The 72,089-nt window shown below is 34.7% G+C and overlaps 1 protein-coding gene across 1 annotated transcript; it reads left to right on the top strand.

The window, feature by feature from the left end:
• Positions 1-33,641: 33,641 nt before the first annotated feature.
• On the top strand, positions 33,642-54,540 carry LOC149203991 (uncharacterized). The gene is made up of 3 exons (XM_089397000.1): positions 33,642-33,969; positions 34,131-34,365; positions 54,216-54,540. The coding sequence occupies exons 1-3, from the start codon at positions 33,642-33,644 to the stop codon at positions 54,538-54,540; spliced, it is 888 nt and encodes a 295-aa protein (XP_089253126.1).
• The last annotated feature ends 17,549 nt before the right edge of the window (positions 54,541-72,089 follow it).

Below are 72,089 nucleotides of genomic sequence, written 5' to 3'. Positions count from 1 at the left end.
CAAAAAAGCTATGGATTTCTTAGCAAACTCGGGTTGTCTTCACCAGGGAGTGAACATACATAAGCCCCGAATAAGGGAGATAGAGGAAGAAGGAATGGAACAATTGACTTTGATTTTGAACCAAGACTTGGCTCCTAATCAAAACCTCTGATCAAGGTATGAGACAGGTGGAGGCTTGCTTGGACTTGATTGACATGATAAGGCTTTTAATGTTTTGGGATGGTGGGTGGTATCCCCCATGCCCTCACATGTGTATTCACTGTGATAATATGCAGCGTTATAGATCTTGGCAGATCCACAACATTAAAGTTGGTAATCCAAGGCGTCTACAGGTAGTGGGAGTGAAGGTGGAGCTAAAACCACATATCTGGTTTATAAACTTGAGTGCTCAGCTTCTTAGGGATCCTAAGTTTGTTGGTTACACGTTCGCAGCATCGAGAATGCGAAAGAAACACCTAGTTTCTACCTGTCTCTGATCAAGGTTGGCGTATAAAGTTTGGTATTTTATAATGTTATCTTTGTATCCTAGGTGGGGGGTGGTTACTTGGAATAAAATTTGCACCCAGAGGGGAAAGGAAACAATGGCTAAATTAGTAGTTTCTATGACTAGAAATATAGGTCTTCTCGATTATGTGATGTCGATTACTATATTTTTTAGCAATCTTCTTTCTCGCATGGACATGTTACTGGTTTCTGGTTTTTTATCATGATTTTTTCTCTACATATTGATCATTGGGTTTCCTTATTTAAGCTTGAATTGTGGGGGAAAGCCCTGTGGAGAGCAAGGGTTTTAGAAAATGATCAGGGCGAAGTCTCTGAACTCAGGGCTCAGGGGGGTATGGGGGACAAGGTTCTAATTCTCATTATACCTCCCACCTGTGGAGGATTTTTAATTACATCTGCTTATTGGCTCAGGTGGGGGAATTCTGAAGGGACACAACATTGTTTGGCTTTGCATTTATTTTTTCGGACATTCATTAAATTAATGCTTGTTTTTCAGGTGGTTCTTTGTACAAATTATATTCTAGATATTCCTACACTGTCTTTACTTCCGTCCTTTGTATAGTGGGTTGGGTCATGAGCATGGGAAATTGGTAGAAGGGTGAAGAATGGGGTCCCAGCCTTGGCAGACATGGTGAAGTCTCATTCTTGCGGTGGAGCCTCTAGTCGAGGCAAAAGAGGCATAATAAATCATGAAGATAAAGGAAAATAAGTAGATCCATCTTCGGGTTAGACTGAATGGAAGAGGATCACACGGCAGAGGACTAAGCGGTGAGAGATTGCGCCATAGGTGACTGCACAGAAGGGGACTGCATGGCAGGGCATGACACAGAGGGGGACTGCATAGGAAGGGATTGTGTAGAAGAAGACTGTGTGGAAAGGGATTACATGGCAGATGGGCCGAAAAACAAATTTTGAGAATCTTCAGGCCATGGTTAAGGCTTACTGTGAAGGGACCCCAATGTAGGTAAAATAATTGATTGCGAACTAGGAGGCAGAGTCGAAGTCACAAGCTGAGTTTGAACTGCTAGTCGAAGAATGGGGAGAACTCATCATGGACCTTGGGTATACGCGCGACTGTCTCACCTTTTTCAGACAATCCATTCATCTTTACTAGTTAATGAAGTGCATAGTAGCATAACCGCGACCACCATCACAGTGACGCACAGTGAGGCTGAGCCGAGTCTACAAGACATTCCAAACAAGCTCTAGCTTATCCAATGTCAGTTGCTGAATTAGAATGCTCGTTTGGGTTGCATCGAATGGCATATCCCATGCCTATTGTAATCTGAATTACCACGATCAAGTGCTAAAGATCTTGCTCCAGTAGAATCATTAGATGAATAATGGGTTGAAGCTATGACTCTTAATTTTTGCTTATTTTTTATGTTTATGTCGAGTATCATTTATGATTTTAGTTTGATGTTTATTAGTTGGTTTCTAGAATATCAACCTTATAAGGGTTGGCTAAAGAGGCTTAAACTATTTATGTTTTGGATGGCTTATAATGCAATTAGGTGGCCAACGGATGGTTTCCCACTAGGCAAGTTGAGGCCACCGAACATACCATATATTTGTAGCCTACCTATTTATAAATGAATGAATGAAAGATAATGCTAAACTTACCAAAAAAAAATATGCAAGAGGTTTTTTGGGGTTTTCATATGAATTAGGTAATATGATTGTTTAAGAGGTCATGTTATTTGAATTATGTGGTTGCCCAATCCACCGCAATTTTTTCTATGTTGGACGCTTTTGAACCTCCTCCGAGACCTTGTATCATTTACGAAGAAACTATTGATCAATCCTTTTCGTGGTGCTATTTTATATGTTTATGCCAAATACTATTTTAAAATGAAAAGAGGTTTGCGTGCCGAAACCAATAATTTCTCTGAGCTCATGGGTCTTAAGCTACTATTGTCGTTTGTTGCTAGAGAACTGGATATTCATAAAATACAAATTTTAGGTGACTCTAAGATTGTAACAAATCGGTTAACAATAGTGGTAGATGTCATATGTATACACTATACCCTATTATTGAAGAAATATATTTGTTAAAGCAATCTTTTGACTATGTCTCATGCTGCGACATAAATTCTTTCGCTAATGCCCTGTCTAAAGGAGGGGCTGTTGAGGTTATGGTAAAATGACAGATTCTAAATTTGTAGACGATCAGGAGGGAGCTTCATATCATTTGCTCAGTAGGGAGGGAATGTTTCAGGACACCTGAGTTTATATGTCGTCATATTTTTGAGAAGTAAATAGACAGAGATGTCACTCTTTTTTGAACCGTTACATAAATCAGTTTCACTGATTTTTTTGTCTTATAATTTATCTATACTCTGAATATGGGGAAAGTCTATGGGGAAACTCTATATGATGTTTTTTTAGAGGACTGAACCATCTGAGTTTAGCTGAATCACTATCGATTTGGCTGGTGGTGCAGAAATGCACATGCAAAATGTAATTTTCAATTATAATGAAAATTGCAATTTCTTTTTGGTAAAAGAAAAAAAATACATTTTTAATTATAAAAGTAAATTTATTCTAACCAAAAATATTAAAAATTCAGATTAAACCTATTAAACCTATTGAATAATTACATTTTGAAATATAAATATAAATTTAACCTAACCAAAATTATTAACATTCAAATTATGCAAATTAAATAATTTAAAATTACAACCATTAAATTACATTTTTTAACCCAGAACTAAATTCATTGCCTTCAAAATTTCTAAACATTTAAAATATACAAACTAAACAATTTAAAATTACCATTATTATAATTCATAACTTACAATTATTCTAATTCATAACTAACTACTATATTTCTAGCTCCAAAAATCACCTCTTTAGACTCCAGTGTTCTCAATGTACTTAAAGTGTCTTTTCTGTTAGAGGGTTTTACGTAGGCTAAGGCTACCGAAGGTTTTGTTGGGAAATTCTCATGATGGCAATTCAATAGGGTGTAAAATTCCAAATATTACTTGTAATTTGTTCTTTTATTAAATATTTTTTAAACAAATTTGTAAATGTTTTCCGAAATAAGGAATAAACTCAAAATTATTAAAAAATGAAATTAGATTTTATAAAAAAAATTAATAATTTAAGACGATTTGAGTTTTTCTGTTAGTTTTTAGGAATTTAACATAAAAATGATACAGGTATTGCCTAAACAGGTCATGTTTTAGAGCTTTTGTTAAAATCTAAAGCAAGTTATATTTTGAATTTTGTTAAAATCTAATCATTTTTGTTGATTAATATGAGTTTTTAATTACATATATAAATTTAGTATCATAAAAAAATTAGTGAAATACTTAAATTATAGAAAATTTACCATCAAACTTATTATTTGAAAAAACCTTAAAATTCCAAACAAATTAAACCATAATTCCCCAAAGCGAACACAATTTTAATGCGCTCATATGTAAATTGCCCAATTCCCATTTAGCAAAACGAACGCCATTTGAGCACACAACAATCTAAGTTGCTCTCCTCAGTGCACGGCCACGTGGATTGAAGGAAGGGTGGATGGGAAAAGGGATTCACGGATTTGAATATGTATATTCTAATTTCTTTTATATTAAACATTAATCTTTTTAGTTTTAAACATGTAATCTTTAATGAAAAAATCACAATTTTGTAATCATTAAACTCATTAATTCACATAAACTTTAAATACACACCAAAAGCTTTTATACCACCATATGCGCAATGCTCATGGACTAGTACGAACAGACTGACTTTGTCGTTCTATTTCGGTAGAAGAGGATGTCTTAAGCAATGGAGAAAACGACGTAAAGTCTTTAACATTATGTATAAGAATAAACGAAAATAGAACATTGGGTACGATGCACAACAAAATTCATACTTGGAACTTCAACAGCAAATGAAATCAATTGAAGCCTCTCTAAAATGTCCGGCAGAAAGAACAGATCGGAGATGTAGATCATTGATCCTAGTTCCATCATCAACTTTTACATAGTGTCATTGTTCTTTCTGAGTTGTAGTTGTACTTGCGTCCTTAACATATTGTACATAGCGCCCTTAACATATTGTCAGGATTATTGGTTTTCATGTGCAACTAATAATCTGACTCCAAGATGCCTTGTGATTAGATAATTGGGTACCAATTTCAATTTCATCATTATTTCCCTCTGGTTTGACAGTACCGTGATGCAATGACAACTGCCTTCTGTCCAAAATGTCCTCCGGATGTTGGCGGCCCAGGGAAAAGCTTCCATAACCATGAATCGTAAAAGAGAAGACTGAATAAAATCTAAAATCTATCGACAGATGAATGGTGAACCATTATGAGTTACATAATCAGGTAATTTCACCCATGGAGTTTGGAGTTTCACAATATAGCATTAATTTTACTTGAAAAAGTGGTATCCAACCTCTTGTTTTCACTAAGATATGACACTAATTTAAACATGTTTTAACCAAGTTTTTCCCGTTTATTGTATTTTCTAAATTATATTGTTATTATTATAAATACAAATTATTATTATGTATGATATGTATATTGGTAAAATTTAGGGGAAGGATAATAGTTTTTCCACAAATTACTTATGATAAATCTAATTGATAAAGATATATATAGATATATAAATATTTAGCTTAAATATATATTAACTCTGAGGATATCATGGGATGAGAGGGATGAAATTTTTGAAGTAAACATTTTTTAAAATCTGAAAAATTTGAAAAAGTATTTATTCTCTAAGAAATTTGATTCTTCTCAATGTATGTTAGGTTTGAAATTAAATGAATCTCTAATTATATTTATAATAAGATATATTATTTAGAAAATAAAAAATTTAAATAAACTAAATAAAAAATATAACCATAATCTTATGCCCAAAAAAAAATGATGAGAATAAATCTCAACCAATACCATATTAACACTATAAACCAAAATATTTTTCTTTACTTCAAAACATGTATGTTAATTAAAAATTTTCCAAAAAATAATCATTAAAAATGTACATCAACCAAAAATATATATATAAAAAATAAATACATACCAACTTAATAAAAACTTACACTATCTCATTATTACTATGTAAACAGATTATAATATCACAACCCAAAGTAGTAATTTCTGACCCTCTCATTGTATATGTTTAAAAGATATAAATATAAGAAACCGCTTACTAATACATGGAAACGTACCGCTATTTTATATTCATTTCTTAAATCATTTTCTATTTTTATTTTTAGTAAGGGTAGTTTTAAGTATGGATTTATTTAAACTTTTGGTAAATCAAAATGGATGGATCAAATTTATTGAATGGAAATTTATCAATTTCATGTTTAGAATGGAAAAAAATATGCATTTTTTTTTTATTTTGAATGATAATATTATGTTGAGAGAATTATTTTTAGGATTGTAATTTTTATTGCTTAAATTTTATTTTTTATTGTATAAATGAATTGCAAACTTCTTACTTGCAATTACAATGATTGTGATGTAAGAGTATTAAAGCTTGTCAAAATCATTAATTTCTTTAAGAAAAGTTTCAAAATTGGATTCAATATTGTAAAGGCATTCTAATTTTTTAGTTGTAAAGATTCATAGTTTCTTTTAATTATTATAGAATAGTTTTAGAAAAGCTAGGAATATGAGAGATTTTTTAAATAAGACAAAAGAAAAGCTACCTTGAAAAACATGACAACTTTAGGGAATAAATTATGAGATATTTGGGAAATACAACAATGACTCATTTAGGGATCTAGGAAAGGAAAATTTTCTTCTAGATTTATAGTTAGTCATTATAAGCCTAGGGGAAAATCTAATGAGACCAAGAGAGGAAGAGAGTTTCTGAGATTATTTATGTATGTAAAGGTTTTAAAGTAATGGAATATATTTTCATACTTTATGTGTATGAACTATCTACATGCATTATTCCTTGAAGAATTCTTATTTGTGTGTAAAATCTGGAATTAATATGAAATTCAGCCTCTGAATTGGAGCGTTTCTTAAATAGAATTGAGCAGTAGAGCTTGGAATAAAATAGAATTTGGGTAGAACCTATATAGGTTCCAAATTTTGTATAAGTATTTATGAATTACAAGAATCTGGTGATGGATTATGGATTTCATTGTGAATAAATCCAGAGAACAAGTAGTAGACTTGTTGTTTTAAATAATTCTCTCTTTATGGATGGAAGGGTTGCAGGAAAACTAGATTTCTCCTACATCAAATTATTTGGTATATTTTGAAATTTTGTGTGAAAATATTTGCTCTTACTATATTTCTAACAATATTCACTTAAAAGTATACTCGAAAAATTGTCAAAACTCGGAATAGTTAGATCATACTCATTGTTTTAATCACTATAATTTCTTTTCCAATTACTTTAAATAATATATATGATGAGCTCTAGTATTACAATAAGAATGTTGCGACTCCCAAGGATACCAACTTTAAATATCAATCCATAGTTCATACAAACTTAAGAGTTATGTGTTATCTCCACAATGAGCAAGGTTCTACTTAAGATGATCTGAAGCAATGGACTAAATCAGGATGCACAAAGACCAATTTGGAAAATCTAGTAACAATAAAACTACTTATTATCTTTAGAAGAAAAGAGATGACCAAAACATAACTTATCCTATTGTAGAGAGTATGGAAGAAACATTTGTCTATTTGAATGAAATTAAGTGCCAAAAAGTGACTTTGATATATTTTTGTAGGAAATATACCTATTATATTCTTGAAAAAGTAAATTATAGTATACTCGATAAAACACAACCAAATGCTCAACTGTGTTAAAGGTAAATCATTTTCATTCTATCTAACACATAACATAAAAAATATGACTTAGTTGTTGGATTGGAGTTATAACTATGAAAGTAAAGTATCTAGGGAGTATTTGGTAGATGATCTGAATGGAAAATGACATCCACCCATGGTATTGTAAGTGAAATCTACCCATGGTATTCACTCACCCATATTATTTTTCCATGGTATTTTAAGTGGCATCAACCCTTGGTATTCATCCTCCCGTGGTATTTATCCACTCATGGAATTTACCCATGGTATTGTAAGTGACGTTCACCCATGGTACTCATTCACCCATGGTATTTACCCACCCATGGAATTTACCTATGGTATTGTGACCAAAAAAGGCTATAAGTAACAAGTTACATTTTGTAAAAGGATAGATTGTCCAGAAAAAATTAGCCTTTATAGTTGTTATATTTTTTAATAAAAAATGTTTCTTTGTGGTTTTGTTATTGTGTGTTCTCCTCTTTTCTCCTGGAATTTCAAATTTTCAAATCTTGGTGGTGGCCACAGTGGCACTGGGCTCCACGTCAATGATCTGCTTCCCTTTGTCATTCCCCTTATTGGGTTCAAACTCAGAGTCAGAACGTGCGTCAGACTCAGAAGCCTTCATCTCGACCACGAGTGACTGCCTAGCCCAACACTCACATGTGTTCTAAGTGGAGCTCTTATGGAACTCACACCACTTTCCTGTGTCCTTCTTTGTCTTCAGGGTGTTGTTCTTGGCTTGAGGCTTCAACAAGTTGTCTTGGGTCACCCCGCCTTGGCTTTGCTCTTTTCTCTTTGGTTTGGGGGCACTTTTCCCTTGCTTCAAATTGTTATGAAACCAGCTCAAGAAAAGATAGAAAAGAAAGATCAACGCCTTAGAATTCAGCCTCTTCGAGGGGGCAACCTCCTTTACATTACATAAATGAACAATTCTTGGATGATACAAATGACAAAACCTCCTTTCTATATATAGGAGTCTAAGGAGTCACAATATAATCCAGCCGACCTAACAATAATAATATAAAGCCACAAAAATAACAATAGAGGGATTCTATGGGGCACAGAAATAACAATATGGGGGTAATAGGGGCACACCAATATAAATAAGGGGTATAACTACAATAGTAATGGGGTAATCACTAGTATTATAGGGACCCAACATGCCCCTCTCCTTCAAAAAAGTGTTGTCCTCAACGCTTGAGTAGTTCTGGATACTTCTGCATAAAATTCTCATCCTCCCATGTGGAATCTTCAGCGGATAAGTTCTTCCACTTGATAAGATACTCTGAAATTGATCGATTTCGTAGCTGTCGAGTTCTTGTTTCTGTGACTGCTTCCGGTTCCAATATAATTTTTCCTTCCTCGTCAAGTTCTGGCAATATTGTTTGAACTGGGAGCTTGTCGCCTATAACCTTCTTTAAACATGAAACATGGAAAACTGGGTGCAATCGAGAAGCTGCAGGAAGCTCCAATTTGTATGCCATAGTACCAATCTTTTCCAACACCTTGTACGGACCATAATACTTTGGTGATAATTTATTATCCTTCTTAGCTTGCTTTAGGGACATTTGCTTATATGGTTGTAGCCGTAGGAATACCCAATCACCTACATCAAAACTTCTTTCACTGCGATGTTGATCTGCCTGTTGTTTCATTCTATTTTGTGCCAACACGAGGTTATCCTTTAAGAGTTGGAGGACTTGTTGTTGATGTTCGATGTGATGTTCCACTGCCTGAACCTTAGAATTTTCTCTTAAATATGATGTGATTGATGGTGGTTGGTACCCATAAAGTGCCATAAATGGGGTCATTTTTGTTGTTGTATGGAAGGAAGTGTTATACCACCATTCAGCCAGAGGCAACCATTTGACCCATTGTGTCTGTTTATCAGATACAAAGCAACGAAGATATCCTTCCAAACATTTGTTTACTATCTCAGTTTGCCCATCAGATTGAGGATGATAAGATGAGCTATGAGCTAACTGAGTACCAAGACAAGAAAATAATTCTGTCCAAAAATTTCCAGTGAAAATGGGATCTCTGTCACTTACAATAATCTTTGGGTTTCCATGTAGCTTTTGAACTGTTTCCATAAATGCAGTAGAAACTGTACTGGCTTTAAATGGATGTGATAATGCACAAAAGTGTGCATACTTGGTAAGTCTGTCAACTACCACCATGATGACACTCTTTCCCTCAGACTTGGGTAAACCTGTGATAAAATCCATTGAAACCTCCTCCCAACGTTGGCTTGGAATGGATAAAGGTTGTAATAGACCCGGTGTCTTAATTGTTTCAACTTTATTTTGTTGGCAAACCAAACATTCCGCCACAAACTTTTGAATATCTGATTTAAGGCCATCCCAAAAAAATTCCTTCTTAACCCTGTGGTAAGTTTTTAAAAATCCTGAGTGCCCTCCTAAGGGAGAAGTGTGCAATTCCATAAGAATCTTTTGTTTTAGCTGGGAATTCTTACAGAGGTATAAGCGATCTTTGTACCATAACGAATCATTTTTCCAGCTAAATGTATCAGAAGTACTGGAATCTTGTTGTAGCTTTCGAATAAGTGCCCACACTTCTTCGTCATTCTTCCATTCCTCCTTTGCTTCGTTTATCCAATCTGGTTGGATAATAGAAATGGCACACAACAATGCTTCCACATCCTCATCCTTTCTTGAGAGTGCATCTGCCACCACATTTTGCTTCCCTTTTTTGTAGATGATTTCAAAGTCATAACCCAACATCTTTGTGACCCACTTTTGTTGCTCTTCAGAGGATAATCTTTGTTCTAAAAAGTATTTAAGGCTATCATGATCCGTTTTTACCTTGAAGTGTCTTCCCATTAGGTAGGGTCGCCATTTCTTAAGTGCATGGAGTATTGCCAACATTTCCTTCTCATAAATAGCTTTGCTTAAAAACTTTCCCTTGATTGGACGACTTTCAAAAGCAATGGGTCTTTCATCTTGCATTAGAACAGCACCAATTCCATTTCCTGAAGCATCACATTCCACAATAAAGGTTTTTGTGAAGTCCGGTGTAGCTAAGACCGGTGCTTGGCACATTGCCTCTTTAAGATGTTTAAAGGCCTTTGTTGCTTCCGAAGTCCATGAAAATGAATCTTTCTTCAATAATGTTGTTAGAGGTGCTGCTATTCTCCCATAATTCTTAACAAACTTGCGATAATACCCTGTCAACCCAAGAAATCCTCGCAGATGCTTTATGGATGTGGGGATTTTCCATTCCTTAATGGCTTTAATTTTGCTAGGGTCTACCTTAACTCCTTCATGAGATACAATATGACCCAAATATTCCACCTCCTGGACTCCAAAGAAACATTTGGATCTTTTTGCATATAATTGTTTCTCCTCCAATAGTTGTAGCACCTTGTCAACATGTTCAACATGATCCTTCCAAGACTTGCTGTAGATTAGTATATCATCAAAAAATACTAACACAAATTTTCTAAGGAATGGTTTGAAAATTGAATTCATCAAACCTTGAAATGTTGAAGGTGCATTGGTAAGGCCAAAAGGCATGACCAAAAATTCATAATGACCCTCATGAGTTCTAAATGCCGTTTTCGAATGTCTTCAATCTTCATTCTGATTTGATGATATCCCGAACGAAGATCCAACTTGGTGAAGTAAATTGATCCATGCAATTCATCCAGTAATTCATCAATGACAGGAATGGGGAACTTATCTTTAATAGTGAGCTTGTTGAGCTCCCTATAATCTGGACACATGCGCCATGATCCATCCTTCTTGTGCACCAATACTACTGGAGCTGAGAAAGAACTTTGACTCGGTTGAATTATACCAGCCTCTAGCATTTCTGCAACCATACGTTCAATTTCACTTTTTTGGACATATGGATATCTGTACGGCCTGATGTTTGGAGGAACACTTCCTGGAATCAGATGAATAGCATGATCATGATCACGCATAGGTGGGAGACCTTTGGGAGTCTCAAATACCTTGGAATGATTGTCCAGGACTTTTTGGAGATCTGGAGAAATAGATGATTCCAATGTGGAAACATCTAGCGAACATAATTGTGCAATTACACCTCTTTGCTCCTTTTTTAGAAGCTTTGTCATGCCATTAGAGCTGATTATCTTTCCTGGTTTCCCTGCAATACCCCTTAATTCAACTTCCTTTCCTTCCACAGAAAATTTCATGAAAAGTTCTTGAAAATTAAAAGCTATTGTACCCAAGGATTGTAGCCATTGGACTCCTAGTACAACATCAGCACCTCCCATTGGAATGGAAAGCATTGGGCTAGTCAATACATATTCTCCCATGGATAGCTTGATATTATGGCACTTTCCAGAACAATTTATTGTTCCTCCATTTGCAATCATCACTTGACACTCTGGTGCTGGATATAGGAAGCAATTCAATTCTTTTGCTACCCTACAATGAATAAAATTGTGGGTGCTTCCTGAATCAATCAACACTATTACCTTTTTCTTCTTGATTTGTCCTTCTATCTTGATGGTTTGAGGAGTGGTAATTCCCGCCAATGCATTACAAGATATGGTCGGATTTATTTGTTCTTCATCTAGGCTTTGTTCCTGGAATATATCCTCTTCTTTTGACCTTTCTTGCTCCTTTTCTTCTTCCTCTTCACAATCTATGTAGAATAATTTCTTCTCAGCACACTTATGACCTTTTGTGTATTTGCTATCACAATTGTAACAAAGCCCTTTTGCTCTTTTTTCTTCCAATTGTTGTGGTGTCAACCTTGTAGGTTGTGGAAGACTATGGGCAACAACACTTCCGTCTTTATAGTTGTGAATGGTATGCTTCCTAGTTGCCATAATTTTGCTTTCCATTTTTCTTGCTAACCTGAATGCCTTCTCTAATGAATCAGGTTCCCAAAGGCGCACATCATGTTGGATATTATCCTTTAAAGACCCTATGAACACATCAATCCTATGCTCCTCTGGAATATCTTTTACCCTTATGTTCAATTTTTGGAACTCCTCAATGTGCTCCATTATTGAACCCTTTTGTTTGAGACTTATCAATTGGCTAAAAAAAAGTGTTGCTTTTTGTATCCTCATAATGTGCTATCAATTCTTCCGTAAAAATTGCCCAAGTGATAAATTGTTTACGAGAACAAAGCCATTGATACCATACAAACTGATTTGGTTCCAAATATAAAGTTGCCATACGTACCTTTTGTGTGTTTTGCACATTATTGAGATCGAAGAATTGCTCCATCTGTAATATCCATGTGGCGGGATCCTTGCCATCAAACTTCCTCATATCGATTTTTGGAATATGGTGGGTCTTCGATCCAACATTAGAGTCTATGGAATCATGATTAACATTTCTTTTGTTCACATCATGAGTTTCCTTTACAACCTTTTCACCATTAGTAAGTATTTCTTGTAGAAAATTTGTTAAATCTGTCTTCAAATCTGCCATGTCTGTCTTCAAATTTGTCCTCAAATCTGTCTTCAGATCATCCATCTTAGCTTCCATGCCCTTTATCTTAGATTCCACGCCATTTATCTTAGCATCTGTTAGCTTTTGTGAGTGTGACATTTGTTGCACTTGTTCTTGTAATTTTGATATATCATGTAGCATTTCTTCCTCTTCTTCATGAGTCATGCTAGAGCTTTCAGGTTCCTTACTAGGTGTTTGCATTTTCTTTCCTCGGGGCATCAGTTACCGATAATAATGCTTTACTATGCCCTTTGAATTCCTTCAAACCAAGCTTATGCAAAAATTAAAAAAAAAACTACACACCTTTTTTTTCTTTGTAGAAGCCTAATATTGAATCTGATGTATCTCTGTAATTTCGAATCATCCAGTTCTGAAATTGTGACCTGTAGTATCCTTTTATGTCCTCTTTCCAATGCCACTAGTCTGATCCAAATTGGATTCTCCAAGAAAGAGTTATGCACAATCTCCCGCAGTGACCTGATTATAGACTATTTCAGTAGAGCGAACTTGTATGAAGTGCCGCGTGTCACTGATTCAACCTTTGACTCTAAAAAATATATAAAAGAAAACTAAAGTCCGTCTTCTTTGTGTACCTTCTTACAAAATTTCAATCTGATGCTCAGAAAGAAAGTTATGACGATTTTCCCCAGGTCACCTGTTTTGAGTGTAATTCAGGAGTCTGCAAAAAGACCAACTTCCTCAGATCATATCTTCGAAAATGTCGTGCGAAAAGCTCTGAAATTGGGACCCAAGGTTCAGCGCGATTTCTTCTCAAATGGGTTTTTTTTAGGACTTCTGAAACGTCACAGAAAAAAAGTTATAGCGAAAATTCCACGATGACCTGTTTGGAGCAGCGAAACCCTAGAATCCAAAGCTCTGATACCAAATGTTATGAAACCAGCTCAAGAAAAGATAGAAAAGAAAGATCAACGCCTTAGAATTCAGCCTCTTCGAGGGGGAAACCTCCTTTACATTACATAAATGAAAAATTCTTGGATGATACAAATGACAAAACCTCCTTTCTATATATAGGAGTCTAAGGAGTCACAATATAATCCAGCCGACCTAACAATAATAATATAAAGCCACAAAAATAACAATAGAGGGATTCTATGGGGCACAGAAATAACAATATGGGGGTAATAGGGGCACAACAATATAAATAAGGGGTATAACTACAATAGTAATGGGGTAATCACTAGTATTATAGGGACCCAACACAAATTCACAGATCCAAATTCTCGCTCTTTCTGTTTAAGCTTCTGCTCAATATTGATAGCATATTGGTATGCCATGTTGAGCGAGTAGGTTTCCAAGAACTCCATCTCATCCTGGATGTACATATGTAGGCATCCGTGGTACTTGAGTACCAAATGTTTCTGACAATCCTTGATACCCAACTTCCTGCAAAGGGTATGAAAAAGTTGGTAAAATCTAGCATGTCTTGGTTCTGTCCCAGTCATAGTGTGGTCCACTTTATGTATTTAGAATCTTAGCTCCCGACAGGGTAGTGTTACTCGTTGATGGCGTCCCGGAATGAATCCCAAGTGGGTGCGGCCGAAAATAGTGAGGACATACTCTCATCCTTCCGCTAACAATAGGTTTCCCACCAGTTCTTGACATGGGGGGTGAATTTGAGAAGAGAAAAAGTAATATTTTCCCGGTTGGAAAAATATTTAACAGAAAAATATCCTTCTAGTATATTTAACAATTTATCTATGGCGTTTGCATCTATATGACCCTAAAATATGGGAATGTCAAAGTTAACTTGTACCTTAAAGGGTGTGGCACTTCCAGAGTAGATGTTGGAAATAGATGTGTCACCATTAGGTAGCCGGTGAAGGATCTAGACAAAGTTTTCCATCATTTCATTCCTCTGTCACTCGAGGGCTTCTTCGAGCAATATTTTGAAAGGATCTCTTACACCCTCGTCTTTCTTTTCTTCTACCATGGGAGACCATCGGGATTTGCGAGGATTCTCTTGCAAAGGTTCAACCAGTTTATGCCCTAAGTCCTTATATCCCGCCCTTGTTGGGGACATGCAAATAAAAACAGAGGAAGAGAAGACCTCTCTGATACCACTGATCCGGATCTTGGGAGGAGGCCCCCGAAATCTGAAAATTTAAAAAGCCAAGAGAAAAGAGGAGAACACATAATATCAAAACCACAAAGAAATCTTTTCTATTAAAATAGATAATAACTATAAATGCTACATTGTGGTGGACAATCTGTCATTTTACAAAATGTGACTTGTTACATATACCCTTTTTTGGTCACAATACCATAGGAAAATCAATGGGTGAGTAAATACCATGGGTGAATGAATACCATGGGTAGAGGTCACTTACAATACCATGGGTAAATTCCATGAGTGGATAAATACCATGGGAGGATGAATACCAAGGGTGAGTGCCACTTACAATACCATGGGAAATACCATGGGTGAATGAATACCATGGGTGGATGCCACTTACAATGCCATGGGTAAATTCCATGGGTGAATTAATACTATGGGTTGATGAATACAATTGGTGGATTCCATTTTCGATACGGATCATATAGAGTTCATATTCAAGGATTAAATGATGTTGTGGAGTGGTGATAAATGAGAGGAAATCTTTGGAGGAAATTTTGGATGCGATTTGAAGGAACCTATGCACTACAGACTATTATAGAATGCCCTATTTTTCTACAGGAAAGTATTTGAGAGAAATATTATGGGGTCTAAGAATGGTTTGAAGATGGAAGAAGGTGGTAGGAGGTTATGGATAGGTGCAAGAGACCTTACTAAGAAAATTTCTACTTAGTAATTTAATTTGTGCAAGGAAGGAGAAAGACTAGAAGTGTCTTGTAGCATAGTGAGTTGATTTCCAGTGCGCCAGAAATTTGTAGAAATGAGAGGTAATGGAAAGAAATGTGTTGAAGGAAATGATGTTCGTTCACGAAAAATGATGTCAATCTACCATATGAATTAATATGTTTCATCTGCACACAAAGCATGTGATTAGCTAGTAGAAACAAGATGTTCAAATGACTATCAAACCAGTAATCGAAAAGAACAAAATGATAGTGAAAGGATGAGTTGTATTTGGAATAGAATCTACTCATTACATAAAAGAAAACTATTTTCGGTTCTTGTAAACATATGGTATGCAACCAATATTCCATAGAAATCTCACTTATCAGCCTGTAGAGACAATACCTTTCTCATCATCTAGATTTGCATAAAATCATAGCTAAATGAAGTGCATGCAAAATAAATAAATAAATAAATATACAAAAGAAGGGTTTTGAGCACTTGGGTTAGACCCTAACATAAGGAGACTTAGTTATCAGGCTGAGAGAAAATTGATGCTTTCATTAACATCAAAATTCTTTAAACATGTAACATAACGATGGAAATAATACGAAGAATTCTCCTTCTTTGATAGTGACTATCTTCTCTTTAGAATTTGAATATTTATTGAGCTGCTAAGATCTCTTATTTATACAAATGGCCAGAGAGGGGTAGTCTCCTTGAAGGGAGGGAAACTTCCCTACAAAACTCCTAAAAAGGTGGATTTGGTCTCTTGGTGTACTAAGAACCATTTAGGGGTGGTAGTTGTTCATGAGGCAAACGAGTTGTTGATGGGCTTGAAGCAAGGAGCAAGTCTCGTTAATATGTTATTGCTCATCTTCAACATGTTATGCACCATAAATCCTCGATGGCTCGCACAATTAATGGATTAGGCCACATGATATAGAAAATATCTCATAGCATTCCTAAGAACATTGTATAGCTTGGAAAAGATAATATCAGATGCAAAAGAAGAGGTTAAAATATGATAAATCATGGTCAAATGGGTCTCGAATTGTACATATTTGGGAGGCCCATCAATATGCATAATTACATTGAAATATTTTATTCAACATGAAAATTGAAATGTTTTAATGTTCCACATTGTCCACATTATTTCTTTTGTTATTAATATATTTTAAAATGCAAAGCAATATTGCTTAATTCTACATATTAAAATATTTTATTTATGATACATATTGTCCATATTAAAAAGAAGAGACTTATTATTAATATATTTTAAAATACAAGTCAATATTACTCAACTTTACATATTGAAACATTTGATTTATTATCTATATTAATTTTTTTTATTACTAATATTTTAAAATTTGTATTGAAATATTTTTTATAATAAGTATTTTCTTGATATTTGTAAAAACATAAAAAAAAATTAACTTCTAATTATTTTATATTTTTCTACAAAATTGATATAAAATTATGTTATTTAATAATAACATTTAAATTTCTTATTTATAATTATGAGTGAACTATTTCAAATTTATTTTTATAAATATTACATCTCAACTATAATAATTATAAAAAAATTAACATATTCTTTATATTAACGTGAAATATTAACTAATTGAATAAAATGTTTTAATTTTTTTTAATATTTTGCTTTAAATAATCAAACAAAAAATATATATTTATTATATATATATATTAAATATATGAACCCCACATTAAACACAAAAATCAATTTTTAAAATACACCTCAATACAATTAACAATTACTTTAACCTCTAAATATTTGCGACTCGGTACATTTTTTTCTTCTAACACTTTGACACAACGACCACACTAACCATCAAAACAAAATTCAACTTAAAATTTTAAATATTTTTTTAATTTCTTAATTAAAAAATAAGTTGTATGTGATTTCCACATCCTATGTGAGACCTATTCTATGTCTTCATCACATCTTAACTATTTCATTTAACATGGTTTTTTATTTATTTTTATACGAAAGAAATGTTTATGTTTATAGAAACAAACCAATTAAAATAAAAACAAAAAACAAAAGGTATCCCCGCTTGCGTATGTTATTCTCGTTAAAAGCTTAAGAAACCGGTCCGTTAACAACAAAAGAAAAATGGTCCGTCGTCCGAAACAATCATGAACCAGGATGGTGAGTCGTGACATGACATTGTAAAAATGTCCATTCATAACATAAACGCATAATCTAATTTGGTTATATTTTTATTTATCCATATGACTTAAAATTTTATAGGAATTTATTATGTCATTGCTTCCTCGTTAATATATATGATCGCTTGTAACCCACTAATCTACTTTGTACCGCCGAATTTTTTAGTCTCTACAGTGGATTTTTTTCAAATTTCCTAAGTTAACTATTGCTTTCGATCTTTTTGTAAGTGGTAATCTCAGCGCACTGCCACATCAGTGCTTGTAACCCACTAATCTAGTCTGTACTGCTGAATTTTTAGTCTCTACAGTGAAATTTTTTCAAATTTCCTAGGTTAACTATTGCTTTTGATCTTTTCGTAAGTGGTGACATCAACGCGTTGCCACATTAGCGTGCTACTGATTTTGTAGATGAACGTTATCCTATATGGCATGCCATTAATATTCTTTGTTCCTCTGAAAATTTTCTGTTTCAAAAATTTATTATCATGTTACACCATTATCTTCCATCTTCTTTTTCATTTAATAATTACGTGATTTCTAAATTGCCTTCTGTACCACCTACAGTTAACATATCTATGTGCGAGAGACTTTATAATTCCATCTACTTTGATTTCACATTACAACCTAGTGTTGGAGAATACAAAGAAGTTGGCTAATAGTTCGGGACGCATTCAAGCAGGCGATATGATTTTGACTGACTTTGTTTTGAAACCAATGAGACCACCTTGGTAAAATGAGTGCCCACACCTAGCTTTTTCACGACTTTCTTGTTGGATAAATACCTAATCTTCAAACTTGCCTTGTCGAGTCTCTATGCCAAATGGATATGACAAGTATATAAGATCAAAGTGCGCAGACCCTTAAAAAGCATGACACATAACTATAAGGGATCGTTCCCCCATATAACACGCTCTGCTAAGGTAAAGATGCAAAAATGCAAATTTTCAATTTATTGGCAATAAGGCATTTTTTCCTTCTCAATATCTCTCAGCGAACCGCCACATAATTACATATATAAAGAATAAAATGATATGCTCGTATAACAAGAACATGGCTCCAATGCCTTCTACTAGTAACGTCAGCGAACATAGTTAATATCATTCAGTGGATTTTATGGGCTTGAATCACTGATTCTAAAGAGAGCGCTCGACCGTAGGGATAGACTTCGTTAAGAAAGGAGCCTTGTAAGTACTTTTCTAGATGGCCCCTTTAAAGTTTTCCTAGTAGCAAATGAAACTTCTAGTAGTGATTTGTTGGAATGTGTCAAATCCGAAGTGGAGTAGTCGAGAGGTTGGGCCCGAATTGAGGTCGAAGTCGGGGCTTGGTCTTCCTTCATTTCTTATATAGTCACTATTGGCAAAATATTTGTAAAGGGACAAGTTAACGATAAACCCTAATTGACCTGGAGCTGATCCCTATCTCCAAACCCTCAAAAGAATGAACAACTCATAGAGTCGACCCCCAAGGTAGTTCCACCTAGAAACTAAATCAGTGAATTCAAATTGTGGGATCTAGCTGAGCATAGGTGTAAGGTCAAGATCCATTCTTACGTAGGGGATAATTAAATTATCTCGCCCAAATTGTCTCGAATCTAGCGATAATGAGAGAGGTGGGAGCCCAGAGAATTTGAACCAACAATATATTTAAATAATTGCGTTGTGTTATCAAATATAGAATATATACAGTAAGATAACTACAATTAAAACTTAATCTCATGCGCGTCAAACAAAAAAATCACGACACATAACTAGAAGGGATGTTTCCCCCATATAACACAATCTGCTAAGGTAAAGATGCAGAAATTTGAATTTTCATATTTATTGGCGATAAGGCACTTTTTCCCTCTCAAGATCTCTCAATGAATCACCACAAAATTACATATATAAAGAATGATATGATATGCTCGTATAACAATAACATGGCTCCAATGCCTTCTGGTGGTAACGATGGGGAACATAATTAATATCATTTGGTGGATTTTATGGGCTTGACTCACTGATTCTAAAGAGAGTGCTCAACCACAAGGATATACTTTGTTATGTAAGGAGCCTTGTAAGTAATTTTCTGGCTTGCCCCTTCAATGTTCGCCTCGTAACAAATGAAAATTTTAGTAGTGATTTGTGTTGGAATGTGTCAAATCGATAATGGAGAAGTTGGGAAGTCGGGCCCGACTTGAGGTCGGAGTTGGGCTTTCATCCTCATTCATTTCTTAATGAAATCCCATCTCTAACACTTCTGAATGCCTAATATTCAAACCTACCTTTCCTAGTCACTATTCGAATAAATATCTATAAAAAGGACAACTTAACGATAAACCTTAATGGAGTCAGAGTTGATCCTTGTCTCCAAACCCTCAGAAGAATAATGAACAACTCACATAGCTAACCCCCAAGGTAGTTACACCTAGAAACTAAATCGACAAATTCTAACTATGGGATCTAGCTGAGCATAGGTGTAAGGTCAGGACCCCTTCTTCTATAGGGGAGATATAAATTATCCAACCCAAATATTCTTGAATCTAGTGATAATGAGGAAGGTGGGGGTCCAAAGAATTTGAACCAATAATATACTTAAATATATACATTTTGTTATCAAATATAAAAGATATACAATAACATAAATGGAATTAAAACTTAATCCAATATGCACCAAACAAAAAAAATCATGATACATAACCGGAAGGGATATTTTCCCCATATAACACGCTCTGCTAAGGTAAAGATGCATAAATCCGATTTTTTAGATTTATTGGTGATAAGGCCTTTTTACTCTCTCAAGCTCACTCGACGAATCACCGCATAATTACATATAAAAATAATGAAATGATATTCTCATATAACAACAACATGACCTTAATTAATATCATTAATATCATTTGGTGGATTTTATGGCCTTGCCTCACAGATTCTAAAGAGAGTGCTTGGCCACAAGGATATACTTCATTAAGAAAGGAGCATTGTAAGTACTTTTCTAGCTAGCCCCTTCAATGTTCGCCTAGTAACAAATGAAAATTTTTAGTAGTAATGTGCTGGAATGTGTCAAATCCGAAATGGAACAGTTTGGACGTCAGACCCGACTTGAGGTCAGGGTCGGGCCTTGGCATTCCTTCATTTCTTAAAGAAATCCTGACTCCAACTCTTATGATTACCCGAATCCACCCGGAGTTTCCATTGCATATCCTCTTTTTATGGACATTTTCATGGTTACTCAAATTGTAGGATGAAATATAAGTTTATAATGTTAAAAAAGGCATTCTCTTATTTTTTTTTATAACCACGTCCACTGCAGCTAATAAAATAAATGTTTTGTTGTTTTGTTTTTAATAAATTTTGTTGCATCTTGTGTGTAAACTTTGACTATTTCAAACACCTTCTCCTTAAGGATTATATTGGTGAAATTGAAGCGCACGAGAATCGAAGTAGTTAACTATCGAGCCGTATAAACTTCGGATTGGCAAACAACAAAATTGTGCTTACAACAAAAATTTTATGCATAAGCAAAACTAGAAAATAATCCGTTGGACTATACAAAAATTGAAATACATATTATAAAGAGAAAAGTTGATTCATTCTCATTTACGTAAACATGAATGCACAACTAAATTTACATCCATGTTGCTTAGGTATTTATTTTATAATTAACATTCATTTACATAAACATGAATATACAACTAAATTTACATCCATCTTGCTTAGGGGTTTGTTTTATAATAATTGTAGGTAACAATTTGTCTTTTACTGAACACACAGTTAATAAATAATGTTTTTCCATTCTAAATCAGAACCAAGTTTAGCGTAGCAAAGATGACAGAGTGAAAGCACACTTTCTCTTGGCGAAGAATAATAACGAATCCATTTAAAATTATAAAGTTGATGTATATTGAAATCGTATGCATCAATACATTAATTTCTGGGAAGGGGAAATTTTAGGGGATAATATTGGCAGTTGGGCTAATTTTCTATTCTTTATCCAAAATAAAGTTTCTCGAATTTCCATTTTTTCCTAAAAATGATTCACCAAAATTTTACAATACAAAATTATTTTACCTTAGAAATTGCCAAAAATTTATATTGACTAATAGTGAATCATTGGAAATATAAATATTTCTACAAAAATATCACCAAAAATTTATATAGACTAATGAAAAATCATTGGAAATATAAATATTTCTACAAAAATATTACCAAACATTTTACAGTTTACTTATTAAGGACCGGTAAGGTTCACCAAAGTTTTGTAACTTTAAGATAAACTTCCATCTTTAAAATTTTCCTAGAACAAGAGTGCAAGATACTTTAAAATGAACCTTATTTTTTATTGAAATAAAATTGATAACATCATTTTAATAAAAACACTTCTCAAATTTCTCTAATTTATATCGAGTCGAATATTTTCCTTTTTGGAAAGTTATTATGGGATACTAGAGCATACGTTTCACTTATAAAACCTTTGATAAATCTAAAATTACCCTTATTAAACTTGTGAGCATTGATATGTGATGTTGATAAGTTCAGTGTTCTAGCTAAAATGCTTTTTTAATCTTAAAAAGAAATTACAATATAGTTAGCCAATGTTAATATAAGGTTAAATATATGTTTAAACATTGTGTAAGTGGAGCTTCTTCCATTCGCACCACAGAAAATAATCATTTACTTCTAACAAAAAATTACATAAGAAATAATGAAAAAAATAAACGCAATGAAAATTAAGAATTTTGATAATTTTCATTAAATTTTATTCTATACACTTTATTTGGTATAAAATAATTGATAAATAAGTGTATCACTATTAAGATATATTTTTATATAATTTTCAAACATTCAAAACTTTTAAATAATATTTGATCGTAATATTTGATCGAAGGTCGTTAACATGGTGTTGGGTAAGGAAATGTATTCTGTAATTATTTGTGATCACACTTCTGGAAGTGAAATGTGCAAGTCCGGAGTTGGGCCTTCGCACCAAATGCTGGCCTGTAGGACTAGTCGAGTTCAAGGAAGTCAGCCTCATTGTTTGAGTGAGGACATGGGACCCTTACCATGATTAGTCAGAAGTCGAGTATCTGATCTTTGTTGATTGTGTTTGTGTGATGAGGAAAGACCCCTCTGATCTCTGTTGATCGTGTTTGTGTGAGGAGGGAAGACTCTGATTTTAATTAGTCTTTGATAACGATGCTTTTTTAATTTCTTCACTTATTATTTTATTAAGATGAAGACTAGATTATCATGTATATAATTTTTATTATTTTATTTTTATTAATCTATTTCAATAATTTAAAATTATTAAAAAAAATAAATCTAAATTTTATTTAAGTTAATATAAAATTTAATAAAATCAATATGTTAATGTGATCGTTTAAAATATTATTTAGACGGAAATATTTTTGCATTGAGAAACACATTCTACAACCCAATATAAGAGAGATGCATAGTTCTTTCCATTATACTTGTCTGTTTATATATATATATATATATATATATATATATATATATACACATACATTTCCTAAATGAAATTAATGTTTCCTATACGAAATAGTTTTATTAAAACCACTATAAAATATCTATATTCTAGTTTGGTTTTCTCTATTGGTTGTTGTTATTACCAACTTAGATCCATCAAAACTCTGGAAACTTTGGATCTATCAGGCACCAAGATCACGCACCGAGAGCGATTAAATCTCTCTAGATGCAAACCTTTTTTTAGTGAAAAAATTAAAAAAGATCTTGGTAGATTTGGAGTTAATATGGATCTTCTAATATCTCTCCTATCCAACATTACTATTTAGTCATTGTTACAAAAAAAATTGCATGAGTAAGTTAAAGTAAATATGTTTTCACTATTCAACTTCATATTGGTGTAAAACATTATATTAACCTATGAATATGATGGCATTTATTTATGCATACAATAAATCTGATGTTAATATTATAACTTGCAAATTACGACATGAATTTGGCATGACATGGTCTCCACCAGTTAACTTCCCTTATCCACCAAGAACCCTCAAACTCTCCAGAATCCTTAGGCGGCAACCTCCCCTTGAGATCTGTGCTACATCGAAAGTGTGTGCCTGCTTCGGTATCCTCCCCCGATCGATGGTGGATGGCTCTGCTTGCATGATCAACGGTCGATTTGGGGTTAGGGGTCAATGAGGGAAATCATTCTCCCTTCACTTTCTCCTGACAGTTTCATTGTGCTATTTACCAGGTTTTGTTTGCTGCTTTACAACCTCTATGGTGTCTAACCTCTCTGTGATGCTTCAATGACGTATTCCCTGGTCGGAACTTGTCACGAAGTGATCCAGCTCAGGTAAAATTTTCATACTTATAGGTTTTAAGTCAACTACACTACTGTTAATGCTCGGTATAGGGCTCACTGGTTTGATTTTGGACAGGGAAAATTATCAATAGACTTTTTTACTCCATAGGTGGCTTGCTTCAATAGATCAATCCTCCTTTCCACCACCGAGCTCAGGAAATTGTGTCCTCTTCCATTTCTTTATTGAATTTACAGTTCCAAGATATGGGTATTGTTTATTTCGACGGTAGTAATCAATTTCTCCATTCTAAGATAAAATGTGAACAGAATTGAAAAGAAAGAGATGTAGCTCACAGGTGTGGCCTGCACCTGAGGTCTACACTCACAAAACTTGAGAGATCACTCTCGTCCACTCTATTCTCTAATCAATCAAAGATTACATCATTAAATACAATACTAGGAAATAGGAAGTTGCACCCAAACCCCATAACTATAGGAACTAATCCTAAACTAGGGAGAAAGTTACAACAACGTAACTATTTTCTCCATTAATATCAAAATAATATTAATTATTCTCAACCCCCCCCCCCCCCCCCCCCCCCTTAGTGGAGAAAGGGTTCTCCTGGACTCCTAGCATCTTTCTAAAAAATTCAAATTTCACTCGTGCAAGAGGCTTTGTAAAAATATCGGCCACATTGTCACAACTTTTACAATATTCAACAGCAATTTCTTTTGACTGTATTTTCTCTCTAACAAAATGGAACTGAGTGTCTATATGTTTGTTGTTTTTGTGAAACACTGGATTGTATGCTAATTTGATGGTGCTCTGGTTGTCGATTTTGATAGAAGTGGGTTGCTTTTGTTCTTTTCCTGCGTCTTTGAGAAGTCTCCTCAACCAGATCACTTCACATGTTGCTGCACACAATGCTTGATACTCAGCTTCACATGACGACAAAGCTACAGTACTCTGTTTCTTGCTGCTCCATGCTATGACCCCGGAACCTATGTTGAATGCATAACCTATGATGGACCTCCGATCATCCAGGTTACCTGCCCAGTCTGAGTCTGAAAAACCTGCTAGAGTAACATCGGATACATCAGTGTATAAAATACCAAAATGAACAGTACCACAAAGATACCTCAACACGCTTTTTGCTGTTGTCCAGTGACTTTCACGCGGTTTCGACATGAATTGGCTCAACACACTAACTGAGTATGCCAAGTCAGGTCTGGTTGTTGTAAGATATATCCGGCTGCCAACCAGTTGTCTGTACATTGTGGCATCTACCTCCTTAGTGCCATCGTCACTGCTTAGTTTCAGATTTTGCTGCAAAGGTGTCGCTGCTGATCTACACCGATCCATCCCAAACTTTTCCAACAGATTTCTAGCATACTTCCCTTGGGTAAGAAAAGTTTGCCCAGTATCTCTGAATACTTCTAATCCCAGACAATAGTTAAGGCTTCCGAGATTTTTCATCTCAAAGAATTGTGCCATGAGCCTTTTGATTCCTCTGATTAAGTCATCTGCATTTCCTGTTAGAATCATATCATCCACATATAGAGAAATCAAAATAATCTGCCCCTGATTATTGTACTTGGTATACAAATTTGAGTCATTTAAGCTTCTATGGAAACCATGCTCTATAAAGAAAGAATCAACCTTTTCATACCAAGACCTGGGAGCTTGCTTTAAACCACATAAAGCCTTTTTCAACCTACAAACAAGCTGTTCCTGCCCTTGCTTTACAAATCCTTCTAGCTGTACTAACTAAATTTCTTCTCTTAAATCGCCATTTAAAAATGCATATTTAACATCTAGTTGGTGTAATTCCCAATTACATTTAGTAGCTAAAGCAATAAGTAATCTGATTGTATTTAGCTTTGCTACAGGTGCAAAAGTATCATCAAAATCAATACCTTCCTACTGTGAGTATCCTTTTGCAACCAACCTAGCTTTTAACTTATCTATACTTCCATCTGCATTAATTTTGGGTTTAAACAGCCATTTACTTCCTATAAGTGTTTTGTTTTTAGGCAGCTCTACTAATTCCCAAGTATTATTTCTAAGAATTGATTCCATCTCCTCATTCATTGCAACTCTCCATTCCTCAAATTGACTAGCTTCTTTATAATTAGAGGGCTCTATAATGTTCAAAAACTTTGACATCAATGCATAGTTTCTCAACTTCAATGGTAATTGAGTCTTCCTACCTGACCTCCTTGGTAGGGGACTTACCTCAAATATGTTTTCTTCTGCCATAACTGGGCCTGCTTTTTCACCTTCTTGTTGTTCTTCTTCATTCTCTTCTTTCTACTCATGTTCCTGCTCCCTTTCATCCTTGCTGCTTTCCTCCAACAGCAATGGAATGTGCCAATCATTTCCAACATCAGCTTTCCTTTCTTGTACCTGTTCATGAAAGACTACATCTCTACTTGCAAATGTGTTACGAGACTCAGGATTGAACAGTTTGTATGCTTTAAACTCTGTACCATAACCAACAAGGATACATTTTACTGCCTTAGGGTCTAGTTTCTTTCTATCAGCTTTGTGTACATGTGCAAATGCCTTTGAACCAAAGACTCTTAAATGGTTTACTGCTGGTTTAAATCCATATAAGGCTTCAAAAGGGGTTTTGAAGCCAAGAAACCTAGTAGGACTTCTAGTTTTCAAATATACAACAGTATTTATCGCTTCTGCCCAAAAAATATTAGATAGACCTTTACCTTGCAGCATGCTCCTTGCGCATTCCACCAAGGTTCTGTTTTTACGCTCTGCAACTCCGTTTTGATGTGGTGTGTGCGGTACTGTATACTGCTGAACAATCCCTTGAGATTTGCAGTATTTCATGAATTCCTTTGATTTGTATTCTCCTCCTTGATCAGATCGGAGAATTTTAATACTTTTTCCAAACTGTTTTTCCACCAGAGTTTTGAAATCTATAAAACATTGGAAAGTCTGACTTTTCTTGTTTAAAAAATAAACCCATGAATACCTAGTGCAGTCATCAGTAAACAACAAAAAATAGTATGCTCCCCCTAGCGACCTTGTCTGCATGGGACCACATACATCAGTGTGCACTAGCTCTAAGATTCCTGTTTGCCTCCTCCTATCATGCACATGGAACTGTTCTCTGTGCATCTTTCCTAAGGCACAACCATCACAGTTTAACTGAATGTTACGAAAGATGGGGAGACCTTCGACCATACCTTTCTTTTGTAACAACATGAGATCCTACAGATTTAGATGACCAAACCTCTGATGCCAGGGTTGTTCAGCTGTCGAATCTCCTGCAACCATGGCTTGCTTTGATATACTTTTTGCATCCAGTCTGTATAGGCTTCCAACTCGCATGCCTGTTGCAACAATTTCATTCCTGCAATCCTTTATCACACAGTGAGTCTTGAAGAATTCGACATGCATATCTTGATCAGCCATCATGGATACAGATATCAGGTTTTTCTTTATTCCAGGTACATATAAAACATTTGAAAGGTGACTAATCTTTCCATTTGGTAACTTAACTGAAATCACCCCATGACCTTTAATCTGATATCCATTATCATCCCCTAGATATATTTTTGATCCATTTATAATTTCTTCAAGACTATCAAAAAATTCCTTATTACCTGTCATGTGAGAGGATGCTCCAGAATCGACATACCAGATGTCATCTTAATTTGATGCTGAAAGGGCACAGTCGACTGTGAACAGTCGAAATTCATGACTAAAGTCTTCTTCTTCAACAAAATATCCTCTGTGTTTTGGATTTACCTGTCTCCTCCTTGCCTCATCAGCCTGCTTCTTATAATAACAATCTCTCTGTATATGACCCTTCTTTCCACAATAAAAGCATTTCTTTTCAGAATGATTTGCAAGCATACCTTTATGACAATGATTTTTATGTGTTGTTCCTCCTTTCTGGACTAATTGCTGTTGTGACTTCTTCCCTTTAGATAGTCGTCGTTTTGCCACTAGTGCAAGATCGTCACTTTGGGGGTTCAGATTCAGATTCTATCGTCGCTCTTCCTATTGCTGCAAGATCGCAGTGAGATCATCAAACGTGGGTGTTTTCTCCCTTGCCGAAACTCCAGTGATGAAGGTTTGGAAATCATCACGCATCCCATTCATTGTTATTGCAACAAGATCTTTATCAGCCACCGCCACTCCAATGGCCCCCAATCCGTCTTTAACATCCTTAATTCGCGCGACAAATGCAGTAGTAGACTCCCTTTCGTCCATCCTCATTGAAAATAGCTTGCTTTTTAGAGCCAAAACTCTGTTTGCATTCTGGGTCTCATACAGACTTTTGATTTTCGTCCAAATCTCTACGGACATTTTACAGTCTCTGATGTGTGCAATGACATTGTCTTTCACAGACATCTTCAACAGGACTTTGGCCTTGTTTTCTCGCTTTTCCCCGTCTTCCTTCTGTGTGGTTGCAGTCGGCTTCTGCTCATTGCTTGTCACTATAGTCCAGGCATTCGCACCTTCGAGCAAGGTCTGGATCTTAAACTTCCAATTCGTGAAGTTAGACCCGTTGAGTTTACCATATTCGTTAAGATAAGATTCCATCGTATTACTCATTGTGAATCTACTTAACAATAACAAAATACAATACCTGACAGATGGATCTGTCACCTCTGCCACCGATCTACAGTGTCTGGCACTCCCGCTCCAATGAGCAAATTCGGCGTTTTCAACACAGCCGAAACAATGATCTGATCACAATTGATCCGATCCACCTCTCCCGGATTGATCTGCCACTTCACCGATCCTGCTCTCCCTGCAGATCGCCAAACGAAGTCGAGGTTTCCTGCAGATCTCCTCTGGCGCTTTCCCGATCTGTCTCTCCTGGACGGATCTGCAACTCCTCCGATCTGCACCATTTGCAAACCGCCAAACGAAGTTCACACTGTTCTCAGATCCCCTTGGCGCTACCCCGAGCGAAAAATCCGCGCTAATGAAAAATCAGTGTAAGTGTTTTAATTGGCGCGATTTTCCCGGTAAAATCCCATGCTAATCGGGCTTTCTGGCGCTTTGGCACGATTTATCCCTTAAAATCCGTGCTAATCAGGCTTCTGGCGCGACTGTCAGCGCAAAATCCGCGCTAATCCGCCTTTCCACTCAGGAAAAAAAAATTAAATAAACAAAAAAATAAAAAATAAAAATAAAAATAAAAATAAAAAATTTCCGAGTCCGAGCCAGGTGTTCTACAGTCCACCTGCTCAATTGAGCACACAGCTCTCGTGTACACACAGCCACAAAGGCACTTCAAGCCACACAGGCTATTCCAGCCACACAGGCAATTCCACCACACAGGTGACAAAAGATCAGGCTCACTCAAGCTAAGCTCTGATACCAAGATAAAATGTGAACAGAATTGAAAAGAAAGAGATGTAGCTCACAGGTGTGGCCTGCACCTGAAGTCTACACTCACAAAACTTGAGAGATCGCTCTCGTCCACTCTATTCTCTAATCAATCAAAGATTACATCATTAAATACAATACTAGGAAATAGGAAGTTGCACCCAAACCCCATAACTATAAGAACTAATCCTAAACTAGAGAGAAAGTTACAACAACGTAACTATTTTCTTCATTAATATCAAAATAATATTAATTATTCTCAACTTTCTACTCCTCGTGGACATCGAAAATCTCCCCTACGCTATTCTTTGATGCCTCAGGAATTCTGACTTTTTCAAAATGAGGTCCATTAGTTCCAAGTGTCAAAGTTTAACAATTAGATTACAAGCACTAGCCTTCTCGGTCCTTGTTTTACTTTATGGTTCTTCCTTGTGACCATAGTTGATTTAGTAAGAGCTTTTCTCTTAAATGGTGCGGGGTTTTTAACCTGCGTGGCTTTGTACAGAGTTTTGGCATGCTTACAGCATTACGGAGATTTTTATGTAGTCTTGACTATTAGCTAATCGTTGATAGATGGGGTTTCTATGTTTAGCTCTCTTTTACATGTTATAGAGACAATTTTTGGTTTAATTTTTTATTATAGTTTCTCTTACCGTCCCTGAGGGTTTTTATGAAGCTTGCGTACTATGACTAATACTATATTTGTGAATAATTTATCTGTAATGTTGAATCACTCGAACTAATGCTCTGTAAATATCATTGTTTCACGATTTATCATTACCTTATTTGCTTCTCCACGACTGTTCTTTGAAGTAATTAACTTTTGACCCTATGTTTTACTTCTCCTCAGAAATAATAATTTGTTGTTGCATCACGCAGTCCACAAGCACTAGTTCTTATAATGTAATTTTGGTTCACATAATTATGCATATAATCAGTTTCTTCAATTATGAGTTAATTACCCTAATAAGGGGTTTCTATTTATGCTCCAATAAGTGTTTTCATTCGAGTGTTTTACTTGGTTTCTTGTTAGCTAGTGTAGCCACCCAGTTACTAATGGCTTACTGTTAAGTTAGCTTGATGGAGCATATACTCGCCATTTTTTAAACTCGCAGAAATTTCATTGGTTATTAAATTATAAAATAAACTCATATGCAGTTATTGTATTTCTCAGTGAATATATGAGCTTTACCATCTTAATTTGGTACGATTACATTAATTTGTCTATCTTTATATGAGATAACTATTACTCGTTAAAACTCATTTCCGATTATTGTCTTAGCAATGAGTTTTCCAAGATGTGGGATTGTTCACCTTGTCTCTGCTTCTATAGCATTCATGAGGTACTAGCCCATCATCTATGTTTTCTTTTCCAAAAAAGGGTTATTCAGCATTAAGTTTTCGAGCTTGTTGGGGTCTTCACTTGTTGTGGTCTTCTAAACTAGTCATTCAACCCCCTTAGCCTATCCCAAAATAGTTAAGATAAAAATATACTTAATAACTAGTAGTTCATAATGCTTCCTTTCTGTCTACAAAAAAATGAAACCAATTATACAGTATGAAGTTTAACATATTAGAATTTAAATATATTTTAGTACTTATCTCTTGTCCTGGTAAACCATGAACCACTAAACCAAGCAATGCTCCTCCCAACCTTGAGACCAATCTATTTCACTACAAATCCTCCCGAGCCTACTTCACTTCCAAGGTAGTTTATTACAGCACAGTTTTGTAGTGTTAAGTTTTCCAGGCTATTGCCAGACTTAGCCATGACCATAAGCCTGAGATCTCAAGCTCTACACCCAAAACCCTCACTGACTTTTCGAGCTGTAACATTATTTTCTCTTTTTGGTATTTTCTCTCCTCTTGCCTCAAGTTCACAATACCCTCTTCGCTTTTGCTTGGAAGGTTTTCTTTCCTCCCATGGATTAGTTTGGGTAAGTAACTACCTCACCCTAGCTGTCCAACTACACCTCGGTGAGCTTACTCTTGCATTTCTTCTTAATCATGGTTCAAAAAATAAAACATTATATAATGAAAAACAAGTGCAACATTAATTCACATATGTCAACTACAACTGGGTGAGCTTACTCTTGCATTTCTTCTTAATCATGGTTCAAAAAATAAAACATTATATTATGAAAAACAAGTTCAACATAAATTCACATATGTCTATTCTTGTCATAGCCAAATTGGCCCAAAATTTAAAAATAACATTTTCCTTTTCTTTTTTATCTGGAGTTTGGTAAATTAGTTTCTAAAGTTTACGAGGCAGTCATTACAAAACTAGACTAGTTTAATTAATAATTTTATTTTTCAGTTTAATTTTTATTTTTATATAATTTCACTGAGTCAAAAACATATATATATATATATATATATATATATATATATATATATATATATATATATATATATATATATATATATATATATATATAATTTGACCGAGTCAAAATGTTTAAATAACATAATCATACATTACAATATCTCTTCCATATTGAGATTGTAACATATATGTATTCAAATAAAAAAATAATAATTTATTTACTACCATTTATGACTTGCAATCCATACATAAATATCTGAGATATGATGAATAAATTCATATCCCTACCACATACATATTCTGATTGATTAAGGTTAATGTTATTAAATATTTTATCACCCCCGGGTCATTTAATACATTAAATCCCCAATTAGAAGAAGCAAGTGCTATTTCATGGACTATAGCATCATTAATGTTATAGTCCACGTAACCGGGAGAGCCCATCTCATCCATGGATGCATGGATGCCATACATCGATTCATGAACTATCCGGGAATGTCCGTTCCTGCCCGCCTCTGTCCGTTCCTGCCCTGCCTCCGGCGCCGGCCCGCCTCCGGTTTGAGACATAATGGCCAGTGCACCAACCGTCCATTAATGCACTTAAACTCTCCGCCGTCTCCGCCGTTTACGTTTACCCACGCATCAACATGCCCGGATCCATAAACTCCATTCGCGCTTCAGATTTCAGTCCCTGCAACCCCCTGCCCCTGCAACCCCCTGCAACCAGCGAAGAGCGAAGAAGAACGTGTTACAGGTATTCTGCTTTGCACATGAAATGCATGACAACAGCGATTTTTTTCCATTACTGTTTCCATTATATAAATAACAGATGATCAGATTGCCAACGCTGGAGCGTTTCAGTTATTCCATAGTGTACTCTCTGTTCCTGCTGATGTTCAGTAACTTCTCCATTTTAGTATCAAAATTGTTTCCTTTGTAAATTCGTGTGAAGAGTTTCTAGAGATTTCTTCGTTACAATATTTTGCCCTAGCATGGTCTATAGTCTACAGGCTTGTAATATTGGGATGCGCTCGTCAACTGACCTCAAACATTTTCGAAATTAAACGTTATTCAAACTCGTTGAATTCAGACTTATATTTTAAAAAATTAATGTTAATTAATAATAAAACGCAGAAAGTTCCTCCATGGAAGTAGTTAATTGCAATCTTTATCAGCCTGTTTTAATATTTTTTATTTGGACCATAGTTGTTTTCACGACGCCTTAAAAACCAGTTTTAATATTTTTTATTTGGACCATAGTGGTCATATGTTTCGATGCTTTTCTGAAATTAAAGGTTATTCAAACTCGTTGAATTCAGACTACTATATTTTAATCATTTAATTTTAATTAATAAAAACCAGAAAGTTCCTCTATGGAAGTAGTTAATTCCAATCTTTATCGACCCAAAAATTGTTTTCGCAACACTCCATAAACCTGTTTTAATATTTTTTATTTGGATCATAGTTGTATTCACAACCCTTTAAAAACCTGTTTAATATTTTTTTATTTGGGCCATAGTTGTCATACGCGTTAATGGTTAGTTGATACTCACTCACTCGAAGTTTTTAATCACTCACTCGAAGTTTTTAACTCAAAACAGTATCACAGCGGTTCTAACTGGAGCAGGTCATTGCTGCCATTATTAATTAACAATAGGCATTCGCCAAAGCTGAAAATGATTTGTTTTATACTTTCCATGCTTCTGTTGGATATGATGTTCTAATTATGTTTCAAAAAAATTCTTAAACAAATGACAGTATAAAACCATGTTGACATGTTGGGCCACTCACAAAAGGCAGCGACTTCTTCCTAAACAGTTTACTATGCTCTGAGCCTAATTCTGTTTCAGACGTGTTCTTAAATAATAATAGAAAAACATGTTTGTTGTACCAGTTGCTCAGTCCACTAAAATTTCGTAATAACCAGGACCAGGACCAGCGGCCATATACGAATGGAGGACAATAGACATGAATGGGAGGTAACTATCAAAGGCACCAAGCAATTGTTCATTTGTCATGTTGGTGATTGTGCGGGGAACTTGAGTCGATCTAAGCTATCTAGCCTTAATCATCATCGGGCTACCAACCACAATCTCCCACCAATTCCTCCACGTCAAAGAGGTCGAGTAAGAGATGCAAATGCTACATGGGCGGTTAAATCTACAAGTGTAGTAAAAAGGCAAAATGCCAAAATACAATATGATTTAGATGCAAGGCTATGTCGTGCACGACAACAAGCATATAAAAGATTTGTTAATGAAGAAATTCTTTCAGCTGTAAGTATTTATTAGTATTTATTTGTATATGCTTTTTTATTAATATTGTCAATGATGAAATTCTTTCAGCTGTAAGTATTTATTAGTATTTATCTGTATATGTTTTTTATTAGTATTAATTTATTGTTGTGGACTAAATTCATTGAAACTTGTTTTCACAATCAGTTGTTACATTTGATCAGCTTAATGATACTTCAAAGCAAAGGATTTGTGAAAAAATTCAACGTTGGGATCAAAGTCTACCTCGTAGACGTATGGAAACAATGAAGCGCATAGACATTGCTTTAAAAGAGAAAGCAAGGACTGGGGTTCCCGATGATGTGGGGGAAGAAAGATTAGATGGGCACAACTATATATTAAACTTTGATGAAACTAATCAAGACAATGAGAACACAGTTGAGTCCATTTTTTTGCGTATATTAATTTTTTAGACATTTTAACATTAAATAATATTTATATTGATTATACTCATTGTTATTGATATCCGTAGCCGAATCAACAAAATTCCCCAAGTTCAACCCACCAACTATTACGCCGCTCACCTAGATTTCAAGGTTTTCAAGGGGTTATTGGGCCAGTAAGTTTTTAATCCATATAACCTATTCCACTAAAAACATTAATATATAAATTGTTATGTTTTACCATAATGATGGGATGAGAAATGGATGTTTTGTATTATATATCGTTATCCTTGATTTGTTTTGATTATGTGTGTGTGTGTTATTTCTTATTTATGGTGCAGGTGTTCCCTTTGGAACCATCACAATCTATGAAAACCCCTTGTCGAAGTCTTAAGAAGAATGGAAATGAAATGGTTCAAATGCTAGAACCATCTTCACCTAGACTTCAAGATAAATTAAGAGAGGTAAGTTATATACTACATATCTTAGCTCATAATAACATTGACATAATTTTTTTATGACTAGTTAATGCATTTTCTTTTCATATTCGTTACATTTTCCCCATATTCTCATTATATCTATATAGATTTTGATATTTGTTGATAGCTAGTCAATGCATTGTCTTTTCATATTCGTTACATGGTCCGCATATTTTCATTATATCTATGTGGATTTTGATATTTATTGATAATGTTTTAATTTCCACAGAAAACAAAAAAGATAAATGTTGATGCTATGGTTAAAAGGACCAAAATCACGCCAAAGGACTTGAAAGCACGTGGGTTCAAGTCACGCAAACAATACATAGAGCATATATGCTCAACTAGCATTGCTCTCACTAAACCCACTAGGCTTGCTACTTTGAAGGCTAAACATTCCAACAAGTTGTGATTGGAGAAAGTTACAAGCTTGAATCTTAGAAATAAATGTTAAATTTACCTTGTTATTGAATTTACATAATATATGTATTTACTTGATATAGCAATTGCAATTTGCGAAAGAAATATCCTCGCTGTCAAATCTTTGAAATCAACGTTGAATATTTGCAAATATACTCTCGCGAACAAGCTTGTCTTGAATGGTATATTAGCTAGTTTACATTGAGTATAGCATGAAATATTTTTTTTTTATATAAAAAAATGTAATGCATTATAATAAATAAGATACATATGGAAATTTGGTATCCCTAAGTTAGTTAAGTGGTTAGTGAATTACTTTAAATGGTTAACTGTTTTGAATTTTATATGGCCACTATTGTGAAATGTATTATGTGTTAACTGTATGTATTATTATTATGAGAAATGCAATGAGGACCATCAAAATTTTAAGACATGTCAAGTTTCACACTAGAAAAAACTAAGCACCATACAAAGATGTTAGGATGGTTGCGTACAGATTGTTTGGCTTTATAAGAAATGGGATGAGAAACATAAATAAATTTAACACATTTCAGAGTTCATACTGTAAAGAAAAAACTGAGCACCATATAAAGATGTTCACAGTGATTTTGTATAGATGGTTTGGATTTATGAGAAATGGAATGAGAACCATCACACTTTTAAGACATGTCAGAGTTTCACACCGAAAAAACTAAGCACCATATAAATATGTTATAATGATTGTGTACAGATTTTTTTGGATTTATGAGAAATGGAATGAGACACATCAAAATTTTATAAATCAACATTATTGTTATCATTATAAACTTCTATGGGCATGGTCTGCTTTTCATAATTCTTAACAATATCTACAAAGTAATTATGACATTAAAAAACCTTTGCATAGAGATCAAGACACTGACATCATCATTAATTCTTTATCAACTTTTCAAATAAAGTGAAACACTAATAAATCTATTCAGCTCGATTACTTTAAAGGGCAAAAATTATAAGTCATACGAAGTTTTCAATGTGTTCAAAACATTTTAAATTATATAGGTAGCTGAGATACTGCAATCTTATCAAAATATTTTAAATAATTGTAAATTTTATTCTATATGGCCACTATTGTGAAATGTATTATGTATATATACAAACAATTTTAATAGTTGAAAGGGTAATGATATTTTTTATTCATATTTATATAGGTATTATTTTATTTTTATTTTGAATTGTAAAATAAATTCTATAAGTAAATGGGTTATATACAAACAATTTTAATAGTTGAAAGGGTAATGATATTTTTTATTTATATTTATATAGGTATTATTTTATTTTTATTTTGAATTGTAAAATAAATTCTATAAGTAAATGGGTTATTTTGGAAATATTTTAAGAAAATGTATTTAAAAATAAATTTCTATTTGAAAAAAATTACATTATCTATATAAAAATATTTATCATATAAATCGATTATTATCAAAATATTTATGATTCAAGCAATGTTCTTAAATGGTATATTAGCTAGTTTACATTGAGTATAGCATGAAACATTTCTTTTTTTTTATTAAAAAATGTAATGCATTATAATAAATAAGATACATATGGAAATTTGGTATCCCTAAGTTAGTTAAGTGGTTAGTGAATTACTTTAAATGGTTAACTGTTTTGAATTTTATATGGCCACTATTGTGAAATGTATTATGTATATATACAAACAATTTTAATAGTTGAAAGGGTAATGATATTTTTTATTCATATTTATATAGGTATTATTTTATTTTTATTTTGAATTGTAAAATAAATTCTATAAGTAAATGGGTTATTTTGGAAATATTTTAAGAAAATGTATTTAAAAATAAATTTCTATTTGAAAAAAATTACATTATTTATATAAAAATATTTATCATATAAATCGATTATTATCAAAATATTTATGATTCAAGCAATGTTCTTAAATGGTATATTAGCTAGTTTACATTGAGTATAGCATGAAACATTTTTTTTTTTTATAAAAAAATGTAATGCATTATAATAAATAAGATACATATGGAAATTTGGTATCCCTAAGTTAGTTAAGTGGTTAGTGAATTACTTTAAATGGTTAACTGTTTTGAATTTTATATGGCCACTATTGTGAAATGTATTATGTATATATACAAACAATTTTAATAGTTGAAAGGGTAATGATATTTTTTATTCATATTTATATAGGTATTATTTTATTTTTATTTTGAATTGTAAAATAAATTCTACAAGTAAATGGGTTATTTTGGAAATATTTTAAGAAAATGTATTTAAAAATAAATTTCTATTTGAAAAAAATTACATTATCTATATAAAAATATTTATCATATAAATCGATTATTATCAAAATATTTATGATTCAATCAATGTTCTTAAATGGTATATTAGCTAGTTTACATTGAGTATAGCATGAAACATTTCTTTTTTTTTATAAAAAAATGTAATGCATTATAATAAATAAGATACATATGGAAATTTGGTATCCCTAAGTTAGTTAAGTGGTTAGTGAATTACTTTAAATGGTTAACTGTTTTGAATTTTATATGGCCACTATTGTGAAATGTATTATGTATATATGCAAACAATTTTAATAGTTGAAAGGGTAATGATATTTTTTATTCATATTTATATAGGTATTATTTTATTTTTATTTTGAATTGTAAAATAAATTCTATAAGTAAATGGGTTATATACAAACAATTTTAATAGTTGAAAGGGTAATGATATTTTTTATTCATATTTATATAGGTATTATTTTATTTTTATTTTGAATTGTAAAATAAATTCTACAAGTAAATGGGTTATTTTGGAAATATTTTAAGAAAATGTATTTAAAAATAAATTTCTATTTGAAAAAAATTACATTATGTATATAAAAATATTTATCATATAAATCGATTATTATCAAAATATTTATGATTCAAGCAATGTTCTTAAATGGTATATTAGCTAGTTTACATTGAGTATAGCATGAAACATTTTTTTTTTTTATAAAAAAATGTAATGCATTATAATAAATAAGATACATATGGAAATTTGGTATCCCTAAGTTAGTTAAGTGGTTAGTGAATTACTTTAAATGGTTAACTGTTTTGAATTTTATATGGCCACTATTGTGAAATGTATTATGTATATATGCAAACAATTTTAATAGTTGAAAGGGTAATGATATTTTTTATTCATATTTATATAGGTATTATTTTATTTTTATTTTGAATTGTAAAATAAATTCTATAAGTAAATGGGTTATTTTGGAAATATTTTAAGAAAATGTATTTAAAAATAAATTTCTATTTGAAAAAAATTACATTATTTATATAAAAATATTTATCATATAAATCGATTATTATCAAAATATTTATGATTCAAGCAATGTTCTTAAATGGTATATTAGCTAGTTTACATTGAGTATAGCATGAAACATTTCTTTTTTTTTATAAAAAAATGTAATGCATTATAATAAATAAGATACATATGGAAATTTGGTATCCCTAAGTTAGTTAAGTGGTTAGTGAATTACTTTAAATGGTTAACTGTTTTGAATTTTATATGGCCACTATTGTGAAATGTATTATGTATATATACAAACAATTTTAATAGTTGAAAGGGTAATGATATTTTTTATTCATATTTATATAGGTATTATTTTATTTTTATTTTGAATTGTAAAATAAATTCTACAAGTAAATGGGTTATTTTGGAAATATTTTAAGAAAATGTATTTAAAAATAAATTTCTATTTGAAAAAAATTACATTATCTATATAAAAATATTTATCATATAAATCGATTATTATCAAAATATTTATGATTCAATCAATGTTCTTAAATGGTATATTAGCTAGTTTACATTGAGTATAGCATGAAACATTTCTTTTTTTTTATAAAAAAATGTAATGCATTATAATAAATAAGATACATATGGAAATTTGGTATCCCTAAGTTAGTTAAGTGGTTAGTGAATTACTTTAAATGGTTAACTGTTTTGAATTTTATATGGTTTCTATCTCCAAAACAAATGCATTTCAAGCTAATGAAATGGTACATGGTGCTAATTATTATTCTAAAAATGTTTATCCAAATGAATTTTAATTTTTATTCATATCTTTTTCCTTTTTTTCTTTTTCCTACTTTTTTAACACCCCATATAATAGGTTTTACAATGCACATTTAAATTTATTTTGAATGAGACTTCTTTTTCTTATTATTGGCTTGATTTATTTCTAAACTCTATCATAGGGAAACATAGGCAAAGTCTTCTACCCTATAAGTTGGAGAACCACATTGACCTCTATCAAGGAGGTGCTCTTCCAAATGTGTCATTTCATAAGACTACCATGATTCTCATCTCACATGATATTCATCTAGCATTTGAGATTGAGATGGATTCTTATAAACATGCTATATGGGTGGTATTAATTAAATGTTCAAGATCCATCACCAACATATGTATATATTGGTTTAAGTAGTGAACATTCACTACAATATTTACTCAAGAAATAAACTATTGTTCACAATGATAATAAGCACCTTGAAATTCCACAAACATAGAATAGCATTATGATGAATGTTACGTGAAGTCAATCACTTATTTGTTAGTATAAATTAAACATCATGATTAATTACCAAAAGGAAAGCACAAATAATGACACTGATCTCCTATCATGGTGACTATCAATTGAATTGATGATGGTTTTGCAATTTAACACTATGGTTTAAATGTTTTCAAATAAGCTTAATTGTGTCTATACTTTATATGCATATACAAATTCTATGGATTTTTATGATAACAACAAAACATGAATAACTATAAGACAACCTAGAAAAAAAAAACATTTTGTTAAAGTTGAATTGTGTTTGTGCTACTTCAAGATTTCACATATTACCACTATTGCATGAGGAACACCATTCTCAAAAATATCAAACATGGTCAATGGGGTCTAGCATGGGTGGTTAAAGTAGTGTGTGATTTTCCTTTGTATCTAAGTTTGATTACCTATGAAGTACATGCTTGTTTCTCATGGCTAATTTGCCTCCACAAGGAACCACTTCATATGGATGGAGATCAATGCACTTTCTGGTAAATTTGGGAAAATATATCATCCCTAGCCATGATCAATTAGATTTTTTTTCTCATTTACAAGTTATATGTTAAATTTACATTCTTGGTGAATAAATTTCAAACAAATAAAATATTAGGAAACTTTGGGGTGGAGAAGAATACCATACTATAAATATATTTCTTATTTTCATAGATGACACAAATGTTAACCCTATCGATTTAGATGAAAGAGGGATACTAAATCCGTAACTTGTACTCCAAATTGATTCAATTGGTAGTGAGGATTTATTACACTAATTAAAATACTAAACATGGCAATGATCTATTTGAGGTCTTATGTAATAAAAATCTATTTATAAGAAATATCAAATGATTAAAAATAAATATTATTGTTGAAAATATGAATCGATATACAAAATATCTAATCATAAACTTACTTTTATACATAACTCTCCTAATAGATCCTTGCCTCTAAATCTTGAGGGAAAAAGAGCAGCACATGCTATATGGGGTCCTTTTCCTACCTTTTTCAAATTTTGTTTGTGTATGACCAATTGCACTTAACTTTAATGGATAAGAGGTTTTAAGATAACCATCAGTAACGAGGACAAATAACTCAGTATCCTATTATATTGAAGATGCTTAATATGGTGATAAGAGTAAATATTGCTCAATGCACATACTAGGAATCATATGATTAGTAATTCCATCCCACATAAATGCAAAATATAGTTGTAACAAAGAAGATAAATTTTCTTATAGAGAATGTTCAAGTTGAAAAAGCTCAAACAATCCGATTCATGGCTTTCCTCAAGGATTTCTACTTGCATTTCCGCTCACAAATAGTCATGAAAAGTATATGCACAATTTCCGTATATGCGCACATCTTCCGTATATGCCCAGTTTCCGTATATGCACACATCTTCCGTATATGCCCAGTTTCCGTATATGCCCACATCTTCCGTATATGCCCAATTTTCGTATATGCGCACATCTTCCGTATATGCGCACAGTTTCCGTATATGCGCACATCTTCCGTATATGCCCAGTTTCCGTACATGCGCACATCTTCCGTATATGCCCAGTTTCCGTACATGCGCACATATTCCGTATATGCCCAGTTTCCGTATATGCGCACATCTTCCGTATATGCCCAGTTTCCGTAAATGCGCACATCTTCCGTATATGCCCAGTTTCCGTATATGCGCACATCTTCCGTATATGCCCAATTTCCGTATATGCGCACATCTTCCGTATATGCCCAGTTTCCGTATATGCGCACATTTTCCGTATATGCACACATCTTCCGTATACGCCCAGTTTCCGTATATGCACAGCTTCCGTATATCCGCACATCTTCCGTATATGCCCAGTTTCCGTATATGCACACATCTTCCGTATATGCCCAGTTTCCGTATATGCGCACATCTTCCGTATATGCACAGTTTCCGTATATGCACACATCTTCCGTATATTCCCAGTTTCCGTATATGCGCACATCTTCCGTATATGCCCAGTTTCCGTATATGCACACATCTTCTGTATATGCCCAGTTTCCGTATATGCGCACATTTTCCGTATATGCACACATATTCCGTATATGCCCAGTTTCCGTATATGCACACATTTTCCGTATATGCACACATCTTCCGTATATGCACACATCTTCCGTATATGCCCAGTTTCCGTATATGCGCACATCTTCCGTATATGCCCAGTTTCCGTATATGCACACATCTTCCGTATATGCCCAGTTTCCGTATATGCGCACATCTTCCGTATATGCCCAGTTTCCATATATGCACACATCTTTCGTATATGCCCAGTTTCCGTATATGCACACATCTTCCGTATATGCCCAGTTTCCGTATATGCACACATCTTTCGCATATGCCCAGTTTCCGTATATGCACACATCTTCCGTATATGCCCAGTTTCCGTATATGCACACATCTTCCGTATATGCGCACATCTTCCGTATATGCACACATATTCCGTATATGCCCAGTTTCCGTATATGCCCAGTTTCCGTACATGCGCACATATTCTGTATATGCCCAGTTTCCGTATATGCGCACATCTTCCGTATATGCCCAGTTTCCGTAAATGCGCACATCTTCCGTATATGGACAGTTTCCGTATATGCGCACATCTTCCGTATATGCCCAGTTTCCGTATATGCGCACATCTTCCGTATATGCCCAATTTCCGTATATGCCCAGTTTCCGTATATGCACACATCTTTCGTATATGCACACATCTTCCGTATATGCCCAGTTTCCGTATATGCACAGCTTCCGTATATGCGCACATCTTCGGTATATGCCCAGTTTCCGTATATGCACACATCTTCCGTATATGCCCATTCCGTATATGCCCAGTTTCCGTATATGCGCACATCTTCCGTATATGCCCAGTTTTCGTATATGCGCACATCTTCCGTATATGCGCACATCTTCCGTATATGCCCAGTTTCCGTATATGCGCACATCTTCCGTATATGCCCAGTTTCCGTATATGCGCACATATTCCGTATATGCCCAGTTTCCGTACATGCGCACATCTTCCGTATATGCCCAGTTTCCGTACATGCGCACATCTTCCATATATGCCCAGTTTCCGTACATGTGCACATATTCCGTATATGCCTAGTTTCCGTATATGCGCACATCTTCCGTATATGCCCAGTTTCCGTATATGCACACATCTTCCGTATATGCCCAGTTTCCGTATATGCACACATCTTCCGTATATGCCCAGTTTCCGTATATGCACACATCTTCCGTATATGCCCAGTTTCCGTATATGCGCACATCTTCCGTATATGCCCAGTTTCCGTATATGCGCACATCTTCCGTATATGCCCAGTTTCCGTATATGCGCAGTTTCCGTATATTCCCAGTTTCCATATATGCGCACATCTTCCGTATATGCCCAGTTTCCGTATATGCACACATCTTCCGTATATGCATATACGGAAACTGGGCATATACGGGTGATGTGTGCATATACGGAAACTGGGCATATACGGAAGATGTGTGCATATACGGAAACTGGGCATATACAGAAGATGTGCGCATATACGGAAACTGGGCATATACGGAAGATTTGCGCATTTACGGAAACTGGGCATATACGGAAGATGTGCGCATATACGGAAACTGGGCATATACGGAATATGTGCGCATGTACGGAAACTGGGCATATACGGAAGATGTGCGCATGTACGGAAACTGGGCATATACGGAAGATGTGCGCATGTACGGAAACTGGGCATAGACAGAAACTATGCATAGACGGAAGACACGCATATCTTCCATATATGCCCAGTTTCCGTATATGCGCACATCTTCCGTATATGCCCAGTTTCCGTATATGCGCACATCTTCCGTATATGCCCAGTTTCTGTATATGCACACATCTTCCGTATATGCCCAGTTTCCGTATATGCGCACATCTTCCGTATATGCCCAGTTTCCGTATATGCACACATATTCCGTATATGCCCAGTTTCCGTATATGCACACATATTCCGTATATGCCCAGTTTCCGTATATGCACACATATTCCGTATATGCCCAGTTTCCGTATATGCACACATCTTCCGTATATGCCCAGTTTCCGTATATGCACACATATTCCGTATATGCCCAGTTTCCGTATATGCACACATATTCCGTATATGCGCACATCTTCCGTATATGCCCAGTTTCCGTATATGCGCACATCTTCCGTATATGCCCAGTTTCCGTATATGCGCACATCTTCCGTATATGCCCAGTTTCCGTATATGCGCAGTTTCCGTATATTCCCAGTTTCCGTATATGCGCACATCTTCCGTATATGCCCAGTTTCCGTATATGCACACATCTTCCGTATATGCATATACGGAAACTGGGCATATACGGGTGATGTGCGCATATACGGAAACTGGGAATATACGGAAACTGCGCATATACGGAAACTGGGCATATACGGAAGATGTGCGCATATACGGAAACTGGGCATATACGGAAGATGTGCGCATATAGGGAAACTGGGCATATACGGAAGATGTGCGCATATACGGAAGATGTGTGCATATACGGAAGATGTGCGCATTTACGGAAACTGGGCATATACGGAAGATGTGCACATATACAAAAACTGGGCATATACGGAATATGTGCGCATGTACGGAAACTGGGCATATACGGAAGATGTGCGCATGTACGGAAACTGGGCATATATGGAAGATGTGCGCATGTACGGAAACTGGGCATAGACAGAAACTATGCATAGACGGAAAACACGCGCATATCTTCCATATATGCCCAGTTTCCGTATATGCGCACATCTTCCGTATATGCCCAGTTTCCGTATATGCATAGTTTCAATAAAGGTTAAAGAGGTTAAATAACAAGTACATGTTTATTAAATGGGTTGATTCTCACATGTAAAATCTATGGAATATGAACATAAACCATAAACTATAATTCATATGTAAAGAAATAAATGAATATTCTAGGGTCGAGGATGTGAAAATATATTTAAGCTGTCATATTTTTTTCGATATATATTTTGTGTATACTTAAGAGTCGTTATTGTATGGTAGCTTATGATAAAAATATCTATGGTTACATATTTGTTAAGAGACTTTGTAAGAATAATTTTAAAGTGATATTGGATTGTAATGTGTGGTTATTGTTTTTTATCTAGTATCAAGTTAGAAAGGCTTCCGTATTTTTAGACAGATTAATCTTGAGGTGCGAGGTATAAGTCTTAAGATTACATTTTAAACATCAAATAAGATATAAATATATAAGTAACTTAACTTATAAACTTGATAATTTGTAAATAATAAACGAAAAATCTAGTATCAAGTTAGAAAGGCTTATGTATTTTTAGACAGATTAATCTTGAGGTGCGAGGTATAAGTCTTAAGATTACATTTTAAACATCAAATAAGATATAAATATATAAGTAACTTAACTTATAAACTTGATAATTTGTAAATAATAAACGAAAAATCTATTACAACTATTCATCAAAAGTAATGTAACATTGATAGAATATAACATCGCATCCACATAACGATTTAAAATTCAATGAAGATGTTGTCATCAACACAAGTATAAATTTATGTATTTTTATTCAAAATAGGTCCAACTATACATGTTTCTTTTTTACAAAATAGAACATCATTTCCAACATAAATAATGGAATCTCATGCCCATAAATGACATAATGGAAAAACAACTATATGATCAATCTAAAGTATGGATCTATAAGTCACCCTCGTCCCTCTTGGCACTCCCAGGTGGATTTCCAAATTGATATTTCTGCAAAAAATTACAATAATCAATTAGTTGTAAAAATTGAAAGGAATATAATCAATTTCATTAATTCACAATGATATTTTGATCAAATACTCGTTCTCACCGTGAGGTTTTGAGGCAATGGAGAAGACAACCCTTCCTGGGTAGATGGCGGAGCACTTGGTGACAAATATAGGCATGGTTCAGGGGTGCTAGATAAAGGCATGGTGGATGTGAAATAGGGAAAAGGTAGTGGGTGTGGGCGACAATACACCCCCACCGGTTGTACGATAGTGGGAATCACTGTAGGCCGGGGGATTAACCTAGGGGGGGAAATTGGAATGTTAAGGGTGGACGATTGAAAAAATGAGAATGGTTGATGACTGAAGGGTAGGGGTGAGCATTGGGAAGGTATTACAGAGGTGGTTATAGACATGGAAGAATTTATGGAGGAAAAAGGTGGTGGGTGTGGGCGATGATACATCCTAATTGGTTCAGCAATAGGGGGGAGCACCCTTGGGGAGGATATTGGGGTGTTAATGGCTGAAGCCGTGTTCCCAATGCTAGATCTTTTTTCATTAGCATGTTCATCAAATAAACGAATTCGACAACTTGGAATGTTCTGAGATGTGGGTCCCTCAGCTGTAACAATAAAAATAGTTCATATAGTCATGCAAAAGTGTTGGACATGCTAATATATCGCACTTAACATAAAACAATGCATAGCATGAAATTTCCATACCAATATTGGGTATAATAGAATCTTGTATTATCTCAGGCGCGTGGTCCACATTTCTTTGTTTTTGAGAAGCTGACCCCAATTGTTCATCCATTCTTTTTTTCCTTGCATGAACTCGTCCAACCCTTTCAAATTGTAGATTATCTGTCCCTGATTTTGACTTGCGACCACATCGCCTCTTTTTATTTACTGGACTCAAGAAACTGTGTTTTCTCTTAGTAGTGATCTTGGATGGAGTTATAGTATTGAAAAACATTTTGTTGTATTCTTGACATGCTTTGTCTACCAAGTTGTTCAATGCATATGCCTGTTCCAAATTTGTAGGTATTATGGATCTCAATTTCTCAAGGGTTGATGAGTTAACACGTTTCATCTCATCATGTTCAGAAAGATCAGCTATAGTATTGTGTGATGATATCACCCACGCTATTGGAACCCCATTGTGATGCTCGTCGAAAACCATTAAGGTGTAAAGTTGATACTGCATTACAAAAAATGTGCATAATTATATTTATATAAGATACATGCATATATATGAGGTTAAATAAATAAATCAGATTTAGGATAAATATGTACTCACCCCGTACTTATTTGTACTAAAGGTTGAATCCATTGAGATAATATTATTGTGAGAGTATTTCAGCATCATTGAACACATCCACTTTGTTTGTATGCCTATGATGAAAGGGATATTTTCAACAAGATCTTGTTTTTGGTAGAAGAAAAAACTCTCTGGGTTTTCCTTATACCAGCACTCTACACTTTTTGGATCACTTTGATCTTTAGCATACTCTAGCCTTATGATATCATTGTAAATGTTACTTATATCTTTTCTGTTCATGAATGTATCTCGAGATATTCCTGTGTATAACTGACCAGATCCATCCTTCACATCAGAGATGAACTTGTCCCATATCATTGTAACATTAAAACCTCTTTTAACGAAATGTTGGACACTAGATCGCATATTCCAACTTAAATGTGGTGCATAATTGAATCTCATGGGCCTACCGATTGCATCTGTCCCATGACAAATAACATTGGATTTATCAATATGTCTACAAGCAGTATATGTTATTACAGCATCATCTGGTCTCATTTGAAGTCGTCGCACAAAGAAGTGACATTGGCAACCAACTTTAATACTTTCATGTCGATTGCGGTTTGTATTTGGATCTGATGATGCACTCCTAATTATCCTTGTTGACTCTGGGCCATATGAACACCAATAACTGTACGTAAAAAAATTACTACAAATTAGATATAATATTTATGCATATTGAAAAAATTATACGTATCTTGAAAAAGCATATAGAGACTCACACACTGTACTCCAGGTATGTTGAGTAATTGGTGCGTGTGATATCCTCTATTCCTCTACTTCGATGTTTCTTAAGAAGAAATCGAGTGGGTGCACTTTCATTTGATTCCTCTCCACTTATGAAATCATCAAGTCGACAATATGGAATCACCGCAACTTGGTCCCCCCCAATCTCTGTCCATGTTAAGTCTTCTGCTGAAAATTGTATCATATCTTCTGGGTCTTCAACTTCCAACTCGTTAATCTTCCCCCACTTACTCATTCTTAAAATACCTGTACGAATTGCATTGAAAATAATTTAGTTTGAGTAAATATTATGGTCTTGATCAATGCATAGCGTACCACTTTGGGATTAAGTAATATTCAGGGGATCTTAGATGACATTGTACGATAAGTAAGATATTAATAAGCTTAAATATCTCTGACAAGTTTAGACTAACCATGTACAGAGAAAATTTTAAGAACCCCTCCTAAATTTATATATATAATAAATTGGCGAATCTCCATGTTATATAGGAAAAATGGAAGGCCATTTTATCAATAATATAATATGTATATATAATTTTTTGGCGAATCTCTCACCAGGCATGGCGAATATTTTACTCAATTATAAAATCTTGTGTTTATTGAATACACAAATGAAATCATTGCATTTCTTTAAAATATCTTTTGAAATCAAAATTACCGAAATTACATATCGATAACCTAGTGGGTGTAGGATAAAATTCACCCATGTCATTCACAGAAAACATGAGAGAAAACCTAATACTATATATAAAACCAATAAAAATTCAAATTCATCACTTCTAGGGACCTCATAGCCACCCTGCCAATACACAAGTACGTTCCTATTTGCAGTTAGAAAAATTACCCAAATTACAATCTGTTTACTCCAGCATATGTTGGAAAGTTATAGAAGGATGACTAGTGCAATAGCAATCAAACCAGAAGGAAGATTTTCGGTGATAACTCTTTCTACCCTTGGTGAATCCGGAACACTAGAAGTAGGAGTAACAGGTTCAGATACGTCAGGTTCTTCGCCTATATCACTAGCAGATGAAAAACTACCAGTAAGCTCTGAAACTGCAACAGCTTCAGGATTATAACATGTTTCTAAACCTTCGTAATCCGGATGAACTACCACTGAAGACTGTCCTTCTTCAGGTGAACCTACTCTACTGCCACTAGGATTTACAAGGACTTTCCAACCTTCGAAATGACTCGGGACCTCTTCGGGAGGTTGGCCTCGAAGTCTACGAGACCTCCTCAACAAATCGGCCACGGTGACAACTTCAGGAGACTTGCCCCGACTGGTAGGGGACTGTCTCGGTAATTCAGCCACAGTTAAAAACTTTTAAACTACTGCACACGCAAACAAAGTAGAAACTCAAATCAAACCACCTAAAGTCTCTAAAGAACCAAACAAATTTGAATCATACGCCTAAAGAATCTAGGGCGTCAAACCATACGCAAACAGTAACCTTCCAGACCGAAAACACTAGTTGGTGATGAAATCCAACGTCGTCGAATTCAGTGCAGAAGTGGTGGGTGAAACAGTTACCCCGGCAACCTGCTTAATGAATAGACTGGACCAAGTTCCTCCACTTTTAACCGTCTCGAGTGAAGTGAACCCCCCAGAAAATCCAAGTGAGTCTAGCCGACGTCTGTTCCAGGTACAGTGGGATCTTCCCTCCACCGTCACCTCGGGTAGAGCCCTAAAGATTATGGTCACTAAGGTCACCAATAGCAACAAATACACCTGGGGGAACAGTCTACGATCCGATACACACGCAAGGGCAGAGTAGCAAGCTCAATCCCCTTGGCGGCTCCTTGACAATAATCCAAGGTTTACCGACAAGTGACCCCAGGCTCCTCGACAATAATCCGAGGTTTACCGTTTGTAGTACGTGTATATCTGGCGTCGTTCCCAATGAAGGAGGATTGATCCCCTCACTGGTTCGGACACGATCTCGTGCTTCTCCTTTAAGAGGAGCTTTCCCAGAGCGTAATTGTAACAATTGGATTTATCCTACCACAAGATGAGCTACTTGTTTGGTTTTACTGTCTTGGAGAGTTAATTACTCTCCTACTCCAAGACACTAGCCTGATCTATATTGGTGTTTCAGAGCCCTAGTAAATAAAAAGTTACTACGTCAATTTTACTTTAAGCGTTAATTTTATGGTTGTTCTTTAAGTCAAAAAGTAGTGTAAATGAAACTGAATGGTGTGTAGACTCGACTCAAATCCACTAAAAAATGCACCTAGGATGATTTAAACTATTTTGCCTTTTTCAATGAATATCCTAACTAACAGAGTTGAGAGAATGCAAAATTTATAAAATGACAACTTTTGTAGCAAAGAAAATCAAAGAAACAATCGCTTTATCTTTTTCGACGCATACAACTCATGACCACTAATTATCTCACGAAAATTTCCTTTCTCTTTCAAAAACTCCAAACACTACTTAAAGCAAACTGTTTCCAAAAGAATTTTTATATTTTTCCTATACTAAAAAAACATATAAAACTATGTTATCAAAAATCAATTTTAACAAATCTATGAAAATCAAAGCAATTTTACTTGGATTATAAGCAATTTTATAAGCAATATGCATTATCAATGTTCTAAATTTAAACTTATATAATTAAAGAACAACGTATTTTATAAATGATACTATACTATAAATAATTTGACTAAAATTTACAATCTCACTAAAACAAATTAGTATTGAAGAACAAAATTTATTTATACATTCAAAAATATAATTTACCCAATAAAAAATTGCATTATATAAATTTTGAATATAATTTAATAAAAAACCTACAATCTTATAAAAAAACAAAAATCATTATATTTTAGGCCAAAAATAAAATAAATTAATTATTATCTTCACCCACAATTATAACTATGTACATTGACCCTTATAGGCATATCTACTACCTTCCCTCCAATACCATGGTCATTAAACTCATATTTGAGGACTCATTTTTTAGGACAGTACTCCTTTTCAACAACTGCACCTATATTATAATTTAGTTGGGTTGGGATGAAAGTTGGGGCGCTTTACCTTTGGTCTCAACTATAACCGTGTACATTAACACTTACAACCATATTTGCAACTTTCTTTGAAACACCCTGCACATTAAATTGATTTACCGAGCAAGCATTCCTTTTCAGAAACTGGAAGTAATATTATACTTTAGCTGGGATGGGTGGCTCTTGGAAAATAAAAAACAGGGATTAGATATTATAGTTAATTTATAATTTAGATTAGTTGATGATGAGATATATGGTTAAGATATTGTTTATAATTTTTTTTTTACTAAATTTGTGTTTCACTTAGACTTATATCAAACAGATATAAACATGCCCCCCCAACACACACACACACACACATATATATATATATACATATATATACCAAGTGCTAAAAACAAGTGTGGCATTTACAACTAAAACAAACAAAAGAAATATGTCTTATGTTTGTTCGAATTCCATTGTTGGGACGTTCGGTATCCTCGTTTTAAAAGGTGCCATATAAAAGCAAAAGTATTTATTTAGAAGGATGACATAATATTTTCCAATACCACTGTTGCGTTTATGAAGTGGCATCCACAAATCTAGTTGAGCTACGTCAGTATATTCGTGGAGATATTGAAACTTGAATTTTATGAAGCATATTAAATTTAAAGTTTAGGTAGCCTTAGATAATTGTAGGAAGGCTTGATATTGAAATTAACAGGTTTTTAATTAAGGTTAAAATTTCTCTGTATTTATCTCTAGAGTAAAAATTTATTTAACCATTACCAAAACAGTGTCAAATTTTTTTGTAATAGTCTATCAGAAATAAATCTCTCTTATTGAATTCCATAACATTATCATGATTTTGCATTATTTATCAATCCTTGTAATTCCTATTATCTAACTTGATAATAGCTATCATGAAAATGCAGGAATTGCAATTTTTTTTTTACAATCATGGCCATATAAAACTTATAGTTCTTTTTTATAATTTTATTAATATAATTTATTTTTTTCTTACAATCTTTTTATATAATGAATTATATAAATATCGTTAAACTCATCATAGAATTTATTTTGGCAAATATGGAAGAGATATGAATAGCATGTACTATTAAAATAGGTGATGGGTCCACTTGTTGTATTATGTTATTTTATTAATTCAAAAAATGATTGAATCATTGGAGCATTGTTGAGAGTTCGACATTAGAAGAAGTAGACTGAATTGAATGAGTTAACACTTCGATCATAATTTAACGTTTAAAAAAATAATTTATATTAAAATTTTGAAAGAATGGTCAACAACTTATGCATTTTTAAAGATGTAAACTGGTGTAAATGATTTAACACTTCGATTATTATTCGATTTTTAAAAATTAGATTATATTAAAATTTTGAAATTAAATGTTAATAGTGAAACAGGTTTTTATTTAAATTTATATGTATCTTTACATTTATGTAATATTGATCTAAAAAATTAATATTATTAATAGAAAAATATTTTAAGAATTCCAATAAAAATATTTAACTATTATTTAAATTATATATTATTTATTTTTTCCAAATTATTTTGCAATTTGCATAACATTTTACTATTCTAATGTCATTCATATTTCTCGTTTTTTAACTGTAACCGTATTTCTCGTTTTTTAACTTGGTTACAGTGGGTATTAATCTCGTTTTTTAACTTGGTTACAGTGGGTATTAATCTCGTTTTTTAACTTGGTTACAGTGGGTAATTTCCTAATTGCTTTGATTATTTATATATAGTACAGAAACTCACCATTTACCTCCATTCCTTCGAACTATAGCAAGTTGTGAAATTTCTTCATTTTATAAATGTGGTAATTAAACATTGGTGTCAAAAGTTTTGTAATTCTAGTTCACAATATCCTCCTTAAGAAACGGATTCATTTGATGTTGTGTTTGTGAAAGAAGAACTCCTCCCTCCAAACTATAAATATGATAGGTACAAATTAATGGATTAATCCCTATTACATCCTTATAATCTCATGCAAACATTAAAGAATATTTGTTCAATAGTTTTGGCAGTTGTTGATGTTTAAATGTTATAATTTGTTGTTTATAATTAATGTTTTACCTTGAAATATTTCAATTTTTAAACTCTCTCATATTTAGAGTGTTCAATAAAATCTTCTTCTAAATACTAATATTCATTTTTCTAAAATCAACTTGTTTTGATTTTGTGTCATAATATATTTATATTTCCCAATCTTGATTGCAAAATTCTTTAATGGTAACTGTTGAAGAATACATATTTTATGTATAATTAGAAACCGTTATTTCATCTATTGATTTAGTAGTTCAACATAATAAACACTTCCTTAATCCAGAGAATTCCACAGTTGCTCTTCGATATCTACATCAAATATTGTAAGAGAGAGTGTAATTTGAACCCTTTTTTTACTAATTCTTGGTGACTTATTTTTCATATTTCCCTAGTGATCTGTAATTTGTAGCCATGGTCGACTTAATATTAGTGGATATCTACTCATGTTGGGTTGAGCATGAAGATTAAGAAAATTATTAGATTATTCCTAAGAATCCATAGTCATCTGCTAAAATTCCTTCTAATTTTACTATTGATTTTTTAACAGTTTGTAATACAACTAGAGTTATTCTTGTAAAATTCTTATATATAACCTTTCCATGATAGAATTAGTAATTACAATAATGGATGCCTCTATGTTGGGTTTAGCATGTAGATTAAGAAAATTATTGGGTTTTACTATTGATTTTTCAACTATTTGTAATACAACTGTAGTTGGTCTTATGAAATTCTTAATATATAACCTTTCCATGTTCTCATCATTCATAAACTAATGGATGCTTCTAAATAAATTAAGGTATTTGAGATGGTCAACGAGTTTGAATAACCTTTAATTTCAGAAAAGCATCGAAACATATGACCACTATGGTCCAAATAAAAATTATTAAAACTGGTTTTTAAGGCGTCGTGAAAACAACTATGGTCCAAATAAAAAATATTAAAACAGGCTGATAAAGATTGCAATTAACTACTTCCATGGAGGAACTTTCTGCGTTTTATTATTAATTAACATTAAATTTTTAAAATATAGTAAGTCTGAATTCAACGAGTTTGAATAACGTTTAATTTCGAAAATGTTTGAGGTCAGTTGACGAGCGCATCCCAATATTACAAGCCTGTAGACTATAGACCATGCTAGGGCAAAATATTGTAACGAAGAAATCTCTAGAAACTCTTCACACGAATTTACAAAGGAAACAATTTTGATACTAAAATGGAGAAGTTACTGAACATCAGCAGGAACAGAGAGTACACTATGGAATAACTGAAACGCTCCAGCGTTGGCAATCTGATCATCTGTTATTTATATAATGGAAAAAGTAATGGAAAAAAATCGCTGTTGTCATGCATTTCATGTGCAAAGCAGAATACCTGTAACACGTTCTTCTTCGCTCTTCGCTGGTTGCAGGGGGTTGCAGGGACTGAAATCTGAAGCGCGAATGGAGTTTATGGATCCGGGCATGTTGATGCGTGGGTAAACGTAAACGGCGGAGACGGCGGAGAGTTTAAGTGCATTAATGGAAGGTTGGTGCACTGGCCATTATGTCTCAAACCGGAGGCGGGCCGGCGCCGGAGGCAGGGCAGGAACGGACAGAGGCGGTATGGCATCCATGCATCCATGGATGAGATGGGCTCTCTCGGTTACGTGGACTATAGCATTAATGATGCTATAGTCCATGAAATAGCACTTGCCCACGATATTCGAGCATTGGTTACTCCGGTGGATAGGCTCTGCAACAGTGAGGATTTGACAAGGTGAGGGTTTGATTTCTAATGGTTTTAGCTGGCTATGGCATCCGCTATGACACGGTACCCTGCTTCCATTTACTTTTTCTTTCCATCTCTATAGTCTGAAGAAGGGTTTAGATTCCCTACTGGTCGTTCTTTCTCCTTAAGGAGGCATCCTTGCTACGATAAAGTTTCAACTCCTTCATCTATAGGCTATGTGACCACGGTGTTGTCCATTGATGATTCAAAGTAGGTTCTTTTATAGGTAAGGGTTTTACCCAGGTTGATTCACTTACTTTAAAAGAAAGTAATTTTAGAGAAACTACTTACCCTTGTCGGTTTAATGAAAGAGGTTCTCATGATTTTTACTATCGGAGCTGTGATCGCAGGTATACTAGCCACAATTTATTCTTTAAAGTGTTGTTCATAATTTATGTTTTAACAACCCAATGAAGGGTTTTATCCCTCGAACTCGTTTAACCCTCAGCGTATTTTTCTACAAGTAAGCGGTGAATCTTCATTGTTATCTATTTGTATAAATGAAGACAAGGCGACCATAACACACGGTCTCGCACTCTTCTTTCAAGTTGGTTCACTCTTGTTGCTCAAATCTTTCCTGAGTCTAGTTGTGCATTCGACTAGGTCATTTCTATTGTTTTCTTTCCCTCAAAGATATTATCTTCTAGAAACCCCAAACTATAACTGAGTTTGTACTGTATTAATACCAGGGTTAAATACCCTTCAGAACCTACGATGGACATGATGTTAACGGTTAATTTTCACGTGATTAGAGTTCATAAGAGGCAGAATCGAACCAGAATTGTTATATTTTTCTATGTTTGTAGAGACTCTTAGATGAAATTACTTCGGAAATGGTTTTATATTAATGTTTGTTAAAAATCAGTGATCTGGATACGGGTTCCGCTCGGTCTTTACTTGACTGTGTGATTTCTTTGAAATTGACCATTTAACTTGTTTGAAGAGGGATTTTGTCACTTCCTTCAGTTTTTGCATCTATGTGTTCCTTTAATTAAAATAGATTTTGCAATTTGTATGTAGTTACTACTTTTGGATTTTCCAGATTTATTACATATGTAAATAAGCATTTGCATGCCCATATACATATCTGGGAATGGATTCTGGTGTAAAAGATAAGTTCTCTTTCCTTTAGTGTCTATTAAAACTAAAATAAAGAATTGTTCTAGACAGCTCTTTAAGTTAAGTCTATAAGTAAACAGTTGTATAACACCTTTCTATAGTTATTTATTCCCTTATAGTGTAATATTCGGGTCTTATCCTTGGTTGTTGTACTCAAATGTGTGCAGAAAGAAAAATAAAGAATTTGTATCTGAATGCATCATATAATGGTTTTATACACTTCTTGGTTTATTTATTATTTATTATTCAGGTCTTTTCGTGGTTTTTGTAGTTAAATCTATACAGAAATAAAATGAAGAGTTTCCATATGAATGTATAATAAACTTCTCTGTGTTGTATTTCGACATTGCTAGTTTCTTTCCTCCATTATGAAACCTTGTGTCGTTGTTAGAATATCTCACCACCCAACCTCGATTCTGGAAATGACGTCGAAACTCTCCCCCGAGCTCTTCCACTCGAGACAGTGTTTATGAACCCTGTGTTCAATTTGGGTATATTGAAGCGTCAGGACCAATAGTCCAACCTCAAGTCACATACCCTTGTAGGTTCTCTCGAGATCTCCCACTAGTTTATCTCTTTGGTGGCATCATTCTGCCTTCAACCTAATCTATTGCTATCCTCTCTCCAATTCTCCAGCCCCTTAAGCCTTCCTCGAATTTTTGTTTTGAGGAAAAAGGTGAGTAACCAACTTAACTCTCTCAGGGGGTTTAACAACTATTTCCTCTTCTTGAAAATCTTTTATTTCTTATTATGTATTATTCATAAATTGTGTTGGCCAACTCAGCCACATTTCTTTGGTGTTTCCATCAAACATATGATGATAAAAACACAATAGTACAGTAAAAGTAAAAATAAAAATAAAAGTAAAACAAGTAGAATAAATTAATTTTTCATGTAAAGTGGGTTGTCACATCTCCCCCCTCTTATGAGGAACATCATCCCAGTATTCTTTTTGATTTATGAAAGTAGTGTAGGATAAACATTCCACATGAAATCCTCTTCTTCTGGGCCAAAGTGTTACTACTGCACTTTAATCTAGGTGATGGCTCATTTCCGCAATTTTGTTTCTCTCCGTTACCAACACTAGGGTCTGGCCCACGTTGATTTTGTCAATCAAACTGGATTTTCATAATTCTCTCTTCCTCTTGCCATAATCTCTCATTATCAGTTCTCAAGTTAGTCATCTCAACGCGTAACTGTTGAACAATTTCGAGTAGGGCAACATTGGCTTAACGAGATTCTTCTCCCAATTGTATCCACATTTCTATATTGGCCCCTACATATGTTTCATCTGACATATTTGGTGGTCTAGATCCCTCTGCATTTTTTCCTTGTAGCTCCCTACTTTCTTCTCTATTTTTAATCATTCACACCCAATACCACTTAGTTTTTTTTGTTAATGTTATTATATATATATATAGATAGATATATATATATATATATATATCCCATATGCCTCACTGTCATAATCCTGAGCTCTTATACCATATGTAACATGTACGTATTCAAATTAAAAAATATATATATATATATTTACTGCCATTTACTACTTGCAAACCATACATAATATATGAGATACGATGAATAATTTCATATCCCTACCACAAACATATTCTGAGTGATTAAGGTTAATGTTATTCAATATTTTATCCCCCCACCAAGTCATTTAATACATTAAATGCCAATTGGAGGAATCCACTATCACCCAACTCATGCATTTAATGCTAGGGTACACCTTCCACATTGTTCCTTTATAGGTGGAGGGTTATCTATCGTCGATCTTGTCGATCCTGATCCAACGAACAGACTGTTGTGGGGATTAATGAGGTAATCGCCTACCTTCCCCCATCTGGCTGCTCACAACATTCGAGCATTGATTACTCTGGTGGATAGTCTCTACAGGGTTTAGGGTTTGAAAAGGTGAGAGTTTGATATTTAATGGTTTTAGCTAAATATGGTGTCCACTATGATATGGTACCCTGCTTCCATTGACGTTGTCTTTCCGTCTTTGCAATTCAAAGAAGGGTTTGGCTTCCCTACTAGTTGTTGTTTCTCCTTAAGGAGTCACCCCTGCTATGACAGATTTTCAACTCCTTCATCTACAGGATATAAGACCACGGTGTTGTCCATTGATGCTTCGAAGGAGGTTCTTATACAGGTAAGGGTTTTACCTAGGTTGATTCAGTTACTTTAAAAGAAAAGAAGTTTATTGCATCTACTCACCCTTGTCCTTTAATGACAAAGGTTCTCATTGTTTTCACTGTCGGAGCTTCGATCACAGGTATACTAGCCACAATTTCTTCTTTAAAGTGTTGTTCATAAGTTCTATTTTAACAACCCAATGATGGGTTGTATCCCTCAAACCCGTCTAACCCTCGACCTTCATTTTCTATAGGTAAGAGAGGAATCTTCATTGTTATTTCTTTTCATAAACGAAGCAAAGGTGACCATAATACATGGTCTCGTGCTCTTGTTTCAGGTTGCTCCACTGTTGTGGCTCAAATCTTTCTTCAGTCAGGTTGTGCATTCGACTACGTCATTTCTACAGTTTTCTTTTCCTGAAAGATTTTGTCTTCCAGCAACCCCAAACGATAACTGATTTTTTATTGTATTAATACCAGGGTTAAAACTCCTTCAGATCCTACGGTGGACATCATGATAAAAGTTAATTTTCACTTCATTAGAGTTAATGAGGCTCAGAATCGAACCAAACTTGTTATATTTTGCTATGTGTATAGAGACTGTTAAATGAAATTACATCGAAAATGGTTATATAATAATGTTTGTTAAAAAGTAGTGATCTGGATATAGGTTGTCCACGGTCTTAACTTGGCTGTGTGGTTTCTTTGAAATTGACCATTTAACTTATTTGAAGCTGGATTTTGTCACTTCCTTTAAATTTCAGTTTTTGTCTCTATGTTTTCCTTAAATTAAAATAGACGTTGTAATTTGTATGTACTTGCTACTTTCGGATTTTCCAAATTTATTATATACGTAAAGAAGTATTTGCATGTCCATATACATATCTGGGAATGGATTCAGGTGTAAAAGATCGCTTCTCTTTCCTTTGATGTCTATTAACAGTAATCTAAAAAATTGTTCTGGACACTGCTTTAAATTAAGTCTATAAGTAAATAGGTTTATAACACCTTTCTAAAGTTATGTATTCCCTTATATCGTAATATTCAAGCCTTAAAATAAAAAATTTCTATCTGAATGCATCATATAATTCTTTGCTACAGTTATTGGTTTCTTTATTTTGTATTATTTAGGGCTTTTCGTGGTTTCTGTAATTAAATATGTACAGAAAGAAAATGAAGAGTTTCCATCTGAATGCATAATAAACTTATATGTGTTTTCTTTTGGCCTTTCTAGTTTCTTTCCTCCTTTCTGCAACCTTGTATCATTGTCAGAGCCTCAGTCTAGCAATGACGTACATAATCTCCCCCTAGCTCTTTCCCTCCAAACAATATTTATGAACCCTGTATTCAATTTGGGTATATTGAAGTGTTATGACCAACATTGCATCCTCAAGTCAAATACCCTCATAGGTTCATGAACCCTGTATTATTTGGGTAACTTGAAGCGTTAAGACCAACATTGCAACCTCAAGTCACATCCCCTCATAGGTTCTCTCTAGGTCTCCCACTAGTTTATCACACCCAACTCAAGGAGTTTCGGGTGGCAGCATTCTGCCTTCAACCCAATGTATTACTTTCCCCTCTCCAATTCTCCAGCCCCTTAACTGTCTTACGAGGTTTAACAATTGTTTCTTTTTGTTGAAAATACATTAATTTTTATTATGTATTTTTCATAAATTGTTTTGGCCAACTCATCCATAGTTCTTTGGTGTTTCCATCGAACATATGAGGATAAAAACGCAAAAGTAAAAGTAATAGAATAAGTTAATTGTTCATGTAAAGTGTGGCATAGAGAGATGGAGAAGGAAACAATGTAATAAAAAAAAAAAAATCAAAATATTTACAAAATATTTTGATTGTGAAATGACGGTTGTTTTTCGGCACCTTGTATTGATGAGCTATGGTATTGGCCAATGGCATGGTATGGTTAATAATATCCATGGTAAAGTGGGGGTGATTATCCATGGTTAAATATCTTGTTATGCCGTAATTATTATTTTGATTGTGAAATAAGAGGTAGTTTTTGGGCATGGGCTATTGATGAACCATGGTATTGGCTCATGGTATGGTATGGTTAATAATATCCATGGTAAAGTGGGGGTGAATATCCATGGTTTGAAATCGTGTTATGTTGCAGGTATTAAGTTTTCTTGTGTTTATTAATGAAATTTAAATATGGTTAGAAATTTATTATTTTAATTTATATGATAAAATGGATCTTAATATATAACTACTATTTATATCTTATATATTTTAATGTGATAGAGGGTGTAGATATATTTCAAAAGTAATTAATTAATTTTTTATAGATTTAATCAAAAATATGTTATAAATTAAATTCAAATAAAATATTTTAACTGTAAAATGAGAGATGGTTTATGGGCATGTTGTATTAATGATTTATGGTATTGGCCCATGGTATTGTAAAAAAATTTGTATCTTATAAAACCAACATATTAATATAAATTGAACATATTAATCTCGGATGTAAAAATGATGACAAACTTTCTCATATTACACGGGTTGTAGAGCACCTCTCGAAGGAGATTTGGTAAGATTATTGCACCCTAGGAGCCATTAATAAAATAATCTAAAGTCTATATTAAATAACATAATATTATCAAACCTCTCCAAGGAGATTTGGTAAGATTATTTGGCCCGAGCCATAAATAAAATATTCTAATGTCTATCTTAAATAACATAATACTACCAAATTTGTAGAGAGATAAGGTAATTAAGAAAAAACAAAAATGGTATATTCATTGTTGAGTGTAAGAAAAATGTAATATTTATTTGAATATCTATATAGAGTAATATATCTCAATATCAATTCATATTTATCTAAATATAAAAAGAATTGTGTGTGTGTGTGTATATATATATATATATATATACACGTACCATAGAAATATATTTCAATACCCTCCTAATGGGGGTGGTACAGTGGTGGCGTGCTTTGCCTCGAGGCAATTGAGCTCCCACACACAACAAACACGAGAAGGAAATTAAATGATAATTCCCTACCGGATGTCCATACATCGAACAATACAGAGACATTGGGATGGTTTATTATCCAAGATTTTCTAAAAGTTGGTGGAGTACTTAGTGGGGAAATGCAAAGAGGAATTTAGGGGGAGAGTGTCTACTTAGTATGTCAAGAGGGATCTCTCCGAGCGTCAAATAGGCACCCTGTAGTTATCGAAGGCTAGTATATTTGTGTAATAAGTAAGAAGAGAATGCAAGTGTTCATTTCGGATCCTAGAGACATTGTTCATTATTTCCAAAGACTTTGAGTAATCAAGAATGATAAATTGTATTGACGTGAACCTCAATTTGTTGTTGGTCTTAGGCCATGTCAAACTTCACTAGTGCTAAGGTAATTAGTCTCCTTTTTTTTTCTATGAGTACTGGAATATCATTGATCTTGGTATTTAGATGTCAAACTTTATTCCTAGTGTCTTCTTGAGCTAGGAGTGTGTTTAGCCCAACTGGATTTGGGATTTGGTTTATCATTGGGGTTGTGCTAAACTTTGCTTCAAACTAGGTGTGTTTCTTGAATGGAACAATTGTTTCTTTATGTGAGAAAGGGTAGGGCATGTTTTGAGTACTTTAGTTCATATTTTCTTATGGATCTTTGTGCTTGTTAAAGTTTTTTTATGTCGGGTGGAGGTAATACTCTGCTTTCGAACAATGAAGGACGCTTTCTAATATTTGGGTCGATGAAAATCTATGACCATTTGTTTAAAAAAATGGGAGGGAAGCATGTTTATTCCTGGTGTTTTTGGTGTGGGGTTACAAGTCTAGTGGGATTTGGAGTCCATTGGGGGGAATATCGGTGGAGTGGGTACCCATATGCTGTTGGGAGCTCAAGGCTAGGTGAAGCCTAGTTAGTTGTGGTGTTTGTCTACCTTTCGATAGTGCATCCTTGTGAGCAGTTTGCATGTTTCTGGTATTCTAAGGCTAGTCTCCAATCTTCAATCATGGATATTTTTCTTCTGGGAACTACATAACTCTTTGGGAGAAGGCAAAAGTGTGGTGGTTAAAGCCCATAAAGAATTATATTGTATAGGGATGTTGCATCACCATCATCGACTGCACAGAGGAGAAGGTCACTGGAGGTCACAATGAGCTGGGAGAGAAAGAGGGGAGGCACAAAGTGATGGTGATTTAGATAGTTTGGAGAAGGGGGGGGTGACATGGCCGAGGACCTAGCCCACTCCCCTAGTCATTTGATTCGACCACCCTCTTTGGACACAATCGTTGAGTAGTTGTGGGGAATTGAGGCCACCTTGGATATCTTTCAAGAACATCCCTATGAGAATAGAAATGACTTGGTGGCTTATGTCAAAGATGTTCAATACAATCAGAATGAGATTTTGGAACAAGTAGCGACTGTGCGCAAAAGTCAACATTAGACCAAGGATCATCTGAATGAAATTGAGATGAGACTAGAACAAATTTATTTTTGTGTGCCTGAAAGGCATGGCCCAATAGCAGGTCCACTAATCCATCCTATATACTTCGATCTTAATAAGAAGCCTATTGGGTGCTTGTGAATTTTGTCTTTATTTTGGTATACATGGCCCTTAGGCCCTCCAGAAATAAGTTTCAATGGAAATACTATGCATTATGATGCGGCTCTCCTAACTAACAAATCAGATCGGAGTGAAACCATGAGAGTCGTAGATCAGAATGATGTAATCTACATTTTATTGATAATATATCAATAGTTTTTCTAACTGAAAATGCTCAAGGAGGAGAAGTTATTACAAGTTAAAAGTTTTAGTTACTTCTTAGTACGAGGAAGATGTGTAATTAATTAAATTCTTAATATAAATTTAATATGTACCATTTAAAAAATATTAATAATAACAATAATCTCAATATCCATCATAAATAAAATATATTTTAATACATATGGTTAAGTAATTTTGGCATCTACTTAAAAATGTATCGAAAATAGAAAAACATATTAATATAGAAAATGTGCTTCATAAATTAAATGTTTGAATATCCATGTTAAGTAAAATATTTCAATGTCAAATATGTATATATTTGATGGATCTCCCAAATAGCTAAAACATAATGCTCGTCTAACAACTCTTGGGTACAGAAGAGCTACATTAAATGCTCCTTTTTGCACTTAATAATACTTTCCTATACTAATGAGTTCTTAGGAGTGTCAATTAGATTTTTCATGCTTTAAGTCCCTAACATGAATATTGTGTAGGATATTAACGTGATTTTGTAAAAAAATTGAGGAGATCCATCTATAGATATTCATGGGTACTACTCCCTAATACATACAACTTCCAACTCAGCTGGATGGGGATAATAATTAGTCCTTCATACTGCTATGTCGTGAGCTTAAAAACATGGTTAATCTTTTTATTGATTTTCAAGGGAAAGCAGCCCTTCCCTAAAGAAAGTTCGCCCCATACTCATTTTCTATAAATACAGGGATGAAATAGCCTGGTAAAATAGGTGAGAGTAGCATAATGTTAGCGTAGAGCATTAGGAGAAGCTTAGAGTCCTTGTTTTTTAAATTTTGTCATGTACAAGCAATTCTTCAGTTATTGGAAGTAATATTTGATACCAGTTCTTAGTTTAGCTTTTTCTTAAGGGTTCTAAACTTCCTTGTCTAGGGACCACCCTAGGTGCTCAATATCCCTCTTGCACATTTACTATTTATGTATTTAATTATCTCTACAACTTATTTCTGAACTTTACTTTTATGCATGGTTATTTATATGGCTCATGAACAATCATTCCTTACGAAGTATCTAAGCACTAGATAATAATATCTGTAGTGTTTCAAATAGCATTCTTTTTTATGCATTCTATTCACTTTATTTTCTTTTTGTTATTTGATGTCTATCATTCACTATTTTCTTTTTTTGTGCAACCACCCATTTTATAAAAATAAGAAATACTACAACCTTGTGTCTTGTTAGATAAACCTTTCCAAAGCTAATTTCATGCCTCAAACATGTGTTCCTTATCATTTTACAACCTTCCCTTAGCTTATTTTATTTCCAACCTTGAACTTATCATATTTTCTTACTTGTTGAACTGCCTCTTATCGTAGTTTGTAATAGTAGTTGGAAAGAAATCGGTGCGCCTGCCGAGGTTGATCCTTCTGTACTCACTACGTTTTTGGAAACTTGCATGAAGATGATGTGCGATAGAAAGGCTATGGAAAGCCAACAGGTATTAATAAATAGATGCACCAGCAAAGAGAAAGCCCCTGATGGACACCGCGTGGTCAGAAATATTGGAAAGCATAAGGCACGAATAGGGTGAGAGACGAGGCTAATAGCACAGATAGGTGATTATGAAATGGATCAAGTCATCTTGGATCCAGGGTCCAATGAAATTTTTTTACCAAAATAGACATGGGAAAGGATGGGTAGACTTGCGCTGCAGTTGTATCTGATTCAAATCAGAATGGAAAACCAGCAGAAAATCATCCCCATGGGACAACGATATGGAGTAACAATTGACATTGAAGGTGCGAGTGCGATGGAAAAATTTGAAGTTATATAAATTGTCAATGACAGTAATCCCTACCCTGCACTCCTGGGAATTTACTGGGCTATTGATATGAATGGGGTCATCAATTTAAAGAAGAGGACAATGTTGTTTGAAAGGAAGACGCTTAGGGTTATAGTACCACTCGACCCTGCCGAAGGGATAGCTATACTAAACCTGCCCGTGATTATGAAGAGAGTGATGATGAACTGGATCAAATTTACAAAATCATAGCATGAGATCGGGACTGGATCAATCTGACAACAGATGGCCAGATTTCATGGGGCCGAGAGAGTTCCTGCACCTCTAATTCAGATGAGTAGTTAGAGCATTTGCAGAATTTCTTACATGAAGTTTCTACATTGCGATGCAATATTATGATGAAGGCGATGAGCTGTGTTTCATTAGAGGTAATAAAATTACCTTTTATGATGGTTTAACTGACATATATCTGTTTTTAGGTGACTTTGAGTGCGAAGTCCCTAAAGACCATTGCTTGCAAGCATTAGAACTAGCTATGCGCGCTATTCCTGCATGATGGTGGGGTACACATAAGGATATTTTTGTGGGATGGCGAGATTACAGAAGAATGATGAAACTATGGTTTGGGCATGGTAACACCAGAATAAATGAGAAGTATAATGGAAAGGATGATCCACGTGATCACCTGGAAAAATGGACTAAGGCATGGGGCACAAAACCACAACTAGAGTGGGTACACATGTTTTCTCATACCTTGGGTACAATCCCCATGAACTGGTATCTTGAAACAAAGCTCTGCCATGGCACCGCAGAATTGGATTTATTGAAGGAAGGCTTCTTATTGACTTTCAGCTTTGAGGATGGGTTTGCAAGCATTGATGATGCACTACAAGAAATTAAAGTGGTTATCTTCAGAACACCGAAGGAACCTACGGAATGGAACCAACTAGACTATATCACCCAGTTGTGCCATGCATTGGAATGCTATAATGTGACTGCCGAAGAGAAAGAAGAATACCCAATGAACATCAATATTCCAGAGGCAGAAGGACATTGCGAAGTTGAAGGCACACAAGCAAAAGACCTAGACATCTTCTCACCTTTCAAGACAAAGCAAGTAAACATTGGCTCTAAAGAAGAATCGAAGTTCGTGAAAATTGGAGATTATTGGGATGACACTACGGTAGATAAAGTTGTTGAATTACTTCACGAATACCAAGATCTTTTCCCCACTAAGTTTTTGGAATTAAAGGGCATAATCAATGATTTGGGCGTTATGAAGATCACATTGAAGTCAAATGTGAAACCTATTAATTAGAGGCCTTATCACCTTAATCCTAAGTATAATGAAAAGGTTCGCCAAGAGCTGGATAAGATGATGGAGGTAGGCATCATAGAACCTATTGAAGAATCTGATTGGGTGAGCCCGATGGTGGTCCAAGAGAAGAAACAAAAAGGTGAAATAAGGATTCGTGTAGATCTTTGGAAGCTTAACAATGCCTGTGTTTAGGGTTAATTCCCAACGTTGTTTACAGATGAACTACTAGACAATGTTGGAGGACAAGAGGCATATTCCTTTACTAACGGGTTCTCAGGGTATCATCAGATCAAGATCACACTAGATGATAGAAGCAAGGAAACCTTCGCATTGTTTTCAGTACACCGTGATGCCATTTGGATTAAAGAATGCGCCTACGATATTTTCCCGTGTAGTCATAGCGGCGTTCAAGGAGTTCATTCATAAGTTTTTAGAAGTGTACATTGATGATTGGATGGTGTTTGGATTAGTGAAGCACCATGTAGTGAGTCTGCGCCTAATGCTGGATACATGTCGCAGATGCCAGAAGTGCTGAATTTGAAAAAATGCATATTTTGTGTACCTTTCAGGATCTTGCTGGGTCATGTTGTGTGAAAGAAAGTATTGATGGTGGAACCTACAAAGATTGCAGTAATTGTAAACTTGGATACCCCTAGGAACGTCAAGAAGATGCGTGCAATGCTGGGACATAGGGGATACTATAGAAAATTTATCAAAGCTTATGCTTAAATTACTACACCCATGGAGAAATTGCTAAAGAAGGATGTGACATTCTATTGGGACAAAGAATGTTAGCGCAGCTTAGATGTGTTGAAAGAAAATATGATCAATGCGCTAATCTTATTATTTCTTGACTGGAAAAAAGAGTTTGATGTACACGTGGATGCCTCTTGCATTGCGTTGGGTGCAGTATTAACACAGGTCAGTGAAGGAGAACTGGATCATCCTATCACCTTCGTAAGTAGGATGTTATCGAAGGCTAAGAGAAACTATTCAACAACTAAGCGTGATGGGCTAGCCATGGTCTACGCAGTCCAAAAATTTTGGCACTATTTGTTAGGATGGCATTTCAAGATGTATATAGATCATTCTACCTTGAAATACTTAGTCAACAAGCCTGTGTTGGGGTGGAAGATCTGTAGATGGTTGTTATTATTTCAGAAGTATGACTTTGAAGTCATTGTGAAGCCAAGAAGGTTAAATTTTGGACCTGACCATCTGTCGCAGATTGAAACAGGAGAGGAACCTAGTAATCTGGTGGAAGGGTTGCTAGATGCACAACTCTTTGCGATGCACATAGCGGATGACCGTTTCGTAGAAATTATTCACTTCCTAACTATGGGCATGGAACCAGAAGGATATACAAGTCAGTAGAAGAAGGAATCAATAGTGTGCGTAGAATATTTTTCAATTATTGACGGACATTTGTAGAAAATGGGTGTATATGAAATATTACGAAGGTATGTGTTGGACTTTGAGTAGGACAACATTGTCGCTAAAGCTCATGGGGGAGCTGCGGGAGGCCATTATGTAGGAAAAGAAACCGCGCAGAAGATTTTGTGCACAGGTCTCTGGTGGCCAACATTGCAGAAGGATTCCAAAGCATACTATAAGGCAAGTGATTCATGTCAAAGAAATGGAAGACCATCGTGAAGGGATGAGTTACCACTACACCCTCAAGTGTCCTTGCAAGCATTTGAGAAGTGGGCGATTGATTTTGTTGGGCCAATTCAGCCCCATGGAAAGAAAACGGGTGCGCGCTATATTATCACTGCAACGCAATATCTAACTAAATGGGTGGAAGCACAACCGGTTAAGGATTGTACAGGGGCTACGACAACAAAATTCTTGTTTGAGTATGTCTTAACCAGACTTGGCTGCCCAAAAGCGTGGATGAGTGATAGGGGTACACACTTTCTGAACGAAACGATCAGCGCGTTGATTGACAAATTCTAGGTCTACCATCAAAAGAGTACATTATATCACATGCAGGGAAACAGAACTGTTGAAGCCTTTAACAAGATTCTGAAGAACGCACTAATGAAGATTTGCAATGCGTAGCAGAATGATTGGGATGTACACGTACCTGCAGTGCTATGGGTTTATAGGACTACTTATAAGAAACTGAAAGGACAAATGTCATTCAAATTGTTCTATGGGGTCGAAGCTGTAATGCTGATGGAATACATTGCGCGTAGTCTGTGCATAGCATCTTTGACGGATATGGCAGATCACGAGGCCTTGGAGGAATGGCTCGCACAGTTGATGGAGCTCGAACAAGACCAATTTTCAGGAGGATTCCATCAACAAGTACACAAGGAACATGAAAAAGCATGCCATGATCGCCACATCAAGCTTTGCACATTCAAGGTAAATGATCTTGTCCTATTATATGATAGTAAATTCACTAAATTTTTGGGTAAATTCCAGTTGCATTGGTTAGGGCCATATATTTTCAAAGAAATTACAGACGGACGTGCAGTGCAACTCGCAGAGTTGAATGGGGAACCCTTCTCAGGAAGAGTTAATGGGAGCAGGTTGAAGTTGAATACACGGGAGCCTACACAATGACTATATGGCAGCAAGATAGCCTTAGTGCTTCAGGCAGTTGCAAGGGAGCCTGAGAATATAAACTACACTGCCCGGTGTGAAGGATAAAGTAGTGAGCAGGTTACCGCGTAGCCCAATATGAAAATGACCATTGGAGTTACTGTTCATGACTCGATGACCAGAAAATGGTTAAGAGGAGTGAGGTGGTGGAAATTAAGGAAAAAATATTTGAATATATGCCACCAAAACAACATTTATTATCAGAATTTGGGGGCAATGGTCAGATTTGAATTCAATAGCTCCTATAAATTATGCTTGCTGGTCCAACAGAGAATGCTTTGCACGGTAAGACTTGTTGCTGAATTTTTCTATTTGTTGCCTATGAGTCGAGCATTTTGCGAAGAATTTTTGTCACGAGAAAATTGCTCTCTCATAGCCTGAGAATTATTTATGGAGATAATGACTGCCACTAACCCTGCTGAAGCCCTGAGTTCAAGAGTCGCTGTGTCCAATGTGCCAGGACTAGAAGTTTCTAGTGTAGAGGCTACACCTATGGTGCCCAGAGTGTTGAGGTCACCTAGGCCAAAGAAGACTATGGCTAAAGAAAGTCAGCCTGCTAGAAAGGAGAAAAAACCTGTTGTGAAGGAAAAATCGAAGAAGTTGGTTCCGGTGTGCACATCACCAAGGAAGTATACCGAAACACAAGAAAAACAGAAAAAGGATAAGCAACCAGAAACAGTAGTAGACCTGAAGGAGGAATAATTCAAGGGAATGGAGGATATTAATGCCGAAGGAGTGCAGTTGATGACAAGGCTACCTGAGTATATCCCTCCATGCAAGGGAAAAGCTAAGGTAACGAAGGGTCCCGATACGGGAAAATTCTCAGTGTCAACACCTTTGCTGCCTAAGCAAGTTGTGCTCGAGGGTCCTACGTTGGGGCACATCGCATTGCTAAAAATGGAATATTAGGATCTCACGAACCACACAAGATTTCCGCACTTGGAAACTCACAATTACATGCAGAAATTATACTTTGAAGACATAGTGGTTACAACTTTCGAGCGGCCCATCAAGTGTGTGCACGGATTTGAGCATTTAGGATTGCTCAATCTGTTGTTGGTGTTGCATTATCATCGTTCCCCGATTAATATAGTCTGTGTGCACTAGCTCCTCGCACTGGTGCATGATGGGTGCCTATGGCTAGGTGATCTTGTCCTCATCACTAACATGTTGATCCACGGGATCACTAAGTTACCTTACAAAGGTGCAAACCTTGTGAAGGAATTTGACTGAAAAAATGGAGAGAAGGAATTGGTAGACAAGATGAAGAAGGAGTTTGGGCTAATAAAAAAGTCGCGAGGGTATTCTATCACATCAATATCAGACCCGACAGTGCAGTGAGTGAGGACAAAATTTGGTTGATTGGCGGATACTATAACCCCATAACCTCATTAGAAGAGAAAAGGGGAGGGATAAGACGACGGGAGCTAAAAATAGATCTCTTAGCGGATTTAAAATTAGTAGATATTCCAACCATCAACGAGATATTCACATGGAACAACCGAAGAGGCGGAGCCGACCAAGTTGCCTATAGGTTAGATAGATTCCTAGTCTCTAAAGACCCTATCAATAAGAACATCTACTTCGAAGCCTCCATTCTACCCTATTTTGGATCTGACCATTGGCCAATTTGGATGGAAATGGACCTTCAAGTTCGAGTCCTTTTTGTTATGAGACACATCCTTTCTGGGCAAAGTAAAGGATTGGTGGACCTCTGGTACAGTTCAGGGACATAACTGTATGCACATCTTTCAACTCTGCCTAAAGGATCTAAAGTAGCAAATAAAAAAAAGGAATAAATCAGAATTTTGTCACATTCAAAAAGACCAGGAAATCCTGCAAGCCTGCATGCAAAAGGTACAACAGTAGATGATTAACAAGGGCATTCAGTGCTCTAATAATAGAAGGATAAGTCATAACTCATGGCAAGGAACAAAGAAAGTAGGGGGAGCTACTTTGGAAACAAAAATCTTGGGTTCAATGGTTGCGGAAAGGGGAGAGAAATAATCATTCATTTCACAAAGTTATGATCCAACGTAGGCAGCACCACTGTATATTTTTGTTGCTTGATGCAGAGGGGAGCGAACCATTACAACATGAAGACATGGGAAACCTTCCTGTTGACCATTTTCATAACCTCTTGTCATAACCGGATAGGGATATATTAGAAGTAATCAGGCGCATTACAAGACACATCCCATAATTGGTCAATAGAGACCAAAACATGGCATTGATGAGATCCATCACTATGGAGGAAGTTGAGGAGGTAGTAAAAGGCTTGGCGAAGAACAAAGCCCCAAGACCTGACGTGTTCACTGCAAAATTCTTTCAGGTAGCCCGGCCTATTTTGGGTAAAGATATATTGGAAGTGGTTGAAGAATCTCGGCTATCCCGACAGGTACATCCCCCTCTTAACTCTAATTTTATAGCATTGATTCTAAAAACAACTCATTCTGAAGACCCTTAGGGATTAATACCTATTTCTCTATGTAATGTCATATATAAAATTATCTCCACCATTATGTTCAATTGTCTTAAACCAGTTCTTCCTGCCGTTATTTCTCCTGAGCACACATATATTTTTCAAGACTGCCAAATTTTGGATGGCATTGTCACTGCCCATGAGGAAATTCACTCTCTCAAGAGCCTCAAATCAAAGGTTATAATGATAAAATTGGACTTATCCAAATCCTATGATTGTCTAAGTTGGTCATTTTTGAAGAACATACTGAAAGCCTTTGGTTTTGACCAACGGTGGATCCAATGGATTTCCTCTCTCACCTCCTCCCTGGTATTCTTGATCCACATAAATGGCTCTCCCTCCTGCAACTTCAACACGTCCAGAGTCCTTGGCCAATGTGATCCTATTTCACCCTTCCTCTTCATTCAGGCTGCAGAAGGGTTGGGAAGATATATAAAATCACTTGTTCAAGCTGGCCATTTAAAAGGAATTCGGTTGTGGGGAAATGACCTTCCCTTATCTAGCCAACAATTTGTGGATGATATAATGTTATTCTGTTAAGTCTCCCTTCAGGAATCCAGGGCTATAAAAGCCATATTGCAAGACTTTATGCAAGCTTCTGGTACTCATATCAATAATGAGAAATCTAATATCTTTTTCTTCAACACCCCTGTTCCTTACCAATCTTGCTTGGCCAGGATTCTCGTATTTCACATTGGCTCCCTTCCATCCAAATATCTAGGAATTACCCTAGTGACTAACTCTCTTAGGACCTCCTGTTGGAAAACCATCCTTGAGCGAATCCAATCTCGACTTCAAAATTGGTCTTTCTGATCTCCTAACACTACTAGGAGGGTAGTTTTACTGAAGTTTGTACTACAATCAATCCAAATATATCAACTCTCGGGTGGGGAAAATTTTAAGGATGGAAAATTATCATGAAGTTTAAAAACATTGGTGAATCTCACTAGTCCCTAAACTATAAAATGTTTATTGATATATTTGTAACATTATTGAAATTGATAATTGTTTTACATATAGTCTCTATATATTGTTGGCGATTTTTAAGGAAAAATAATTTTATACTGTAAAAATTGGGCGAATCATTTTTAGAAAAAATGGAAATTGGTGAATCTTTTTTTTGGAAAAATCATGGAGAATTAGCCCACTTGCGAATATTAGCCCCTAAAATTTTCCATGCTCTCGGGTCTATATGCTCCTAAAATTGCTTGCTCCCGTATGACAACTATCTTCAAAAAATTCCTATGGCAGCGGGCTGAGAAAGAAAAAAATGGGCACTCCTTTTATGGGATTGGTTGATTAAACCTAAAATGGCAGGGGGGTTAGGTCTTTGGGACCCTTTATACTAAACCAAGTGA

The sequence above is a fragment of the Pinus tabuliformis genome, chromosome 1_2 (assembly GCF_031772625.1).
Source record: "Pinus tabuliformis cultivar Carrire ecotype Pingquan chromosome 1_2, CPIR1, whole genome shotgun sequence".
Lineage (NCBI taxonomy): Eukaryota > Viridiplantae > Streptophyta > Pinopsida > Pinales > Pinaceae > Pinus > Pinus tabuliformis.
This window is presented reverse-complemented; position numbering and strand designations above follow the sequence as displayed.

What these genes read in the sequence shown, in the direction of transcription:
- LOC149203991 (XM_089397000.1), top strand. Translation starts at nt 33,642, where the DNA reads ATGGAGGACAATAGACATGAATGGGAGGTAACTATCAAAGGCACCAAG. An exon ending in AGAAATTCTTTCAGCTGTAA is followed by an intron (nt 33,970 to 34,130) that starts GTATTTATTAGT and finishes TTTCACAATCAG; the next exon opens with TTGTTACATTTGATCAGCTT. An exon ending in GACAATGAGAACACAGTTGA is followed by an intron (nt 34,366 to 54,215) that starts GTCCATTTTTTT and finishes TGAAATCTGAAG; the next exon opens with CGCGAATGGAGTTTATGGAT.